We start from the raw sequence: 70,779 nt of genomic DNA, 5'->3' as shown, positions 1-70,779 counted from the left end.
GCCTACTCAAAGCAGGATATTTCATTAGTCTTCATTGTGGCTTAGGAGAAATAGTCCTCATAATTATTTTCTATCCTTTAAAAATTCTCTCCTGCTGAAGCAAGCTCCTCATGACTAATTAGGTTTCCCATGGCAGGGAAGAAGATTTCTCAAAGCAGCCTTCTTATTAGGAAGGGTATCTGCCAGTGTAAAAGAAGAAATTGGACTTCTACCACCTTAGTTTTCAATACCCCCAGGATAAGACCAATTTTAAGTTTCAAGAAAGCATTAAAGGAAAAAAAAAACTGGAGCAATGGCTATGATAACATTACAGTCACTAAAAGCTTGGTACTTTTGATATTAAGAAATTCCCTTTTCTTCCTCCTCAAAGTGTGTAAGGTACTGAAGAAAGTCAAGTTCCTTGGTAAACAGAGTAGTCTGTAGAAAGTAGAAGGTCACCATGAGGATTTATCTAAAATACTCAATCTATTTTTCAAGGAAAGGGGAAAATTTTCCAAGGAAAATTCATTTTTTTCCAAAATGAAATAAAATCTCTAACCACAAAGTACCCGAAGTTTTACATGCTGTGAAACCAATTCTTCGGTTGCTTTCCTGGCTCTTTATGTCAGGCTGTGACCCCTGTGTCCCTCTGTCTTCTTGTCCATTCCACCACTCCCTCTAATTGAGATCACACCTTCCAGTCGTCACAGCTCTGGTCTTTCCTGTCCCACCCATTCCTCCCTCCATATCACTGCAGGAGGAGTCAGCCAGCTCTCTTCCTCGTGAAATCTGACCAGTTTGATGCCCGTTCTGATTCCTTAGTGCTGTATGAGAGGCTGTGCCCTTCACAGTCAGGCCTTAACTTGTTGTGTCCAGCCTCATCTCTTGCCGTTTGCTCTTGAAATCTGTGTTTGACACCTCACGCATGTTTCCTCTTTTTCTCTGTCACCTGGTAACTTGCTATTTATTTATAAGGAACGAGCTCGTCGTGACCTCTGAGAAGTCTCTCTGGACTCCCTAGGGAAGAGTTCACCTTCTTGTCCCACACATTATATTTACCCTTCTGTAAGCATGTACACATCTGTCCCAGTTGCTGTCTCTCACTAAATTGAGTTTCTTAAAGACAGGGATAACTGTAATTTCCTTAATGACCATATTTTATACCAGACATATGCTTGGTACTCAGTAAAGGTGGCAGAGTGGAGCTGAGGTGCATTCGTTGCTCTGGCACTCCCTCAGAGCAGTTCATGTTCCTTACCTTTTACTAAAATTGGTTCCTTTCTTCAACATTTCTGACATAGCATAAACTCAACAAATACTGAATAAATGAATTGATTTCAAGCCATCATGGAACTTATAATTAAAAGGCAAATGAACTTTCAGATTGCGAAATTCTCTGCAGATTTTATTTCTTTGACATACAGAGCAGTGACAAAGAAAGTCACATTTTGTGCATTTCTTCTGTCACCTTTCAGCAGTAGAATGAATCACTCTTCACTTATGACTTTTGTATGAACTTCCCGGCTCTTCACCCGCAGCTTGTTGACCTGGGACTCTGCAATGTCTGCCCGCTCCTCGGCTTCCTCCAGCTCGTGCTGGATCTTGCGGAACTTGGCAAGGTTGACATTAGATTGTTCCTCCTGCGAATGGGAATACATTTGAGAGAACAAGGAAACTTGACATTTTCTGATCGTTAATTGCCTTTGATGCTAAAAACAGCTACAGGATTTGCTTCATGAATGAGAAAGTATAAAGTTCTTTCATTCGGTGACATTCTTATTTGGGGGCAGAACATCCCACAAAATTACCTGTATGAATGTGTCTGCTTCCAACCCCTTTTTTAGTCTCTTTTACCTGACTCTTTTCCTAGCAAATGAAGGATGCTATAATGACTACACAGAGATCAAAGGGGCAGGGCTCTGACTCAATCCTGTTTGTGCAAAACAAACTTTAAAAAGTAAGAACAGTGCAAGTCCCACACAAACTCAAACCAGATAAAATACCAGCACCGACATGGGGAAGTGGGTAAGAAATCCCAATCCAACCTAAGGGAATTTTGGCAACTGATGGCTGCTAGGAGAGGCAGAGACAATCTCTTTCAAGGACTGGACTTTTGGTAGGATGGGCCCACATTGAAGGACATTGGGGGGCATTAATTAAACTCTATAGGCCTTATTATATAGATAATAGAGTGCATTAAATTAGGTAAGGGGCATGAAGGGGAAGTGTGGATAGGGGAGGGAATCTAAATACCATCAAATTATATTGTATGAAAATCCAAAAATTCAATAAATTAAAAAGAAATTTTAAGTAGGTGCAATGTTGGTATTGGGTGCAGTGATGCTTAAAGACTTTAGAACTGACGAGATGAGAAAGATAATTTTTTAAAGTCCATAATTAGATTTAATCATAAAGTTGAATAAGGCTTAGAATAATTGAGTTTTTCATTTGCATAATCCTTGTGACTACTGGGAGTTTACACTGTTCTAGGTAGGAAGCATGGGCAGTCAAGAAATAGTTCTGTGTCAACTTGTCTGAAAAATTACTTTAAGACAGTCTCAGAAGAAACAAACTACATGACATCTAAAGTTCTAGCAATTTGTGGAAAACTTTGTTTTCCCAAATAAATAGGTACTTTCCTACCTAAATTTATGTTTCTAATTTTTTTGTTCATTGCCTCAAAAGAAAACCCCTCAGCTGACAGGAACTTCAATGCCTCCCAGAACTGGAATGGGCTGGACCGTCCTCTGATAATGGGGAGATACTCACAGCTTCCTCAGCTTGTCTCTTATAGGCTTTAACTTTAGTTTGTAATTTGTCCACCAAGTCCTGCAGTCTGAGAACATTCTTCCGGTCCTCCTCAGTCTGAAAGAGGTAGCCATGAGAGTGCCATTATTTGAAACGGTCTTACTATTTGCAGTTTCTCAAAAGCTGCAGACCTGGCAAATGAGAAAGGCCAGTCACCTGGTAGGTGAGCTCCTTCACTCTTCTCTCGTGTTTGCGCAGACCTTTGACAGCTTCAACGTTGCGCTTCTGTTCATTTTCAACCTCGTTTTCAAGCTCCCTCACCTGGAAGGGAAACGCACCTTTAACAGTTTGGCTGGAACTGTTCACATGAGCAGGCTGGGAACTAAAAGAACATGTGGACACCCACCCTGGCCTCCAGCTTTTGGATCTGCTTCTTGCCTCCCTTCAGCGCCAGCTGCTCGGCCTCATCCAGGCGGAGCTGCAGGTCCTTCACCGTCTGCTCCATGTTCTTCTTCATCCGCTCCAGGTGGGCGCTGGTGTCCTGCTCCTTCTTCAGCTCCTCTGCCATCATGGCTGCCTGGTGAGCGGTAGGACAGAGTTGGTTAGGAGCTGACAGGGCTCAGTGGGGCTTGGGTTTCCCACCTCCGAGTGCCTCTGCTCACATCGGTGATGGCCTTCTTGGCCTTCTCCTCTGCGTTGCGGGCTTCCTGGACGATGTCCTCCATCTCTCCCTGGATTTGGGAGATGTCTGTCTCCAGCTTCTTCTTGGTGTTGATCAGACTGGTGTTCTGTTACAAATTAATACAAAAGAAGGAAAGTATATTTAATTACATTATAATTTGTGTCTATAGGTCTAAATTGTTGCTACTAAGAGATGCTCAGAATAAAAACCAAATCAGAAGGTAATTCCAAGCCATATGGCTTTTCTTTTTTCTACCTGTATCTCCATTCATAAAACATATAAATAATTCAATGTAAAATCTTTAACACCCAAGGTATTTTCTTGGATGCTTTTAAACACAAAGTGAACTCTTCGAGATTTAAAGTGCTGTATACCACACAGCTGATGAAAATAGATTATTAATTTTTAGCTGTTCATTCATATTAGCTGGTTCTGTATTATAGGTATGTAAAAGGCATCATTGGTTTAAAAAAATGAACCATGAATCCCTGTGCATTTTGGAAAGTTGATAGTATTTGAAATAGTCAATCAATTCTAGATACTCATAGTAAGAAAAGTGTTACAAATTACAACTTTCAAAAGTATGAAATAATACAGATCTATCATTTTAAAAGTAGAGAGCATGCAAATTAACATAAGACAAAAATAATAAATAGTATACCCTCATTAATTAGAGAAAACCATTAATAACAGTTTAGGTTATACTCTTGAATGTTTCTTGCATTTCTTTAACAGAAAAGACAGTGACTCCTTACTTTAAGTTGCTTTTTCGTTTACTACTTTGTGAACACCCTTCCATGGCAATATATGTATATTGTAATTGCTGCATGGTAGCCATTGAAATGATATAATATCATTTCTTTACCAAACCAATATAAACCACAAACACTAGTTCTAATGGTGGCCTCTGTGAATGTGAACTCACAAGTCTTTTTATATATCCCATGAGGTAACCTTTATGTAATGCATGATAATAAATATTATGATGACATTATTTTTCTGTTTCATTTGCCTAATTATTTGCGGTATTGAGCTGCAAAAGACAAGATGGCCACCAACGATGTATATGTTCCTCTTCAGGGGTGGTCTTCTGGGCTTTCTTATGTAAGCTTAAACTCCAGCTTCAAATCTACATGATTATGCCAGCCCTAAAATAGACTTGTAAGCCAGCTAGGTGTCAGTATATATGTACGTCACTCTGTGCATTTCCCCAAACTCCAGGAAAGGATGTCAGCCAACATTACTCCGTGTTCATAATCAAGCCTATCTTTTCAAATTGGCTTTGATTTCAGGAAGTACCCTGCTGACCCTTGCTCTGGAACCTCACCTGAGTGTGCAGGAGCTGCACACGCTCACTGGCGTCCAGAAGTTCTTGCTCTGCCACTCTCCTGCTCCTCTCTGTCTGTTCCAGGGATGCCCTGAGCTCCTCAATCTCGGCCTGCATCAGGTTTGCCCTGCGCTCAACCATGGCCAGTTGTTCTTTGAGGTCATCTTGGCCTCTGAGAGCATCATCCAAATGTAGCTGAGTGTCCTGTGCAGGAAGAGAAGAAACTCTTACTCATATTTCAATTAAAGTGGATTCAAATTTAAGGTCACGCATATATTTTGATCCTATTAACTCAGATTATGATTAACTAGGAACATCTACAAGTACCTTTAATGACACATTCTTGGAAGCTTAAAGTGGAATACTTCTCTTTAGAAGCACATAATGTTTTATTATATTAGATCCTGAATAATAAAAAAAATCATGGCCAAATCTATAAAAATTCTGGATCAGGAAAGTATCCTTAAAAATCAGCTAACCTGATGATGTTATTTTGCATATTTAAAAGAGTTTAGGAACTGGGTGTGCTGACTTGTGCCTGTAATCCCATCACTGGGGAGGCTGAGGCAACAGATTGTGGCATGAGGCTGAGCTATTTCATCACCCTCTCTCCATGTACCCTACCACTTTGTCTTCCCTACCAATGACAAAGTAATTCTCTCTTGGGTCTTTCAGCTGGAACGAAGCTCCTTTTCAGTTATGCACATGCAAATTTTAACTTGCTACCATATTCTGAGATGATTTAGGCTCTATGGTCTTCATAAAATATTGATCAGGTTCTACGGTGGTGCCCAGCCTGTGTGAGATGTATGTATGTTTACCCCCACTGTACCTTCAGTATTCCTTGTGTGTTTCTAAGATTCCTTATTGCCTCCGCAGCCTGGCGGTTGGCGTGGTTGCATAGATGTACTTTCTACGACTATACCCACTTGGGTGTGGAGGAGCTGCACCCGTTCACTGGCGTCCAGCAGCTCCTGCTCTGCAATCTTCCTGCTCCTCTCCGTCTGCTCCAGCGTGGCCCTCAGCTCCTCAATCTCAGCCTGCAGCAGGTTGGCTCTGCGCTCAACCATGGCCAGCTGCTCCTTCAGGTCCTCCTGGCCCCGGAGAGCATCATCCAGGTGCAGCTGGGTGTCCTGTGCATTAAACAGTCAATGAGACACCACGTTCTCAAGCCGAATCGCCCCCTTCATCTAGGACTACCTCTAGGCACCACCTACCTTGAGGATGCCCTGAGTGTTCCTGTAGTTCCTCAGGGCCTCGGCAGCCATGCGGTTGGCGTGGTTCAGCTGGATTTCCATCTCGTTGAGGTCTCCCTCCATCTTCTTCTTGATCCTCAGGGCGTCGTTCCTGCTCCGGATCTCTGCATCCAGCGTGCTCTGCATGGACTCCATGACTCTGAGATGGTTTCTCTTCAGCTGATCAATTTCTTCATCTTTCTCAGCAATTTTTCGGTCAATCTCAGATTTCACCTGATTTAATTCAAGCTGGATGCGTAGAATTTTGCCTTCTTCATGCTCAAGAGAGGCCTTAATGAAAGCAACATTTAGGTTACTTTAAAGAGCTTTTCCTTTCCCCACATTGATGATTTCTCAAGAATTCATTTAGCACATCTCCCTCCTGCCAAACTTTTATACTTCTCAATTTAGACGACTAGTTCTAATTCCCAAAGCATAAGTCAGCATTTTTCATTGATGATTTACATTGTTCCCTAAAGGCTTGCAACATGGTAGAGATCAGATGCCACTCTTTCTTCAATTTATTTATAATCGATAAGTGACCAAATAGCCTATGTACCTCTGCTTCCTCTAGAGAAGCCTGAAGTTCACTCTTCTCTTGATCGATCTGCTTCTTTATTTTCTCCAGTTCATGGATATGTTTTCCACCCTCTGCAATCTGCTCGGTCAGGTCGGAAATCTCCTCTGTTGTTTAATAATAAAATAGTTGAGTTGAGAATGGAAGCCTGGGAAGTTCTGTCCCTGCCGTTCCTGAAACAGCACGATTGCAAGGACTCACGCTGCAGGTTCTTGTTTTCTCTCTTCAGCGTTTCCAGTTGATCCAGGGACTCCTCATAGGCGTTCTTCACCTTGAACAGCTCAGTGCTGAGCGAGCGGGACTCCTTCTGGGAGGCCTCCAGCTCAGCCTGAGTTTCCTCATACTTCTGCTTCCATTCTGCCAGGACCTGGAAGCACATCGGCAGTTAACCTCTGAACCCAGGAGAAAGGTCAGCTTCCCCCTAGGGAGTCAACATCAGTCACTGTGTCATGTGACTGAGTCACCTTGTCGAAGTTCCTTTGCTTCTTATCAAGCGCTGCACAGGCAGCGTTAGATCTCTCCACATCAATCATGAGGTCCTCCACCTCGTTCTGCAGCCGCTGCTTCGTCTTCTCAAGAGAAGCGCATTTGGCGTTCACAGCTTCTACGTGTTCCTCGGCATCCTGCAGACGCTGAGCCAGCTTCTTCCTGAGAAGTTGGTCAGTGAGAGTGACCAAGAGCAGAATCGAAGTTACCACAGTGGAACTCTGCCAATCTGCTGACTAGGAAAGTAGATTTCGCCAAGATATTTAACTTTCAGGTATCCTCAAGTTGTTAAGTTTTTCCAAAATTACCTTTTAGTACCCTTTTTATCTTTTCCGGAATTCTGTTTTCCCTGGTGAGTTCTTATCTGTCTCATGGGCTGTCAATCATATTTATGAAACTAGAGAAAGGGAGCAAGGGAGAGGACCCCGAAGCCCAGTGAGCAGTGTCAACCATGAGTAGGATGTGTATCAAGAATTACAGAACCGAGTGAGATCCTAGGCAGTTTCCAGATGGTCCTTTTAACTCTACAGATAAGGAGCACGTAGCCCAGAGTGACATGTTCAAAGTCAACAACTAATCTAACTTTCTGAATTTGATGACCTCAGTATTAGTCCATGATTACATTTTCCAGCTATCCTCTGAACTCTTATTTACTGCCCCTTCACCAACACACCCAGTCACAACTTAAGTCCTCACTCTTACTTAGAAGGCTCCCACTGCAAAAGCTCTCCAGAGCCCCTCCTCCAGTTTATGTCTAAGAACGCCAAGATAAATGAAATTTAGGAAGGTTTGTTCCACTAAGAACTTAATGTTTGTTTCTGTCCATGTGTAACGACATTGAGTTTTATTCTACAAACAGTATGTGTGCATTTGAACAGGCCAATTGATGTGGATTGTCTGATGATCTTATTTTAAACATTCAACACTGGAACTAAAAGAAAGCTGATTGTTATGGTTGTGATTTTCAAAATAGTGTACTGGAGAGTCTAAGTACCTCTGTTTTGCCTTCTATTAGAGGCTAAGAAATGGATTCTACTTATCTCATAAAGCTCAAGCTGATAGCTGATAATCCATTTTGGTAGAAGGAAACATATATGATTCTGCTCCATAATTCGGGAAGGACACTATGTTAGCATCCACATCATTACAACACTACGGGCTGAAGCTCTTTGACTATCTTTATGGCACAAATATTCTTTCCTATTTTTCCTTCGCTTTTACGTCTCCTTCGCTTTTCCTTTTCTTTGATCTCTTTCTGCTCCCCATTGAAACCCATACTTGGCCTCTTCCAGCTCTTCTGTGCGCTGGATGGCATCTGTCTCATATTTCGTCCTCCACTGGGCCACCTCGCTGTTAGCTTTGGACATGGCCCTCTGCAGCTCAGCCTTGGCTTCCTGCTCCTCCTCGTACTGCTCCCGCAGCAGGTCACAGTCGTGTCGGGCTGACTGCAGGGCGTGGGCCAGAGCATTCTTGGCCTAAACAACCAAAAATTGCATAATGTAAGTTTGCATTCTGATCACTGCTAGCCTCTTTGTGGAGTTTGGTAGTGTATCCTGTTGCCCAGTATCTCGTTACCCAGTAGAGTGAATGAAGCAGAAGTGGAGTGAGTGCTCACCTTTGACTCCTCCTCCAGCTGCCTCTTTAATTCCTCTATCTGCTGCGTAAAAGCTTGCTTGCCTCGGGACAGCTGCGAAACCAGGGCATCTTTCTCATCCAGCTGCCGGGAAAACTCACCTGAGGAAGATAAACATGAGTGAGTTCCATTGTCTCGGTGAAGAGTCATTTAAAGTGGAGTAACACATGAACATCCATATTTCATAGGATGAAAAGAATTTCTCCAGAGCTTTAATAAACTCAAAGGGTTATTTCTTGCTGATTCTAAAGTGTATGAACTTTCTTTGCTATTTTAAGATTTTTTTTTCTCTTAGTGTTGCTGAGGTAATAATCTGCCAAATCTAAGAGATTAGTTCTTAGAATCATTTTACACAACAAAGATGAAGAAGTGACTAAAAAGTTTGTGTGTACACCTTATCCGAGGCAGGATCTGTGTTTTGTGGAGTGGAGCTGGCCTTTCACTCTTCATTTTTCCAAAGGTCGCTGATGCTGGTTGACTGACCTGATTCTGTGTGTAAACGTGCCTTCTGGGTTGACAACTCATTTATCAAGCGCTGCTGCTCCTCTTCCTTGGTTTTCACTTCGCTGAGCTGGTCCTCCAGGGTACGGCACATTTTCTCAAGGTTTCCCTGTTGTGGGAAGTAGAAAACAGGAAAAGATGACACTTTTCTATCTGGAAAGCTGAAATTTGGAGATCTGTGTGACACAGGGCAGAATTTCATTTACAGTGCTGTCAAAGCTTTGCACAGTGCTTGGGAAACGGGGGAAGGGAATAAGTGGCTACATGATTGTCAAAACTGGGTTATTTTCTTTTGGGAAACATGAACATCATTTGGGTCCCACATCATGTAGAGGAACTGTTTTCTTATTGCATTGCATTGTCGTGGCCATAACAACAAAGTTTAATATGGTTCTGAAAAATAAGGTATGAAATGTAGGCGATTCCATTCAGTACAATGATATCTTAAAAAAAAAAATCCCTTAAACTTCAGATCACATGCAATTTTGTTAGACACAGTCACATTAGATATTTAACCATTTTCAAGCATTGCAAATAAAGATTTTTTTTAAAAAAAGGACATAAGGACCTTGGCTTTGGAGACAGTCTCCATGTTTCCAGCAAGGTCGTCGATCTCCATCTTCATCTCGCTCTTCTCCTTCTCCAGCTTCTGCTTGACCCGCTGCAGGTTGTCGATCTGCTCCCCAAGCTCCGCCACGCTATCCGCGTGCTTCTTCCGAAGCGTGGCTGCCGTGGCCTCGTGCTGCAGGGTGGCCTCCTCCAGGTCCCTGCGCATCTTCTGGAACTCGGCCTCCCGCTTCTTGTTCATCTCGATCTGGGCTGAGGTGGCCCCGCCGGCTTCTTCCAGCCGCTCGCTGATCTCCTCCAGTTCCCGGGAGAGGTCAGAGCGCTGCTTCTCGGCTTTGGCCCTGGAGGCCCGCTCTGCCTCGATTTCCTCCTCCAGCTCCTCGATGCGGGCCTGGGAGTGACATGTCAACATTAGTGTGCACTCCTGACAGTGTTTTCCCTTCTAATGCCCAGCAACGGTGCAGGTCGTGACTTGCCTGCAGCTCCTTGATCTTCTTCTGTAATTGAATCCCAAGAGCCTGCTCGTCTTCAATCTTGCTCTGCAGATTGCTCATTTCAAACTCCTTTCTAGGGTAATAGCACTACATTAGCTCATGGTCAGTACTTTTCCCAGTCTTATCTATGCACACAGAACGTCTTTGCACTGCTAGCACTAAAGGAGTAGTACATGTCTTACAAGTCAACAAAGTGTCAGTTTCATTCAATAAAAATCAAAGTTGTCATTGTTCATTTTAGCCATGTGCCATAGAATAGTATTTCTGGAAACCATTTAAACACGTTTCATCTGCAGTGACATGACAGGAAGGTCATCCCTGAGACCTGTTGTACTTACTTTTTGAGTTTCTCATCAAGTTGCTGCTTGTCATTTTCTATGTCCATTGTGGATTCTTGGGCCAACTTGAGGTCTCCCTCCAGCTTCCTCTTGGCTCTTTCTAAGTCCATTCGAAGCTTCTTTTCTTGTTCCAGTGATCCTTCGAGCTAAATTTATAATGGATTCTGCTTAAGTTCTTAAGCACTGAATCGGATATTCAGGAAAACTAAAAGATGTAACAAATGTCAGGAGAATGCCAAGTCATCAGTTAAAGGCTTATGATGATAGTTCCAGTGTACAACTGTTCATTGCATTCCTCTTAAGGGAAAGCAGTTTGATTTTTAGACTCACATCATCCACTTGCTGTTCAAGCTTGGTTTTGGCCTTGGTCAGGGTGTTGACTTTGTCCTCCTCTGCCTGCAGGTCATCCAGGGTCTGCTGGTGGGCCTCTTGGAGGGCCTTCTTCTCCTTGGTCAGCTTGGCGATGTTTTCGTCCAGGCCTGCCATCTCCTCAGTGAGGTTTTTTACCTTTAGATGTGAACAGATGATAGAAATGCTAATGAAAATATATTGTCTTGACAAAAACCATGATAATGTCTTAGGGCAATGTTAGCCTGACATGGGAAATGGCAGCCAGAAACTAACTTAGGCCTATGTGGCTGAGTACAATGGGAGATAAAGGGGAAAGTAAAGAAATGGTGTGATTGTGACAGTATTTTTCTTTCACAATCAGTAGTTTTAAGATTTAAGATTTAGCAGCAAATTAATACTTGTAGTTTCAAATGGATCATAATCTGTACCTTGTTCTCTGTGGCGTGCTTCTCCTTCTCAACCTTGGCCAGGGTCAGCTCAAGGTCATCGATGTCTTTCTTTAGTTCTGAACACTCATCCTCCAGCTTCCTCTTCTTGGCCGTCAGCTCGGCGTTGATCTCTTCCTCATCCTCCGCTCGTTCCGTTAGCTCTTTGATTTTGGCCTCAAGCTGAATTTTGGTTTTAATCAGCTGGTCGCACCTTTCCTCTGCATCAGCCAAGCCATCTGCTTCCTATTGGGAGAAATTAAACATTTTCATCTGTATGAGTTATATCTGCAAACACACAATAATGTATTAATACATGGGAACATATATAACTACCAGTTGGTCAACAGATAACTTCTATTTAATATACATCAATATTTTCTAAAGAGAACATTCTAATATAAGAGAATGCTCCATAAACAAAAGAAAATGCTTAGAGATGTTTTCATGACTTGGTTCTCTAGTGACAAACTATGTAGAATGCACATATGAACATCCAAGTCACGGATGTGACTTCGCATCTGTTGTTTCTTTAGATCTGAGTGTTAGTATGTTTGGAGGGCAAGAACTCACGGCAGATGCTTGTATAGGAATAATTTACTTTTAAGACTGAAATCTAAAAATGCTTATATCCAGCCACATCCTGATTAGGTGCTAAAAAATGACTGAACTATGCAATGAATGGAACTCACAGCTTGAACTTGGAGTTGCAGGTCGTTTTTCTCTTGCATCAGAGCTACCATCTTTTCTTCTAGCTCTTTCCTTTTTGCTTCTGACTTCGCCAGCTCCTCCTTGGCCTTCTCGAATTCTTCCTTCATGTTGGCCATCTCCTTCTCTGTCTCTGCACTCTTCAGGAGGGGCTTGATCTTGAAGTACAGCTTCATCCAGGGCCAGTGCTTGACGTTCATGAAGGCCCGGACATTGTACTGGATGCAGAAGATGGACTCTCTGTGGAAAGAGAAAAGTAGATGTGAATGTGGAAAAATGGGTAAAGTAACCATCACAGCAAAGTAGTGACCACACTGATTCAATGATAAAAGTGTAGAAAATGTGCGCTTTGTCTCTCACCTCCTCTCCATCATCTTTTTGAACTCCACCCTCATCAAATACCCTCTGCACACGGCTTGAGTGCGGGTGATGAGCTGAGCCAGCTTTTCATCTCGCATTTCCTCTAGAGTTCCCAACAGGCCAGCTTTAAAGAAAACCTTGCCAAAGAACAAGTTAGATATGTTATTTCCACTCACGAGAAACTCCAAAAGTGATAAAATTATGGCAGATAGCAATTTAGACTGGTGGTACCTTAGTGTGACCAAACTTGTACTGGGTGTGGTCAATGTCAATGGAACCCAGGAGCTTCTCAGAAGCCTTCTTGCTGTCAATGAATTGACCTTCTGGGATTGCACTTGCATTTAGAACTTTGTATCTGTAAAAATGAAAAGAATAGTAAAAATTTAGTTTTCTTCACTGAGAAATAAAAGGTCGGTAGCTATCATTGAAAAGATGGAATAGAGTAAGCTATAGAGAACAAAAAAATATCATTTTAAAAAAATCAAACATTGCTTTATGTGAAATATAGGAAGACATGAAACAAACCTCTGCTTGAAGTCTGCATACAGGATCCTGCTTGGGAATCCTTTCCTGCAGATGCGGATGCCTTCCAGCACACCGTTACACCTCAGCTGGTGCAGGACAAGCTCGTGCTCCATGGCACCTAGAAAAGGGGCATGCGTTCTCTATAACGGTCTAAAGAGAAGCCACGCTGGAGCAGCGTTGTGTATGAGATGTGTCTTACCAGGAGTCTTGGTTTCATTGGGAATGAGGCAGCGTACAAAGTGAGGGTGAGTGCTCCTCAAGTTGGTCATCAGTTTGTTTAAATTCTCCTATAAAACCATATGAAAAGGTTTGAATAACTTGTAACTATAGAGTTAATTTTCCCTATATCACAGTCTAATGTGGTATCTCAAGAACATCTTGATGACCAAGAAGAAGCCTGTATCTGAAGGGTGGATTTCTAGGACATTAGTGATTAGACAAAAGAACCCTGCCAGTCAAAGAAATTTTGTATTGAGACTTTGATCATGTGGAGTAGAGGTAATTGAACACAGTGGGGATGCTTTTTAAAAAGAGATCTTGATTTCATGTGAAATTTGTTTAATGCCAGATCGCTGATGTTTGAGGCTTAGGGAAATGGTTCCTTTGTCGTAAGTTTTGCTGTGAAGAGAGATACTATGTGTCTTCTTTTTGTTAAAATTTTCCTGAGGTATTTTTCAGATTAAAAAGAATGCATAACTACTTCCCCTCCCCCCCCGACTGTCGTATTAGGACATTTTAATTATTTGGTACATGTATTGCTTTGACATTCGAGATGATACTGTACCCGGAAAAGGGCTGACACGGTCTGGAAAGATGAACCCTTCTTCTTACCACCTTTCTTTCCACCGCCGCCACCCTCTGAAAAATAACATGGAAATGTGTGGAACCTGCAACAGCCTTTGAAGTGCTCTGTCTGCATAAGCCTCAGGAATTTCCTCAAGAGTTTAGAGCTGCACTCCTCCCGCATCTTCTCTCCTGAACGCTTCCCCCCAGTTACAGACGAAGATCATGTTATCATTGGCCCACGTTGTATATATTTGGGGAAACACAAAATTTAATTGTATTGAAATGTGCTGGAAACGGTGGATGTGGGTAGGAGCTGGGACTCCCCTGACTCCACCCAATTTAGCAGTGTCTGTTTCCTACAGGGTGTGTTGGGAGACAGAGGAGGAAGGCCCCATCCATCAGCGCATACATCCCCAGAACAAGAGGGACTGCTTGCTTGTGGGTAGGCGAGACTCTGCCCACGCGCAGAGTCCTATTTTCTATTTTTCCATGTTTCCATGTTGTCACTAGCACATCTGGGACTTCCTTATCCCCAGCTTAACTAGATCTGTGGCAGAAGCAGTACTATTAAAGTGGGGAAAACAAGCTGTACAACTTCAGCGAGTATTTAACCGTACTAAACCTACTTTCTTAATGATGAAATGAGGCTGGAAACTAAATGGTCCCCAGTGCCAGATTCAGTTCAGAAAGCCACAAAACTGTGAGCCACAGTTATGAATATACTTTTTTTCATTAGACCCATATTGACCTGAATCTTCAAAATAAATTTTGCTATAACTATATTGTCTCTGATACACTGTGTATTTTAATTATGTGATTCTAAGAACAGATTGATACCATAGAAAGGTACCTGCTTCAGCAGCTTGTCCCCCAGCAAATAGGAAAGCCAGAGTCTTCAATCCAGACTTCTGGTACAGTCCCACCACGGTCTCATTCAGGGGGTCCTTGTTCTTGTCCAGCCACCCGATAATGTTGTAGTCCACGGTGCCTGCGTAGTGCACCAGTGAGAAGTGGGCCTCTGCCTTGCCTTTGGTGGGCTTGGGCTTCTGGAAGTTGTTGGATTTTCCAAGGTGCTGTTCGTACAGCTTGTTCTTGAAGGAGGTGTCTGTCGCCTTGGGGAACATGCACTCCTCTTCCAGGATGGAGAAGATGCCCATTGGCTAGAAATAGAAAGAAGAGCTGATGATGACAAGACTTCCAGGAATTCTCCTCCAGGAGTTAGGTAATTGGTGGAAACCCAAGGACAAAATGTTTGAAAAAAAAGAGACTTCAAATTATATATTAAACACATGTGGTCCTGCTATGGCCTCTCCTCTACTACCAAAATATGACACGGTCCTTGGCTGAAGAATATACAGGACATGTGTTGTTAGAAAAACTCAAAATGTTTTTAAAAGTCCATTTGTCAAACTTGGTGCTCAGTGCATAAAATTAAACTCTAAAAGCACCCTCTCAAAACTTAATTCTTTTTTTTAAAAGACAGGATAACACTATGTAGCTCTGGCTATTCTAGAACTTGCTTGACCCCCAAACTCACAGAAATTCTTCTTCTTCTGCCTCCCCAGTACTGGGATTAAAGGTGTGTTCCACCCATGCTCTGCTCAAAACTGAATTCTTAAGCTATAAATGTGTGTATATATACACATATATATGTATATGTATATGAATACTTTCTTCTTTCCTGGCAGTGTAACTTCCTTCACTCCAAATCTAGGCATAGAAAAATTATGGAGGAAAGATTGTATCTAATGACTAGAAAGAACCATTGTCAGGAGAAAAGTGTGTCCTGTTACCTAATTAAAACTCAGTGCTTTCAGTTGTGTCCCCCGTCATTACGGAGCTAAGTACTGGTAATTTTGTTTTGCTAACAAAGCAGTTTGACTCTTTTCAGAGGCAAATTTGATATGAAAGACTGAAAGCAAATTCAGCTTTGATGATTTCACAAATTCCCAAATTGTTTCTCAGAAATCATTTTGATAATCCAGGAGCTGAATACTAGAGAAAAAATAAACACTTTTTCAGGGGGGGGGGTACATTTTTGATGAGTAAGAGAGATATTTTTACCAAGTTAACATATTTTTGTAAACTGTGCAGACCTAGTTTTTTCTTATATTCCTTTTTAGGTCCTATTTTTGTGAATTTTGACCTGAATATTTGAAATTTTCCTAGATGAAAATTGCATTTATTTCTACTTCCCATGACTTAGGAAGAGTTCATATAGGTGCATTCTTGGTACCAATAAGTACATGACAAGATTCCAATAAATTTAAATTTTTCTGTTATTTGTGTGTCTCCAAGTGAGTGTGTACACAAGTGTGTGTGTGTGTGTGTGTGTGTGTGTGTGTGTGTGTGTGTGGAGGGGTGTTCATGGAGGCTGGAAGAGGGCATAGTGTCCCTTGGAGCTGGAGTTAAAGGCACTTGTGAGCCACTCAGTAGGAGTGCTGCGATCCAAACTTAAGTCCTCAGGATAAAACAACAAATACTTTCAACCACTGTGCCATCTCTCCAGCCCAAGAATCCCAATAGTTTGATAATGTTTAATGTTTGCTATTCAGATATGATGTATCTGTTATTCCAACCACTTACCATTGGGGAATTCAGAGCTTGTTTCCAAGGTAAAGTCCTATAGAGGTGTGATGTTTATTCAGTAGTCATTGTAGGTAAGGACTTAATTGAGGAAATCAATAACTGAAGAGCTGGCTAACTGCCAAACCTTAAACATCTTGGTACTGCCTTATTATATAACACATGAGGGATGATGCATGCACAGTATACCATCATAGCCACACCAGGGTTAATTGAATGTTCAGGGGACTAGCCATACTTTCTTCCCTTTCTCCCCTACCTGTAAAATCATGTAGGGATAAAAGTGCAGAAGAATGAAGTTATAAGTGTTAGAATGTGAATCCATGTGCTTCGTATGTGTATGTGCTATATTTCTCTACAAACTACTCTACTTTATTCATTAATAGCAGGTCACCTATGACATACCTGAGAAGGGGTCAGGGTACACAAGTATGTCATGTGGTACCACTGCTTGATCTTTTAGAACTTGGTTTGTAAGTAAGCATAGGCAGAGGGATAGTTGGTTGTTCCTGTTTTGAAAACTGAAAAGGTAAGCAAACCTTCTCAATGAGCTCAATGCAGGCGGCCAGGTCCATCCCGAAGTCAATGAACGTCCACTCGATGCCTTCCTTCTTGTACTCCTCCTGCTCCAGCACGAACATGTGGTGGTTGAAGAACTGTTGCAGTTTCTCGTTGGTGAAGTTGATGCACAGCTGCTCCAAGGTGTTGAACTATAGGAGGTGTAAATATAGGTACTTAATTCCAATTTCCATGTTTATATCTGCAGTGCAATTAATAATCTTTTCTCCAGATTCTGAGGCATTTTGGTTTATTACATTGAAGGTTTAGATGACCTTCAGATTGTTTCTTGAAGTGTGATAAATTCTAAATCAAGAGTTAACTCCTCAAATGCTTTCCAAGTAACTACGTGAAATCACACATATCAAGCAAAATGCTGTTAAATGAGAACTCTTTCAAATATCCCCTTAGTATGATCCAAGAAAATGTTTCTACACTCATCTGATTGAATCCAAGATAGATTTGAATAAGCTTTCAAGAGCCATCCTTTAAGATTTCTAGTCTTGAAAAATGGCATTCACTCTTTTCCTATTCATACTTGTTTACTTGTATTTGTATCTCTCCGATGACCCATTTTAGCAGGAATAAATTAGTACTTTTTGTAAAGTTTATTTTAGTGACAATAACTTTGAGTGCTTCATCAAGATCAGTGAGATGACTGATGATTTCCATTTGCTAATCAATTCATTACTCACGTCAAAGATCTCAAAGCCAGCGATGTCCAAGACCCCGATGAAGTACTGTCTGGGCTGCTTGGTGTCCAGCTGCTGGTTGATGCGGGTGACCATCCACAGGAACATCTTCTCATACATGGCCTTGGCCAGGGCACCCACTGCGTTGTACACCTTCAGGAGGAGTGGTGGTTTAGTTTTTTCAACTTGTTACAGTGATGAATTGTTGAGTCTCCAGTGGTTCAAGTGAACCAAGGGGGTTAAATCATGTTTACCTGCTGCACAGTCTGGCCTTTGGTGACATATTCATTGCCGACTTTGACCCTGGGGTAGCAAAGGGCTTTGAGCAGGTCAGCAGAGTTCAGACTTGTCAGATAGGCGGCTTTGTCAGCAACTGCAAGAAAGAAGCAAGAACAGTGGAACCGACTGTGACTCACACAATTTCAATGTGAATAATGGTAATGTTGATGATGATGAGGATGATGATGAAGGGTTTTACACAAATAGTAACACATGCACGCATTGTGAATCCTGTTCATTTGTTCATGTTTCAAAAGCATTGCCATTTTTCATACCAGTTTTAGACATTATTGTACTGACAAGGTGGTACTTGGAGAATCTACCTGTGTGATGTTTAAAATATGGCAAAAGTACATCACTAGTAATAATTTGAGAAACTCTAGCCAAGTCATGGTGAGGAAATTCAGTTCTCTGCATTATTCACTGGAATAAAAGTGCTTTAATCAAGAAGCAAATATTTGCTAACAAAAATTCAATGAAGAATTAATAGGGGCTGGAAATGTAGTTCACTGGTAAATTGTTTCCTTGAATGCACAAGGCTCTGGTTCTGTCCCTACCCCCCCCCCCAGAAAAAGGGAATGGGTAGAAGTAACAAATACACTGTAATTTGGCTTAATCGTGTAAAATATCAATGTGCCATTTCCTCTCCTTAACACTACTTTTGCCTTTCATTAGAAGGTCAAAGTGAGCCAAAAGATGTTTGTGCCTTGGAAAGGCTCAGGGCATTGGTTCTATCAAATGGAAGATGACACCAGGGAGCATCACCTTCAGTGCCATCTGGCTCAGCTTGCTCTTCCCTTTGCTTTTGCTTGAATTTCATATTCCCATAGTGCATCACAGCACCAGTGAGCTTGTAAATCGCCACCTTTTCATCAGCACTGAAACCCAGGATGTCCACAGCAGTCTGTCAAAAGAGTTGAATTTATACCAGTTATCACCATGGCCAGCTTGATCAGGATACTAGGGGTCTGCCTTCCCTCTCTCCTAACCATGCTTTGCCTTATATTTCACTAACACTTTGATGACTTTAGAAGCTATTTTCTTCATGTCTATGATCCTCATATCAACATCAAGAAAGCATGTGTCAGCTTGTCCATTTGCATAGTGTGGGTGGTAAGGATGTGATGTGAGCTGTTGACCCTTCCTTCCTTCCTTCCTTCCTTCCTTCCTTCCTTCCTTCCTTCCTTCCTTCCTTCCTTTCATTCTTTTTGTGTTTTGGGGACAGGATCTCCCTGTAGCCCCAGCTGTCCTGGAACTCACTATGTAGACCAGGCTGGCCTTGAACTCACAGAGATCCTCCTGCCTCTGCCTCCCAAGTGCTGGGATTAAAAGTGTGTACCACCATGCCAGATTCACACTCACTTTCTAGTCTCTAGTCTCCCAGATCTTTTCTTTTTTTCCTATGTTGTCCTAACCTAATACACAGCCTCAGTCTACCTTCCCACCTTAGTTGGTATGGATGGTTCAGTTGGAAAGAGGCTAACAGAACAGCATTGGCTCCCAGTATTTTTCCATATGTTTCTCTGGTATCAAGTCACAGCCCCACTGACCATGTGGTACCAGGGAATGAACTTTACCTGGCCATTCTGTTCATGCAGGGAAGAGACATTTATGAGGAAAAAAAATTTCTCATTTTGGTAAAATGTTTTATGTGCTTTTTCTCTATTAGATTTTGATTATTTTCTTAGTTATTAATGCTAGGTTTTGATGAAGCATATACATGGGGGCAGGTATCAGTGAATAGAGAGAACTATATTTCTCCTCAAGGCTTTTCCTGGATGATTGCTTTCCAGTTCCAGCTCACCTAGGCTGCCTATTCATAAAATTATACATTGTTAATGAAGTCCTGGAGTGAAATTGCTACATTTGAAAAAAAACTTCCAGACCAGACTACTGGGTATTTCCCAATTCCTTATCACTTTTGGAAATATGAGCATAACAATATGTTATAGTGAATAAAAGCTGCCCTCTGTAAGATAAAAGCACACACACAGAGATCAGCTTTTTGAAAGAAAAGGTGTTTTTGTAAGTACTCTTCAACCCTGTCTTGTTGCATTGGGGTATTATTGTTAAAAATATCAAAGTTAAGAATAATCAAAGATTATTCAGAAATTGAAAACAGTATATGTATAAAATTTATATATAAGGAAATGAGCACAAATATAATATTTAAAGAAAAGAGGTAGAAAAGGAAAGAATCTATAGTTTTTCAAAAATAAATATAAAGGCTCATAGAATACACAAAGGGGTATTTTTGAGGTAGACAATCCATTTTTTCTTAATGCTTAATATGAAGGCGAGGGCTATCCTGTTATACTGTAGACATTCATTTAAAACAAAGCTTATGTTTGCATCTAACTATAAGGAACTGTGAGAGTTTCATGTTCTGTTATGGAAAAAAAGTAAAAATATTATAGCTCTTTCCCAGATTCCTGGGTATAGGGTATGACATAAAGTGAAGAGAAATAGCTATATTGGAGCACAAATATTGACCAAAAGTGACCAATAAGGTGAAGAATAAAAAGGACCAGTTAAATGAGAGATGCCAAATACCTGCATTTATTGCAGGTATTTAAAATTTTGAAACACGTGTTCAGGAGGACATTTAAATATTCGGTAAGAAAGCCTGAAGGATAGTATTATAGTATTATCTATTTTCATTATTTTCTGCTAGTGCTTTACAGAAGGGTTCTGCTTTTCCTTTTTACTTACATCTGTGGCCATCAGCTCTTCCTGGTCATCAATGCTGGGCACAGTAATTTCACCTTGACTGACATAGGCGAAGTCATACGGGTTGGTGGTGATCAGAAGCATTTCTGAGTGTATAGATAGGAAAGAACAGTATTCAGAGTTACTTTGTTCATGGAAACATTTCAGAAGGACATCAAATGCAGGCTTTTACTCTTCCTTGATGGAACTAAATCAAGATGCTCCTTACCAATAAGCTCTGGTTTCTTATTGGACATGATTTGATAAAATATGTGATAGCTTCTCTCAGCCTTGAGCTGGAAAGTGACTCGGGACTTCTCCAGCAGGTCTAGTAAGTCAGATTAAAAAGACATTTAAAAGAGTGGAAAATTAAGCTTGGAAAATTCATGCAACATAAATAGGAGCAAGATTTCTCCAGTATCTACACCCCCAAAGAGAAGATTCTCAGCCTCTGGTGTGTATTCACTCACATGTTTCAATATCTGCAGAAGCCAGTTTGCCTGTGGCACCAAAGTGAATCCTGATGAATTTACCCTTAAAAAGGAAAAGGGGGTTGATTAAAAGCTGGAAGCCATTCCGTTTGCTATGAACCAAATAAGCAGAAAACATATTGACATGGCACAGACAGGAAAAGGAAAACCAAGAGACTTACAAAGCGAGAGGAGTTGTCGTTCCTCACAGTCTTGGCGTTGCCGAAGGCCTCCAGCAGGGGATTAGCGCTGATGATTTGATCTTCAAGGGTCCCCTTAAGAGAGATGGATAAAGAAGATAAAGACAATTTGGGTTAGCTGAGCTGCAGAATAAGGTAATAACTTCCTATCACCCTCCTTCCCTTTCACCTTGCCCCTTTGCTACGTTTTGTAACTGGGTAAGGCTTTGGAAAGAATGGGAGGCGGTGATGGAGTGTGGGACACGCCAGCAACAAGCCCTCGTTTCTGTACCTCTGAGAAACGGCTGTGAGAACTCTGGCCCACAATTCCCAACCTATCCTATCACCCTATTCATGTCATCTCATTCCAGCATCGCAGGCAGTTGGTTGCCATGGTTTTGAAATACCACAGCGCACTTTGGAAAGCCTATTTTCCTTCCTTCCTCAGATGGTCAGACTCACCTGCATTTTGCCAGAAGATGCTTCCTCCTTCTTCTTCTCCCCAGTAACTGCAATTGTTGCAAAGTACTGGATGACACGCTTCGTGTTCACAGTCTTCCCAGCCCCGGATTCTCCGCTGTGAGGGCCAAAGGAGAAAGGGTCAGGATGTAAGGCAGGAAGCACCTCTCTAAGAGTCAACACGCAGCAGAAAGAAAGGAATGGCATCTACATACGTAATCAGGATTGACTGGTTCTCACGATCTGTGAAATAGAAAGAAAGATAATGCTGAATAAACAAAACAAAACAAAACACTACTAAAATTGTGTTTTACTTTTCATAAATTTTAAGAAATAACTGTAGGGGGCTGGAGACATGGCATTGACTGCTCTTGCAGAGGACCTAGGTCCGATTCCCAGCACCCACATGGTAGCTAACAACTGTCTGTAACTCCAGTTCCAGGGGATCCGTCGCCCCCTTCTGACATCCATGGGCGTCAAGCTCTCCGGGTACATCTACCTACATTCAAGCAATATAACCATACACATTAAGTTAAAATAAATAAAATATTTTAAAAAATATTTTAAAAAAAGAAATAACTGTAAAGGATGTGCTATTTGTGTGCTGCACTGCTGTACCATTAACGTAAAGGGATATGGAACACACCAGTTGACAGTTTTATTGATGAGGATCAGCCAGTAGCAGGTGAATTAACAGTTTCACATCCCATTCAATCACCTGGTTCACAGTTCAACATCCTGTCATGTTATTAATGTTCAGTCTACATTTCCTATAATGCTTGTGAAATTTTCAAGGCTTTTTATTTTTGTTTCTTTTATTTCATGTGTATGAGTATATTGCCTTCATGTATGTAAGTGCACCAATGTAGCGCAATGCCCATGGAGGTCAGAAGAGGGCATCAGATGCCCCTGGAACTGGAGTCATGGACAGTTGTTAGCTGCCATATGGGTGCTGGGAATTGAACCCATGTCCTCTGCAAGAGCAGCCCACAGTGCTCTTAACCACTAAGTTATATCTCCAGCCCCCTCAAAGCTTACATTTTAGAAGAGATGGTATAATAGGTATAATTAAATGCCAAACTGATTCCTAAATTTTATTAATTTTGAACTGGAATTAGCAACAATTAATTTAGATTTTAGCATAGAAGTTTAAGCAAATCTCCCTATATTTTTGGAGCCAGTACACCTTATTCTAAATCTGTTTCTCTACTTTTATTATTGCTATTATCACTCTTTTACAGAACATTTTCTTCTCAAAGTACTGACCATATGCTTAGCATGCTATCAGTCTACAAATGTTCCTGTAGAAGCTGCAATTTTGGGTACACTCACCAGTCAGCATGAACTGATAGGCGTTGTCAGAGATGGAGAAGATGTGGGGCGGGGCCTCCTGGCGCTTTTTGCCTCGATAGGCCGCCACCACCTCGGGGTTGTACACCGGCAGCCACTTGTAGGGGTTGACGGTGACACAGAAGAGGCCTGAGTAGGTCTGTGGGAGAAGAGAAGGTTGGTCAATCAGCAATCACCTCATTGTTGCAGCCTGAGAATAATGCTGTGCGGGCAAAGGGAGCGAGATCTAAGAAGTACTAGTTTTCATGAAGCGTTGTGGTTTCACTCCCTTGCAGCCTTCCTCCACCACCTGCTGATGCATTGAAGCTCTAGTTTTCCAACTAATGTAGTTAAGTGGAGAGAGTTCCACATGTACATTTTCAAACACATCAGAATTTACAGCAATGGCTTAACAGGGTCTTTTAATAGCAGCCAATACATGGAGCTAGCAAAATATGGTAGGGGTCACTCACGTAGATCATCCAGGCTGCATAGCGCTCTTTGAGGTTGTACAGCACAGCGGGCTCGTGCAGGTGGGTCATCATGGCCATGTCCTCAATCTTGTCATACTTGGGAGGGTTCATGGAGAAGACTTGATCTTCCTTAACTGTGACAGTCTGTTAGGAATGGAAAGATCCGGTTGATATCAATTAAGTAGCAGGAAAGGGTCCTTCAAGCCTCCCTACCCCTTGCCCTTCTGGCTTTTACTCACAGCTCCGGCTTCGGTCTTGGCTGTCACCTTCTCCCCTTCCCTGCTCTGCACCGTCGCTTTCACATAGGACTCCTTAGGGTCCACCACAAACACTGATGACTTAGCATCGAAAGGCTTGTTCTGGGCCTCAATCCGCTCCTTTTCAGACTTTCGGAGGAAAGGAGCAGCCTCCCCGAAAACCGCCATCTCCGCGTCCGAACTCATGGCTGCAGGCTTTGGGGAGCAGCTCAGGGCCAGGTGCACCTAGAGGAAGAAACAGAGAGAGATGACCGACAGTCCTGGCCTGTGGTTTCTCTTCCTCCCCTCTGCCCTTTGGACTCATTCCTGCAGACTGTCGGCGTGCTAAGAGAGGACCCTGTGTATCTGAAGCCTTATGCTGGTTGTTTAATTTAGGGGACATTTTCAGCTTCCGTTCTTCCTTCTATATTGCAAACCATAGTTGAGAACTGGGGAGGGATGGACATTCAACCAGCAACACTGGTCAGGCTCCAGTCGCTTTTTTCCTGCTTGTTTTTTCCCTTTCCTTTCCCTACCCATCTGGGTTTGTTGTTTACATGATGGTGACACAAAGAAATGAAAGAAGATTTTTCTAATAACTTTATAATATAAATGACCCTGTTTTAAAAACACAGATATGGGGCTGGAGAGAAGGCTCAGCAGTTAAGAACACTGGTTGTTCTTGCAGAAGACCCAGTTTCGAATCCCAGCACCCACATGGCAGCTAACAACTGTCCATGACTCCAGTCCCAGGGGATCCGCCGACAGCCTCTTCTGATATGCAGGCAATACACGCATACATATAAAATAAAAATAATAAATAAAAAAATTAAAAACACAGCTATATAGGCATATTTTCCTCCGGCACCAAATTATTAAAACTAAGTATAAAAATTATTAATTGCAAGAAGAAAAATCTAAATTCAAGTTGAGTACCTAATGAACACAAAATCCTAGTCAAGTGACAGGTATTAGGTAAGTGAAGGAAAAATAAGGATAACGAAAGCTAAAAATAACCACAAATGATTTTTTTCCTAAGTCAAAGCAAAGTCTCTTTTATCAGTTTTTAAGTGGGGTGAAAGTCATCAATATTATCTAAACAAAAATAACTTAAGATATTCTTGGAGAAAAACAGCATCTGAATTTTTAATAAAACTTCAAAATGGTTGCATGTTTTCATCTGAATTTATCAGTGCTGTTACTAGGCGTCAGCATGCCAGCTGTTTCTAATCCAGTTCTTATTGTTTTAGGTTTATGTATCTGTCCTTTTCCCTCATGCTCTTTTTCAAAAATGCCAGTCTTCTAAGTATCTCTTCTGAAATTAATAAGCAGTATAAAATTTCAAGCCAAAATGAATTTTAAAATGTTCTCACTGACAAATAAAACTAGTCCTCTGATCACAGGAAAACAAGGTGACCTCTGTGGAGTGGGTGACGGGACGGCTTAGGGAGCAGTCAGCATCTTGGTTGTCAGGGATGACGACAGCAACAGCTTCAGCGTTGTGTAGGCTTTCCTGAATGAGTCTCTGTCTTTTGCTATAGATATTAGATTTCAGGGCTCAGCAGTGAAGAACACTGGTTGCTCTTACAGAGGACCGAGGTTTGAATCCCAGCACCCACATGGCAGCTAACAACCGTCTGTAACTCCACTTCCAAGGGATCCGACACCGTCTTCTGACCTCCGTGGGCATTGCATGACATGGGTGTACTTACACACATGCAAGCAATATACTCACACACATAAAATAAAAATAAAATATTTTTAAAATATTAAATTCCATCTTAACTTAGAGTTAGATATGGAAGTTTCCACATCCTGTAACTTAGAATCAATCTTCTTTGTAAAAGCCTTATGATGAGACAGGACATTTTAGATATATTTCCAAGTGATAGATATTGATATTAGCATTAACATTTTTTTCTTTAAAGGATAAATGTTATTTGGTGACATAACCTTTTGGTGTTGTGCTTTTACATGGAATGCTTTTGAATTAACCACACACTGTAGCCTAGAGATTACTCTAATGCAGTGTACTAAGAAGCACAGGAGAATCTCCATCCTTTCATATACTTCTCAGCAGTCCTTTGCCAGCTTTGGGTCACAAGCCTGCAAGGAGGCCCAGCTTTGCTGTGGGGTGTTGGGTAATTGCCTCAAGTTTCAACAAATGGCATTTTTACATAAATAATACTTTTTCTAAATTAATATAACCTATTATTTTAAATATAAACTTGCTTTAAACAATTGTTTAATACATAGTAGATTTTCTTCATTTTATATGTTCTTCATAGAATACTAATTATACATCTCCACATGCATATGGGGAGAGCCACTAAGTATTTTGATTTTATGGAGGAGTCCTTGGAAACCACTGACTTAGATTCTAGACAGCAAGAGCTAGAGGGATCTTAGCAGTTGTCTAGACTCCAGCCTCCTTATTTTACTGACGAGGAAACTGAAGTCCAGAAAGGTAAAGGGTCATTTCGTGTCACTGAGGTGGTAAGTGGCAGTGGAGAGATATGAACCTTGCTCTCTCTCTAAATCCAGGCTCAGTGCTAATTCCCTTGCAACATACTGTGTTTGAAGATGCATAAAAATTGGCTTGACCCAGGCAACTAGAACTGGTGAAGAGTCTGGATTAGCACTCAAAAATTCTGACTTCAGATCAACACAGTGTTGATTGTACCTTGTGGCTTCTCTTATTGGCTAAGCTGAAGTACTGATTTGCATTAAATATGTGTGATGGCTGCCTTCTTTCTGAAGTTCCGACAAAACATAAGAGACATTGCATAAAATTTTGTTTGGCTAAATGGCTTGAAATGCCAAAACTTTATAAGAAGTCATATTTAAAGAACAACTGTTTTTCATATCCTGTATGTAATATAAAACTAGAAAAATAAAACAGTAGCTTATTAAAATGCAGCAATATAGAGTTCTCTTTCTTCTTTAAAGCAGAATAATTTCTCTTACCTCTTGTGCTGTCAGATGAGGGGGGGCAGGTTCAAAGCAGACTACTGTTGAGAGAAAAAACAGAGGTGCTGAGTATTTTCTTTTTCTGTTTAATCAAAATATGCTAATAACTATATTATATGTAATGTCTTAGGGCTGTTCAAAATAATTAAAATCTTAGAAATACTGGCTATCTCCCTTAAATGAAAACTCACTGTCTTCAGGAATGCACAACTAGCCAAGGGTCGTGCCACAGATACATACCTTTAAGGATTTTGAGGAAGGACGGGACAGAGGCATCCCGGGTCCTCTTTTATAGAGACCATTCTGCAAACACAGCAGCCGCCTCAGCTGTCCTAGTTGGGGACCTAGTTGGCAAAACCATTTCTGGCAATCACTTTGCACAATATTCACTGACTAGCTGTGAATGGATATAATTAGAATATTTCTTGTCACCTATAAATAATTTGACAGGGGATGATCTAGGTTCTTTGTAGGCATTTGATAGGGGATGGGGATTCAGGGCTTCTGAGGCTGTTTCTCTGGCTTGGCTGTGGCATCATTCATCACAGAATTCAAAGCCAGGTTCCCACTTATTCTCGTGCCTGTAAAGTGCGTCCAGCAGAATGAACCTGAGGTGAGGAGTTTAGGATTAATTGATCTGTTGGTGCTTAGAGCCATTAAGGAGTCTGGAGTGAACTTTAGATCTGACATTATGATGGAAGCAGCAAGTGCTGGATATTAAGACAAAATTCCTAGCCAAGGTCTGGGTTTTAAAATGAAGTCTGAAAGTCTAAACATGAAGGAGAAAGTAAATTTTCGGATTAGGCAGTGATGATAGAGCAGAGAGGGAAGCCTATGGGAGTTAGACCAAATAGAAATGTGTCTGAAGGACCTGCCCTGGATCTCTTATACTCACGCTTTCATTGAGGGGACAACAAGATGCTGTGTGATGCTCCAGGCATGTTTCTTTAGCATCATGGAAGGAGACACAAACCTGAACTCCTAGGTCATGGGCAAACTCACAAGGCTAGCTGTAGCTCTAATGAGGTGGGTAACTGAGTACTTTTACCAAATGTGCAAGGAAAGACATGCTGTCCACAAAATTCTCCCTGTGGACTAAGAAGATTTGTGGGCTCACACATGTCCTTGATATGCATAAAATGGATTTAGGAGTTTTGACACATGCACAGCTGTTGCTGAATGTAACAGGAAATCTACCTACTCTAGATGTCCTTATGATCTGATGTGATATTTTCAACTATCAGCTACTGTTTTAAATTACTAATTTGGGAATTCACTGTTTTAATGTAGAACTTGTTTTTAACACATTGATAGGTTGAACCACATTGATAGGTTGAATCTTTTATACTTTTAAATTTTCTTTTGATGTAATACTCTGAAATGGGCAAATCTTTTTTTTTTTCTTTTGTAGCTTTAATGGTAATGACTTACAGAAATGTAACGAGTTACTCAAAATGCTAGCTCTAAGCAAAAAAAGAAACTTATTCTGGTTTTTCTGTAAGATTTTCACAACACAGTCTTACTTCTTTTGGAACTTGATATCTCAGTTACAGATGTAATAACTATTTGTTAAATACAAGTGGAACTGAAAGGTGTGAGAAGAAACTTCTGATGAGCCCAAGACAGAGAGTGTGAGTTAGTATATGCCGACTGTGTGCCTGATTGTCAAACCTTTAATCGGTTCTTGTAGTCTGACCATTCAGATCTCAGGAATTCTGAAACAAGACAGTGATGCTGTAGTGGAAACTGGCATGGACCACCAAGAGTGGGTAGGGGACACTGCGGATCCTGGACAAGGAGAGGCAAGAAACAATAAAACTGAAGGTGGAGGCATGGACTCACTGATCTAAGTGTTGTCTGAATAGGGAATACAGGAAATGAATTCTAAGTTTTCTATATAAGCACATAAGTGCGAGGGTTGAAGAGTTATCATGGATGTACTATTCAAGCAATTTGATACATGCTCCTTTCTGGCATTTCCCCCCCTAATTATCCTCAAAGATTAGGAAATGCAGTTTTCTGTGGTCTTGGATTTCTTTATCTATTAACAACAAAACTGGGTGAAATTTAATGATGTTTTAGTCTCACATGGTTATAATAGGTTAATTAGATTATGTGTTATAGATGATTATGTTAAACTGTTGTATCATCTTTGTATATTTTCATATAATCTCATTTAATTCATACACATAAAATGCTATATAAAATGTTTAGGACAGTGTCACCAGGGGGTGCTAAGCAAACATTCTTTCATTAGGGATGAAAGTCATGGTGATTCTGAATCCCCAGAGGAATTGAAGTGCTATGAAGGACTACAGGTAGACAGTTGTTAGGAAATGTTCAGTAAACAGATTATTTTTTATTTTTCATATAAATTTTGTCATAAGGTTGAAATCTGGGCTGGAGATATTCCTATCTTAGTTTCTGTGGTGTCCAGCATGACAAGGTATCAATAAAAACTCTTGAAATTCAACAAGTTCAATTGGTGTTTATTTTCTTTTACGCTGACTCCAAAGGGCTGTCGGTACTGAAAAAAATTGTAGATTTGGTCATAAGTCAATTATCAATTTCACTACACTACAGTTCTCTGCTGTCAAGTGGGGGCTGGCCTTTCATTCACTCATTTACAAAGTCCATTTAGAAGCTGTCCACTCTGTGTCAGCTACTGGTATAGTACAAGGGCACTGCAGAAACTGGCACAGCTCACATCCTCATGGCTACTTCCATCAACAGGGGCTGTATACCCAAACAAACAAGTAACACAAAATGTCAGGTAGAAATTAGCACTGAAAGGAGTAACACAGCACAGTAAGAAGGAAATGCAATGAATATTGCACCCAAGTGGTCTCTCTCCTAAGGCGACATCTCAGTAGAAGTTTGAGAATAGTGAAGGAGCAAACCACATGGAAATCTGGAAGGAGTGATTTCAAACCGAGGGAACAGAAATGCAAGTGCAGTGAGACAAGACTACATGGAAGTGCTTGACTTGTGATGGAATGGATGGACTTGAAAGGTAGTACCTTAAGAGAAATGAGCCAGGCACTGAAAGACAGAGACTACGTCATGTCATTTATTTATATTGATATACTGCATGTCCTTATTTTACTTATATTTGATTATGTTCATCAATCTATATTTATATTTATGTGTTTATATGTTTATTTAGAAGTGGAATCTTAAAAAGCTGAGCTCATAGGAGCAGGGAGTAAAATGGTGGTTTCCAAGGGATTGGTGACTATAGGAGGGAAAGGTCGTCAAAGGATCTAAAATTTCAGTTAGGAAGAATAAGCTCAAGAGATCTATTGGGGACCAATGAGATGGCTCAGCAGACAAAGATGCTTGATACCAAGCCTGACAACCTGAGTTCAATCCCCAGGACCCACATGATAGAAGGAGAGAATTGACTTCTGCAAACTATCTTCTGACTTCCACATGTGCACATGTTTGTGTACACACATACACACACACACTTATACACATGAATAAATTAAAAAAATAAAAATTTGAAGAGACCTGTTGCATGACATGATTATAACTAATTATAACATAGTACATGCTTCAAAAATCATTAGAGAATGAATTTTTTTTTTACCACAGAAAATAACTATGTGAGGTAACATATTGTCCTGATTTATCCATGTTTTAAAACATTATGTGGTATCCCCATGATATCTATAAATATGAAAGTACATACAATTTTATTTTTCAGCTTTAAAAAAGGGAGCAAAGATGCCTGTAACAGGAGCACAACAAGCAAGGGGGACAGTGGCAGGAGATGAGGCAGGGAGGGCCAGTGGGACCAGGTGAGACAATGGAGAGATGCTATCTTTTCATCTGAGTAAGATGGAGGGTCAGTGAGCATTTTGGGAAGATGGATGATGGAATTTGAAGATTTAGAGAAACCACCCTGCTTCAAAGTTGATTGTGGGCTGTAGACAGCAAGGGCAGGGCTAGGGTAGGTAGGCATTGCAACAATGCAGGTAGAATTTAATCCTGGTATGAACCATGTTGCAGTTACTGCATAACTCGTTACTGCAAATGCCAAGGCTTCAAATAATCATTTTATTAGGTGCATGGATTCTGAGAGTCAGGAATTTGTAATTTGTAAAGGACACAGAAATCCCTTTTATGCAGTATCTGCAGTCCCTGAGAATCTCAAACCTGAGGTTAGTTAACAGCTAGGAGCAAATATTTTGTCTCATAGTAAAGATAAATAAAAAGGTAATTGCTGAGATGAGTAGCTAATAAACGCAGTGATACCTGGAAGCCCTGGCAATAGGATGGGAAGAGGCAATGCATATTGCCAAAAGAGGAGCAAGACTGAGCACAGCGTATCAACACTCCTAGAGGGTCAGGCAAATCGCCTGCTGTCTTGTGAAAGGTAGAAATCACACACCAACTAGAAGCAAACCCAAAAAGGTCCACTGTGGGGAGGAAGAAGTGCAAGAGACTCCTAGGAAAGGGCAGCAGCAGACTCCTTCAAAGGCAGACTAGCCCTTTGTCAGGTGATCTGGGCTCATGTCCTTCAGGGTTGCCCTTGATGATGTCATCGCTTATAGATGGGGGGGTCTAGGCATTTCCTTGCCCCATTTTCTTACATCGCACGTCTTATTAGCATCTTAATCTCCACCCAGCGGTGTGTGATTGACTATGATGATGAAGCAGGTTACATCAGGAGAGTACAGTAGTTTTCAACTTATGGTACATTCTGATGATCCCTGTCCCTTTAAAGTGGATTGGGCACAGGTTCGTAGCATCTAAAACACCATTCTTCACCTTCAGTGAGCTGATGATTGCATCTGTAATCTAAGACATTAGTCAGAAGAGGTGCACCTTGTGGTTTGATAGTTCTGCTATCCACAGGCCCATACTCCCTAGCTGCCCTCCATGCCTGTCACAAAGGGAAGGTGTAAATTGTGAGAGACAAGACAAGAAGCTACAAAAGCAGAGGCCAAATGGAAGAGTTGGACTGTGGTGAAAGCAAATAGGGACACTGTGTATAAGAAAAGCAGACAGAGCGTGAAGACAAGATTCAGATTAGCTGGTAAATTTGATGGTGAGAGGATATAGGAGCTCCTGTTTACCTGATTGTTTTCTCCTTGAAGTATGATGCTAGACCATTGGTGGAGAGTGAGGGTGATGGGAGATGTCAGGTATTTATCTTGGAGTGAGAGATGTATCCTACATGTCCCCAGACTATTTACTGAATTGGAATCATAAAGAGTGTTCAGTTAGCAAAGTTGTATGCTTTTCCACAACAGCTTCAGCCACTTAGGCAAGAGCAGTGTAGAGAAAGAGGAACAAGGGAGCTAACAATGTTTTCAGTGTCTGACCTTGAAACTTAAGCCTAGATAAGGATGGAGGTGAGACTAAAAGAAGACATTAGAACAATGCGAAAACTAGGGTGGGGATGCATAGGGCGTTCTTGATGATGTAGAAGAATTTCATAGATAGAAAAATCTTAACTCTGTGACTGAAAGAACAGGGCGTATTGGATAGAAATTGATTGAGTGAGTCCTGCTTAGTTATGGTGAGGAATTACGATGCTCTGGTGGATTTAATTTGCTAATGTTTTGAGGATTATTTCACCTGTGTTTGTGAGAGTAACTGACCTATATTTTTCCTTGTCATATTTTTACCTTGCTTTGGTAGAGGGTCATGTTGGGCTCAGAGAATGGGTTGGGAAATAGTTTCTCTGCTTCTGTTTTCTTGAAGATATTTTGGATAATTTTTTACTTAAATGTTTGCTAGAACTTTTCAATGAAACCATATGGTCTTGGCGCTTCTTTTTTTTTTGAAGATTCATTATTTTTCAATTTCTCCTGTGTGAGTTTTGGTAATTTGTGTAGATGCTAAATAGAATGCTTAAAATCAAAAATTTATTTTGAGAAGATATCAATATTAATGATGATCAGGTAAGTGAGGCTACATCCTAAGCCAAATTACTCCCCAGATATAATTCTATGTACATATATAGTATTTATATGCAAATATAGTTTATGTATATATAAAAATGAGACCATATTATACTGATGGTTGTTCGGCTTGGTCTTTTGTCATAGTGTATTTAGATTTTTCCTATATTAACATTCACTTACTTAATTTGTGTTTAAGCAGTTTATAAAACAAAGTCCTTGCTCTGGTGAAATACACACACAGATGGGACACGGCCGTGGAGACAATGAGCTCATAAAAACACTCTCTATGTTCTACAGTCAGCATGTGTGGGGTCTTCAGCAACAAGTCTTGCCATCTAGTAATGGTGGGCAACCAAGAGCAATGGCAATAGCCTGTATCACTTTAGGTACCTCTGAGGCCTCTCTGACCTCAGGGACATGACTCACAGGGACATGACTCATACCTGGCACCAAGATAACCTGCTCTAGCCCTGAGATTTCCATTGAATAAACTTCTGTCTTCTGGGAATAGCATTGTTATCCATGAGGGGGGACCTTTTCAATTGTCTTTTTAAATTATATTTTTAGTTAGTTTACAAACTAGTGGGTTTTCATAAGACTTCATGCATCTTTAGTTTTGGTTAACCCACCCTCCACCCCTCCCTGAGACAGGGGTCACACTGCCCCTATCTATACTTAAACCACTAACCCCGTGTTCCCTCGTCCTTATTCTTTTACATCACATGTGTTCTGTGATCTTCTTGTATTATATTTTGTACTTGAGTTGCAAGATGATAGAATTCCATATAGCTTCTTCATACACACCTTGTTTTGATTAACTCACACCCCATCAGTCTACAACCTAGGAACCTCGTGTAGTGCTGCAGTGCCCTGCTACGTGTATGTACTCACCAGAAGTTGACATTTTTAAAACCAAGAAACTATAAATAAACTAAAACCAGGATATAAAGAACTATGGAAAATACATGATTCTGAAAAGATAGAAATATGTCTAGTTTATGTTTCTGTGTTGCTGGATCTAAGTGGAGAAATCTCTGTCTTGGTGACATATCAGTCACTTGGTCCCCAGCACAGGCAACAGTCTTACTCACTCTGCACTCTCCTTCCTGGCTGTGCACACCTTCCTTCTGCTTCCATTTCCTGAATAGAGGCGCACCTGCTAGATGTTATAATTAACTCAAAAGCACACAGATTCTTGGGAAAGCAAGTCTAAGAGGGAAAAGAACAGAATGTATCAACCTTTTGTAACTCTAGTCTATTTCATTCTTTAGAGCCTCACTAATTCCTGGGAGGTAGTATTTATTTATAGGCCTTTCTCTTATTTTCTTTCTTCATTGCCTGACATTTCAGATGTGGGAAATCTTATGCAGTCCCCACTATTCAGGTAATCTTAATAATTAATGTTTGATAATCTAATTTCCTGTGTACTGATGGACTGTAATAAAAATAAATCAGGATAGAATTTTAATTATATTGAGGTTTCTTTAAGATTTCACCTTCTTCTCAATTCCACTTAAGAGCAAGGTATGCTTGGGCATTTTGCTCTAGAGGAGGCCTTTTAAGTTAAAAACCATTTTAAATTTTAGGATTTATTTTTCTCTTCAAGTTTTGGGTAGCGTTAGAAGGCCTTTAATTGGGAAAAGAACCAGAAAGCCGCTACCACCACTGTTGATAGCTGACTTCTACCGAAGATTGGAAGCAAGCAGAGGAAGGGGAAGACACTGTATTCCCAAGTGGTAGAGCATCCGTGAGAGACGACTGAAGGAGCTAAGACATTTCTGTGAGGGAAATGGAGGTAACAATTTGTTTTCAGGTACTAGTCATTTGTGGATACTTGGCTAAGACAGAACAAAAAATTCTATAATTTTGCTATGTTAATGGTTGCCAATTGGTTGAAAGTGTAGAAACTAACAAAGAAGGTTAAAGAAAAATGAGATTGCAGTTGGAGAAATTCAGAAGTAAAATATAAATAAATACAGTGACTTCTCTTTACACAGTGAAACAAACGTCAGCCTAAAATATGGACGTGCCCTGAGTAACCGGACAGAGAGGACGGGATGCAAGGTGAGTTGGGGACGGACTAACTGAGCAGGACAGACAAGATAGGATGTAGTAACTGAGAGAAAAAGAAGTTACAGTCGTTTAAGGCAAGAGGACAAAGAGAAAGATTGAGACAAAGAGAACGTAGTGTAATAAACAAGAGGAAGAGAGAAAGCAGGATACAGTAAGTGAACAAGAAAAGACAGGGTGGACTCACTGGAACTGCAGAAATAAAACAGTACAGTGAGAGAGCAGATGAGATAAGACAGGACACAAAAAGGCACAGAGAAGGTGAGACAGGGTGGAACAACTGAAGCAAAACATAAGACAGCATGTAAGGAATGAGGAAGAGAGATCAGACAAGAGGCAATGATAAGAAGGGCTGTGTGGGGGAATGGATGAGATGAGACAGAACAAAATAGCTGAAGAGGAGCCTTAAGACGGGATGGAATAATAGGAGAGCGGAGAAAGGGCTAAGATAAATAGAAGAACAGGAGGGAGAAGAAGGGTCTGTGGTTTCGACTCGGAAATTGAGATAAGATGTGAGGCCTGAATGAAAGACAAGATCAGGAGGGAACAGCAACCAGAAAGACAGACCAGAAGCAATAGCTGCACAGGAAGAAGCATCACAGATGGCTCTAATCTCAAGTATAATAACAAATAAGATCTCAAACATTCATGTAACTGAGTGTTTATGTAACAGAAACTCATTGTTTATAGTTACAGTAAGCAATAGACAGAACATGTATCGGGGGCATTGAGCTATTCTTGTGGGTACAGGGAGGTTTTCCGAAAGAAGTGTAATTCAAGTGGAGACTTTGAGGATAGAGAGGTCTTAGCTCATTAAAACATGGAGGTGAGAGGTGACAGAAGTTCTTGAAGCTGGGAGAACATGATGTGCTAAGTCCCCAGTTTGTGGAACTGGAAGGTCAGTGCAGCTGAAACAGAGGGAAGAGGAAAGGCTCACACAATGAAGCTTTCCAAGTGGTCAAGGACCACCTTCAGGATTTTAGTCTTTATGTGAAGAACAAAGGGATGGTTTTAAACCAGAAACTTGTCTTGTCAGATCTCTCTGGTTGCAGTTCAGAATGGCTGAGACTTGGGATGGAAGCGTGGATGTGTGACAGAGTAGATAGATGCCAAGCGATAGCGTTTACCTAAGGAAGATGTCTGCAAAGTGGAAGCTGGTGGTCCTGGAAGGTGTTTCAGAGTAGCAAGGAAAATAACTTGATTGTCTGGATATAGAGAAAGGAATGATGTGTAGACTTCAAGGATGATTCCAGATTTTTAGCCTGAGAAACTGAGGGGACAGTATTGTCATTCACTGTGGTACGGAACAGTATTAGAATATAAGTACATTTTGAAGGGAATAGAGAAAGGACATGAATTCATTTTGTCCATGCTGGGTTTGAAGTGCTGTAGTAGAGATTGAGCTAGATCTCAAGGGAAAGAATTAGGCCTGAGATATTGATTTAGAATTAGTAGGTGATGGATGGCAGTAAGCCAAGAGAATGGATGGAACCATACAGAGAGAAAATACAAGGTGAAAAGAGAAGAGGTCTAAGATGCCACTTGAGTCCCATCACATTTAGTTTCCAGAGCATTTGAAGGTTTGACAAAGGAAGATGAACTGATCAAGGCAAGAGGGGTCATGGCCAGAGCTGTGAAGACAATGGAGCCTTAGAAATCAAGGAAAAAGAACATTTCCAGGAGAGGGTCAACTCCCACAAGTTGCCCTTTGACCTCCATGTATGTATTCACACACACACATACACACACACACACACACAAATAAAAATAAATTAAATAAGTAAATGTATAGAAAAATTAAAGTCAGCAATTCAAATATCAATTATTCAAGCTAAACACCCTAACACAATACAATCAATAGATATATAAATTCGATACATGCTAACGAATGATGTTAGGAAAATTTTATAAGTCTTTATTTCCCATAATTAAACCATTATGTTACTCTAAGATCAGAAAACTTTGCATGCACAGTGAAAACACCGAAATTCATAGCATATAATAGTCTGGACTCTGAGCAGAGGTGTGTCTGGTGCCATTTTTAGGCCCTGCGTGGAGGGACGGCATGTACAATGCAAAGGAAGATACTGTGTGCTCAGAATCAAGGTGCATTTGTTGTGTTTACCTTTGAGTTAATTTCTGATCATCATGCATTCAGAAACCTTTTTTGCCACAGTTTTTGGCACTCTCACGTGCAGTTATTACGACCCCATATGAAGCTGTGATCTGCAATTGAAGAAGCTGAGCATTTGTCACTAGAACTCATTTACTTCCTACCTAACGGAATGGCGTACTGCTTAACTAACACCGTCCCGTTTCCTTCTCCTCCACCTCTCAGCAGCCTCTTGGTGACCACCATTTTACTTTCTACCCCCGAGTTCTGCTTTTTTGGAATCCGAAGTACAATGGCTAACATGGCACTTGTCTCTTTGTATCTAGTTTATTTCCCCTTAGGACAATGTTCTTCATTTCTGTTATAACAAATGTATATTCAGGTTTTCTGCTTTTTCACGATCATACCCTGATAGGTTGTACGTTTCTAGGAATTTATTTCTTCTAGTTTATCCAATCTGTTGGTATATGCTTGTTCATGGTAGTCATTTATGAACTTATTTCTAGCAAAGGTTTATCAATTTTGCTGATCTTGAAAAAAACAGTTCTGTTGATCTTTTTTTATCTTTCTAGTTTCTATTTCATTTATTTTTCTCTGATAGTTACTACTTCCTTATTCTGATGCTGGGCTTTCTTTTACTAATTCCTTGGAACAGAAAGTTAGGTAGTTTATTATAAATGTTTACTTTTTCTTAGTGGTGGCATTTCTTACTACAGTTTCCCTCTCTGAGAACTGCTTTGCTGCACCTCATGTTTTGACATGTTTTATTTTCATTACAATTTGTCTCAAGATACTCTTTTTTATTTCTTCTTTGACTCATTGGTTGTTCTGAAGTTTGTTAATTTCCACATATTGTGAATTTTCCAAAATCCTTCTTGTTATTGATTTCTGTTCTATATCTTTGAGGCTTAAAAAAAGATACTTGAGGGCCTGGAGAGATGGCTCAGCAGTTAAGAGCACTGGTTGCTCTTGCAGAGGACCCGGGTTCAGTTCCCAGCACCCACATGGTGGCTAATAACCATCTGTAACTCTAACTCCATGGGATCCAATGCCCTCTTCTGACCTTCATGGGTATTGCATGACATAGGTGCACTTACATACATGCAGGCAATACACTCATACACATAAAATAAAAATAATAAATAAAATATTTTTAAAATGTTAAGACTTATTTTCTGCTCCAATATATGATCTATTATGGCAAATGTTCATATGCACTTGAGAAGACTATGTATTTTACTATGGTTGAAAAGACTATTCTGTAAGTCCAACTGGTCTATATCGATATCCAAGTATTTCCTTTTTCATTTTCTGCCAAAATGACTTATCCATTATTAGAAGCGAGGTAATCAAGCTTCCAGTGTTACTGTATTGCCATTTCCCTTGCAGTACTGTCTACATTTGCTTGATTTAAATGCTTCAGTGCGTTCTTTTAATTGGTAAATCCTCTTGGTGACCCCTTTATCAAAACAGAGGTACTATCTTCATAGCTGGTGAGAGGTTCTATGGGCGGGGGTCTATCTGGTCTGATATATACATAATCACTCGTGCTCTTGGTTGCCATTCGCATGGAATACCTTTTTCTAGTCTTTCGTTTCTGCCCACGCATGTCTTCAATGCTAAAGTGAGTCTTTTGTTATAGATGGCTTGTTGTTGGCCCTTGTTTTTTAAGTTCATTCAGCAGCTCTGTTTCTTTGGATAGGAAAGTTAATCAACTTACATTTAAGGTCACTGTCAAAAGATAAGGATTTGCTGCATTTGTTTGCTGTTGTCTGGCTATTCTGTGCTCTGCTCCTCTCTTCCTCTCTTGCTGCCTCTTGTGTGATTTGTTGACTTTTTGGAGTGGTATGCTTCCAGTTCTTTTCATTTATCTTTTGTGTTTCTACTAGCGTTTTCTTTTCTTTTTAGTTGCCATGGAGTTTACATAAAACATCCTATAGTTGCCTCTTTGTATTTTAACTTGATAACAACTTAAATGTGGTAACTCTAAAATGAAAAAAAAAATGTGACCTGTTTCTGTACACATTTTATGTTATCAGTGACACCTTGGACGTATTTTTGCATTGTGTATCCATTAGCAAGTTAGTGTGATCATAGATTTTTAAAATACTTTTATATTTTAACATACTAGAATTAAAATTTATTTATTCATCATCGTTACAGCATTAGAGTGTTCGATCTGGGAGTGGCAGTTCATACCTGTGATTCCAGCACTTGGGAGATCAAGCCAAAGGGTTTGCTGCAAGTTCTAGGCCAGCCTAGGTGAGAGAGAGGGGGAGAGAGAGGGGGGGCGAGAGAGAGAGAGAGAGAGAGAGAGAGAGAGAGAGAGAGAGAGCCTGTCTCAAAAAACAAACACAAACAATACTAGAGTATTATGAATTTGGCTGTATATTTACCTTAATCAGTGAGTTTATACCTTCAGGTATTTTCATGTTGTTATTTAGATTCTTTAAATTTTTAAATTATTTTTATTTTATGGATATGAGTGTATTATTACCTACATGTGTGTAAGTGCACCTGTGTCATGCAGAAAAATATTCATGGAAGTCAGAAGAAGGCATCAGATTTTTCTGAAACTAGAGTTACAGACCATTGTTAGGCACCATGTTGAGAATTGAACCTGGGACTTCTGTAAGGGCAGCTAGTGCTCTTAACTGCTGAGCCACCTCCTCGGCCCTGGAATCCTTTAATTTTAACCTGGAGAATTCTCTTTATTGTCGTAAGGTCGCTCTTATAGTGCTGAACTCTTTCAGCTCTTGTTTGTCTAGGAAAATCTTTCTCTCCTTTCAATTCCAAAGGATGGCATTTTTGAGTACAGTATTCTTGATTGGCAAAATTTTTTCTTTTAGAATTCTGAATATATGACCCAACTGCTTCTTGGTTTATTAATAAATTTGCTGTTGGATTCTTGTAGATTCCCTTGTATGTAATACGTCACTTTTCTCTTACTGCTTTCAAAGCTATTGTGTTGTCTTTTGAACTTTTGGGAATCTGATTATAATAAGTGGAGTCTTCCTTTCATAAACTTTTCTTGGGATCCTTCAACCTTTGTGATTCTTGATGCCTACAACCGTCCCATGATTTGGGAAACTTTTAACCAGTATTTCTTTAAATAAGTTTTTTGATCCCCTTTCTTGCTCTTCTCTTTCAGCACTCCTGTGATTAATATATTTGTGTGTCTGGTGATGCTCCATAGTCTCTTATTCTTTCTTCATCTTTTTCTTCTTTGTTTTCTTCTAATTGGATACTTTCAAATGGCATGTCTTTGAGGTCACTGATTTTCTCTTTTGCATGATGGAGTTTACTATGAAAGTTCTCTAGTGAATCTTTTAGTTCCATCTGTATATTCTTTAGCTCCAAGGTGTTTGCTCTCTTCTTTTTCATGGCTCCTATTTCTTTATTAAGCCTCTCATTTTTTTAATTCATTATTGATCCTATTTTTTTTTGTTGCCTATCTCTGGGTTTAAAGTTTTATTTATTTTATTAAGCTACTTTAAGATGATTATTTGAATTCTTTTTTAGAGTATTTGCTGATGTCCATTTCCTTGGGCTTAGTTGCTGGATCTTCATTGTTTTTTCTGGTATTACAACTGCCTGATTATTTATTATCTATGTAAACTTTGCACTGGCATCTGTGCACATAAAGGAACAAATGTAAGTTCCCATCTTTACAGATGGACAAGAACTTGCCCTATTGCATCCCTAGGCTCATAGGATTGCATCTGGGTTTGTGGTTGAGTGGAAGTGGAGCTGGTTTACATTACATTAGGATTTGCAGTGTAATCTGTGCTTGGCAGGTCTGTTACCAGGGCCTCAAGCAGATGTGAGTGCCATTACTAGGTAAAGTGGTTTCTAGGATCTTTGGTCAGAAAGGCTGGTGCTTCAGTGTTCACAGATAATGTGCTTGTTAACAGATATGTGATAATATGTTCTGAGGGTTCCCTACAAGGGATCCTGCTAGGCCACTGGGTAGTCAGTCCCCTGAACATGCAGAGGTAACACCGGCTGAGCATAGAGGGGCTAGAACTGAGTCACAAGTTTGCTTTAGGGTTCATCAAAGAAGAAGAGGTCTATAGGCCTGCCTCTGCAGGCACTGATGGACATATCTATTTGTAGGCCTCTGGACACCTAGAGTATAGATGACAGTGCTGGAACTGATTACAGTGCTATTTCAGGGTCCATGACCAAGACTTAGGTTAGTGAATAAATCTCTCCTGAGTCCCCTGGCAGATGGTTCTGGTAACAGGACCAAAGACAAGAGGGGCTGTAGCTCAGTTCATGGAGGAATAGAAATGTTTCTGGCTCTAGAATTAAGACAATGCCAGTGAGTCTGCCACCTGAGCATGTCCATCTTCTCGAAACAGCCCTTCTATGCCTTGGACTCCACCAGGGTTTTACTCCCTGCCAGAGTCCCACAGCCCCACTAGGACACCCTTTTCCATAGATGGTGCGTAATTGTTACCACTGTGAGGAAATAAGAATGGGGACTTTCTATTTTACTAATGTCCTATTTATTTTTTCCTGTTAAGCAGAATGTAAGATCATTTATTGAGGCCAAAGGGCGAAACAGGGTTTTTTAAGGAGAGCAGAGCTTTAAAATAGGAAGAAATTTTAAGAAGGGATTAAATGAACTGCTAACACAACTCTAGCACTGAAGGGTTAGTAAGCATGAATTTGTAGGGATACCATTTTCTCTCAAATGTGGAGAATGAGCCTGCTGGAGTCAGTCCAATAAGAGTCTTTCCACTTACTATACCTAATACTAATGACAAAGGAGTTTAGGGATATCAATGAAGTCGCCACAATGTTAGCTTATGAATTTTTACTTAGCTGGAAAAGTAAAGATTAAGAGAATGGCATTTGATGAATATGCAAGAAATCAAAGAATACAGATCCTGGGGATGCTAACGGGGTTGAAGAACTGTTATGCTTGGAATAATAACCCAACAGGCAAGGTAGAAAATCAGGAGGAAGGTGCTTGGTTTATTGACTTTGGAGACTGGGGTGTTTTGATGGTATTTTCTAGAGCGAGACTATGGAAAGGATAAAATAGAAGGTAGTGGAGGCAGGAGGCAGTGTGTTGAGTGACTTATCCATTGGACAGTGAAGTCTCCTGGGAATGTGCGAAGAATTGGGAAGGGAGGGAAGGAAGGTGCTAAACTCTTTACTGAAAAGCCTGTAGGTGACAGCGATAGGTGTATGGAATAAACAGCACTGACCTGCAAAGAAGGAAGAGCTGGAAGACAGGTAGTAAAGGCAATAGAGAGATATTGTTCCTAACTAAAGACGAAGGAGTTCTTGAAGGGGGTGTCTTCAGGCATCAGAAGAAGACAGGTTTCAACTTAGGCCCATGGCAGGGGGATGTTCAAAGGTACATAGACATCTTGTGTTTTCCAGGACTGTTAGTATTAGGTGAAGATAAAGGTAAGATTTTTCATCACAGTCAGGTCCTTTTTTCTTTTCCTGCCTCCTTGCTTAATATCTGTTCATTTGCCTATCCATTTTCCTCAGTAAGTTAACAGCTAAATGAAATGACAATGTGGCCTTAATATTAAGTATTAACCTTTGGCAGAAAATTGGATAGTTAGGATTGTTAAAATGCCTTATAGCTTATCTTAAAGTCTAACTCAAGATGAAGTATTATAATTATCCTTGACTCCAAAGATGAACAGAAAATAAATAAAGGTTCATAGCAGCCCAGAGAGACTCTTTGAAGAGCTGAGATCTAGAGGTGAGGGTATCTGCATAATTTAACCTACAAGGTGATACGGTTAAAAATACTTAATTGTATATTGTTCCTTTTAAATTGGTCGTATATAGTTCCCCCAAGACCTTATAAAGATATTTGCTATTTTATTTACTCTCTATCTCTAAATTGACATAAATAGAGGCCTGTGCTTATCAGCATATGTGAACCTGTAGTAGTTACAGTAATGATGATATTAAATGTCATAGCGCTATAAAAAGGAGCAGTGTAAAAATATAAATATAAAACAGAATGAGCGTGTGGTATATATGTAGCTAATACAAATATAATATATAGCATATGTATGTTAGCTGACTTAGTGCTATCAAAATCATTAGGAGAAGTCTAAGATATAGAAGTTTTCAAAGGGTAGGAGACTAGAGACATATTCATTCTTAATTCCTTTACCATTCTCATAACTAAACAGGCAACAAAACATCCATAGATAACGAAGGTCTACAAATTTCTGAGACTTAAGGAAGGCCATAATGTGTACAGAACATGTCTCTCAAGAAATTCTAGTCCCAACTTATTAATTCATGTTATTATAGCAAACAATTTACATTTTAAATATTATTGGCAGTAATTAATGCTTTTTAAATGTTTGTTCTTATTTTTTGTAACTGGTGTTTTAATTTATTTTCATTCTATCAGGATGTAAGATTTTATATCATTTTATTAAGAAAATCAATAGCCTCAATGGGAACCAGCTGATGGGCCAAGCTGGACTTGTTATGATGCCATGGTACACCTGCAGGCTTCATCCTCTTCCAACAAGGATGTGTGTAGTGGTACTTATTGGGCTTGGCCTTGCTGCTTTCTTTCTATCATGTTTTAATCTCAGTAGCTAAACACTTTAACATAAAATTTAAGCAAAACATTGATTTTTTTTCCTTTTCTTTCCTTGGTGTGAGAAAAGGTAAATTGGCACAGAAGAAAACAAGAGACTCATGAGTTCTTGGCAGATAAATTTTTTATCTCCAAAGGTTGTAAGTACAAAACAGAGTGACAAAGATTTTCACATTTTGCTCATATCCTTGGTCACTTTCCTGCATTTGGGCGAATCACTCTTCACTTATGATTTTGGTGTGAACTTCCCGGCTCTTCACCCGCAGCTTGTTGACCTGGGACTCTGCAATGTCTGCCCGCTCCTCGGCTTCCTCCAGCTCGTGCTGGATCTTGCGGAACTTGGTGAGGTTGACATTAGATTGTTCCTCCTGTACGTAGAAATGCGTTTATGAAGAAAAAGTGTTCACATTTCTAGACTTTTGGGTCAGTGGGTCTTATATTTATTTTTGGTGAAAAATACCCATTCCAGTAAATTTTAAAAGAAATCTAAAGAAGTGTGTAATTATTTGTTATATTAACTGTCTTGAGCTCATAGATAATATCCCATTGTCTCTGGACTTTTGGAAAATCTAAGCATCTAAAAGCTACTATCAAATATGCAAGACTTCCAGGCTCTTTTTCTTTTTTTTTTTAAGGATCCTGAAAATAGAGCCAGACCTTTTAAAAACACATGCAGGCAGCTTGTATTATAGCACAGTGCTAGCCTTGAATATAAATTATTGTCACTTGCGTCTTAAGTTATTCTCAATCAAGTTTATAAATTAAACATATTTATTGTTTCCCAAAATATTCTGAGTGGTCTCTGATTATACTTGAAGATATAGCAATGAATTTGAAAAGGCCAGTTTTAGTTTAGTCTCCAGTAATCATTCTTATTTTTATGTCTCATCAACAATCCTCCCAAAATGTGGCATTCAAATTTAGAACATTTATGAAGTATAGAATCACTTTAAAGAGGACAGCTCAAACAACAACAACAACAACAACAAAAAACAAAAACAAAAAAAAATTCAAAACCATGAATCCCCCTCTTAGCGAAAAAGGAAGGCAGAGCTAGAATAGAGGCGGCTGAGTGGTCCGTGGGGTGTGGGTGTCAGGGTGCACATGCGTGTGCTTATCAGTTCTCTGCCCTTCTTTGCTATCTTTTTCACTTCTCCTCAGAGTTTGGAGTCACAGGAAAAACAAAAGCCATCACTGAGCAGAGGAACCCACTGGCAATATTCAGACAGGTTTATTCATATCAAAGACAGTGACATTTATTATTTCAGATGAAGCCTAGATGGGTAGATGCGATGACACAGAGCACCAATCATCTGTTGATGTGAACACTACTGAGTCTTCTGACCTCCACACTGTTATAACCTGCTTATCGATCTCATCACTTGTGTATATAATGGCATTTTATATTTAATGTAACTAAAATGTAATTCCTAGCTCCTTCTTACCCCGGTCATCTGGTTTTCCCTTAGCTTCACATTTCAGCAGTTGTTACTCAAACCATAAACTTGATGCATCACTTCTGATTTACTTTCTTTTACTTCCAAGTCCAGCTTATTGGCCTATCTTATGGCTTCTACCTCCAAAACGGATCTTGAATCTCACTTCTTTCGGTTCCGTTCCTTCCCTACTACAAGTCGCAGACCCACCTGAAAATTTTCCTAACGTATCTTCCTACACCTATGTGGGTTACCCAACGATTTTCTCTCTGTATCATAGTCAGGATACTCATGGCTGACCCTGATGAAAACTCTTATTTCTTCCCTTGCCTGCTTGAAGTTATAAGATGCAGGCTTCTTACCAGGACCCAAAAGACCCTGTGGTCTGCTTCCTGCCTGGGTCCCTAGTCCCAGGTACACTGTTCTCTTCCTTAGCCTTTCTGTTTCTTGAGCCAGACTCCTCACATTCAAAACCTTTGCAGGTGCTCTTCCCTCTCCTTAGGCCACTGTAGGTGTTTGGTTTGGTTTGATGCTTATCATTGAACCCAGGGCCTCAGATGCCAAGTTCATGTTCTACCACCAAGCTACACCCCTCTCCTCAGCTTCACTAGGACATTTTTCTCTGGCTTATCAAGTGGTTGGTTTCATCACATTCTCGGACCTTCACTGGGTCACTTCCTCATTTTTCTCCTCTTTTCTTTCATTCCTTTAACTGACTTGGCCTGCTGCTGTCTGGTGTTCGAAGCCATGCAATCCCCAGGGCTCTGGACTCACCGCTTCCTCAGCTTGCCTCTTGTACGCTTTCACCTTCGATTGCAGTTTGTCCACAAGGTCCTGGAGCCTCAGAACATTCTTGCGGTCTTCCTCAGTCTGAAATAATTTAAGGTGTGAGTTTTTTGAAAGTGCAAATATCACCCTATTTTTTTGTACATATGGTTTTAGCGTCTTGAAGATTGGGGTAAGAGGCTGGAGAGGCCTGTTCTCCTTACTTGGTAGGTGAGCTCCTTCACCCGTCTCTCGTGCTTGCGTAGACCCTTGACAGCTTCAACATTGCGCTTCTGTTCGCTCTCAACTTCTGCTTCAAGTTCACGTACCTGCAAAAGTAAGGTGGATATTTAGAAAACATTTATTATCATCTATTTAGTTAAGGGATTTCTTCTTCAAGTAGCCCACATACTTCTTTTATCTGCTTCTTGTGTGGCTCTTGATGCCTTAGTCATATTGGCTTATCATAAGCTCTCAGACTGCAGGGAATATCTGCCTTTACTCTCAGGATGGCCCACATAGTCTAGCAGTATTAGATATTCAAAGTCATGTGCTGGATTAGAATGAGACAGGAGTACATATTGATCAGAAAACCCACCCTGGCCTCCAGCTTCTGGATCTGCTTCTTGCCTCCCTTCAGCGCCAGCTGCTCGGCCTCATCCAGGCGGAGCTGCAGGTCCTTCACCGTCTGCTCCATGTTCTTCTTCATCCGCTCCAGGTGGGCGCTGGTGTCCTGCTCCTTCTTCAGCTCCTCTGCCATCATGGCTGCCTGGTGAGCGGTAGGACAGAGTTGGTTAGGAGCTGACAGGGCTCAGTGGGGCTCGGGTTTCCCACCTCCGAGTGCCTCTGCTCACATCGGTGATGGCCTTCTTGGCCTTCTCCTCTGCATTGCGGGCTTCCTGGACGATGTCCTCCATCTCTCCCTGGATTTGGGAGATGTCTGTCTCCAGCTTCTTCTTGGTGTTAATTAGGCTAGTGTTCTGGTTAACATATCAAACACATAAATGTTAAACATAGAAGGGCAAAAGTAAAATAACAGATGTCCTAATGAACTTGTAAACCAATTATTTACTAGGATCTGCCAGAGGTCCCATAAATTATTGAGTCAACAGCATGATTTTATGACAGTCAAGTCTGGATGTCATAGTTCAGATAAAAATATTGTTAATCTTTCCACATTTAGGTCATCATAAAACATTATGAATACATTTCCAAACAGTGCTAAGATGTGGGCAAGAATTTCCTCTTCGCATAGATGTACTTTCTACGACTATACCCACTTGGGTGTGGAGGAGCTGCACCCGTTCACTGGCGTCCAGCAGCTCCTGCTCTGCAATCTTCCTGCTCCTCTCCGTCTGCTCCAGCGTGGCCCTCAGCTCCTCAATCTCAGCCTGCAGCAGGTTGGCTCTGCGCTCAACCATGGCCAGCTGCTCCTTCAGGTCCTCCTGGCCCCGGAGAGCATCATCCAGGTGCAGCTGGGTGTCCTGTGCATTAAACAGTCAATGAGACACCACGTTCTCAAGCCGAATCGCCCCCTTCATCTAGGACTACCTCTAGGCACCACCTACCTTGAGGATGCCCTGGGTGTTCCTGTAGTTCCTCAGGGCCTCGGCAGCCATGCGGTTGGCGTGGTTCAGCTGGATTTCCATCTCGTTGAGGTCTCCCTCCATCTTCTTCTTGATCCTGATGGCGTCGTTCCTGCTCCTGATCTCTGCGTCCAGCGTGCTCTGCATGGATTCCACGACTCTGATGTGGTTTCTCTTGAGCTGGTCGATCTCCTCGTCCTTCTCAGCAATCTTCCTGTCGATTTCAGACTTGACTTGGTTCAGCTCAAGCTGGATGCGCAGGATCTTTCCCTCTTCGTGTTCCAGAGATGCCTTAAATAGGGAAAGAGGTGACATTATCAGAGTAATGGAAGCTTGTAGCGTGCTAGAAGTGAGAATTCATTCCTATCTTTGTGCCACTGTAGTATGTCCTTATATGCATCTCTATTCCATTGCTGTAGGTGTGTCTACACTGTGTAATTATTGGTTTGTTATTCTTCTATCTCCTCAGCCAGATCATTCTCTCCATGGCAGGGCCCTCAGCTTGAAGTTTGCTTTCTCAGTTTCTACCACAGTTTTTTGGCACATAGTTATGATGCTTTCCCTTTATTCAGTTCTGACTCTTCATCTGTACTACACAAAGTAAAATCTAATTTTTCAGTTTTTGGTTTACCAATCCGAAAACTGCCAATGCATTCAGTAGAGCCTAATTCCTCTTGTAATTGTTTCAGAGTGTACAATAAATACCTCAGCTTCTTCCAGAGCAGCCTGAAGCTCAGACTTTTCCTGTTCAATTTGCTTCTTTATTTTTTCCAGTTCATGGATACGTTTCCCTCCTTCTGCAATCTGTTCAGTGAGATCAGAAATCTCCTCTGTTGGGAAAGAAAAGTATAGAAATTTGTATAGAGCGGAAAAGCATTTTTTTAAATCATTTGTTTAAAAGGACGGGAAATGTACTCACGTTGCAAGTTCTTATTCTCCCGTTTCAAGGTTTCAAGTTGGTCTAAGGATTCCTCATAAGCATTCTTAATCTTGAAGAGTTCTGTGCTCAGAGAGCGTGACTCCTTTTGAGAGGCTTCAAGTTCAGCATGGGTTTCCTCATACTTCTGTTTCCATTCTGCCAGGATCTGAACAGCAAGGAATGGTAAAGAAAGGTAATGGAAGAAGTTTGATGGGCTGAGAGCCACCTGTTCAAGAAACTCTGTTGGATCATGTATTGGAAAATAATTATGAATGAGAAGAAATAAGAAATTCCAGGATCCCTCACACACAGCCTCTGACCAGTGGAAGGAGAGCTGCTGAGCTGAGGATGTGGCTCAGGTGGTTTGGCTGAGGCACAGTGAAGACAGCAGGTGACAGCTAAGTACACACTAAGCACTGCAGAGGAAACTGGAATACCTTGTCGAAGTTCCTTTGCTTCTTATCAAGCGCTGCACAGGCAGCGTTAGATCTCTCCACATCAATCATGAGGTCCTCCACCTCGTTCTGCAGCCGCTGCTTCGTCTTCTCAAGAGAAGCGCATTTGGCGTTCACAGCTTCTACGTGTTCCTCGGCATCCTGCAGACGCTGAGCCAGCTTCTTCCTGCAAAGTGAAAAATGGATAATAATTAATGGTTATCAGTAGAACTGGATGTTTCAAAATGGCTAAAAAATGAGTGCTTTCCGGTCAGACTTCCTTAACATGAGTACTGAAGCCAACCAAATTTCAGTATTCCTATACTTCATGAGGTCATCTGTGATGAGCCTGGGCCAAATTTTACCCTTCAGAGTAATTGATTTCCTCGTCCTTTGTAGAATATTCATATCCACCTTGAATTGCTGTTAGTGATGTCCATCTCCACTCAGTTTTAGTGCTCAGAGGGTGGATTCTATATCTCACTAATCTTTGAGTTCTTGTATGCTGTCACACATATTAAGGACTTGAATGCCGGCTATACTTAATTCAAATGAAACATCTTGATTTTCTCTACTTCATTTCATGTCTTCTTTCTACCAGGATTTTAGTAATCCATTAATAAAAACAAGCTTTCCCAACTAATATAAATGTTGGTATGGTGGTTTATCTCAGCATCACTTCTAAGCATCCAATAAACATTCATTTCAGCAATATATAAGTTATGCATCATTCAGAGAATAAATGTCTAGATGACACATTAAACTCACTGTTGACTACGGTCTTTTCCTGTCTAAATGCTCTCTCTTAACAAAAATTCAGTCTTGAACTTTTAAATTATATCAAATTCTTAGTCCTTTATAAAATGGTGTGTTTTCTTCCTTCCTGAAGCATTTCTGTATGCCTTTTGGTCTTTAACAACCTATTTGTATTTCCCCCTACGGTCATATTTTTGCATGTAAAAAAGGAAGAGCTCTTCCAATCTTGATTCTTTTTTCTCTTTGCACCCATGTCCCTAGACCAATTATTCCATCAGTGGCTGAGAGAGAGGAGAGGCACAGGAGAGTGTAATTAGCTCTTATTCTGTCTACACCTGGGAAGATGGAATGAGGTCAAAAGTTCCCCTTTAAAAATGACTATTCAGCTTCCTCTTGTCTTACATCCTTTCTCTCTCTGCCTTCTGCTGAAATAAATTTCTTAAAATAGACTACCTATGGTATTTGTATTTCTTGTTTAGATTAATGATCATGCATTTCTCCCCGCAAAACTTTTTAGGGACTTTGGGAGAGCAAAGACTCTGTTGCTCAGAGACAACTTTTGGCACATGCACTTAGTTAAACATATGTATTTCCATTTTAACCACGCCTGGCACATACTTGGCCTCTTCCAGTTCCTCTGTGCGCTGGATGGCATCCGTTTCATATTTCGTCCTCCACTGGGCAACTTCACTGTTGGCCTTGGACATGGCCCTCTGCAGCTCAGCCTTGGCTTCCTGCTCCTCCTCATACTGCTCCCGCAGCAGGTCACAGTCGTGGCGGGAGGACTGCAGAGCATGGGCCAATGCACTCTTGGCCTGAAAATGCAGAGTTTAGTGAATTAATTTCATGTGTGTAAAGTGGTATTTATTCTCTAAGTTCTTAGAGGCCACCAGCAATTAGACAAAACTATAAAAGTATGCAAAAAACAAATAACCACAAGAACAATGATCTCCATGGCAACAAGAAGCAGGCTCACCTTTATCTCCTCTTCAAGCTGCCTCTTCAGCTCCTCAATCTGTTGTGTGAATGCCTGTTTGCCCCTGGAGAGCTGAGAGACTAGTGAATCCTTTTCATCTAGCTGGCGTGAATATTCACCTGCAAAGATGAGATCCAGGAAACTCAGCCTGACTTTGGATACTAAAGCTCTAAAATGAAGACTGGAGCAGAGAAAGGGGCTGAGTCTGAAGCATGGTGTGAAGTGTGGATCACATCAAGCCTCCAACATCCACTTTACCCCATGAGCAAAGCTGTGCAGAAACAAGAATGTGGAGAACTTTGAACTGGACTCTCTGCTTATGATCAACCAAGAAGGTTTCAGGAGATAGTTACAAGGACCGAATCACAGCTGAAAGTGAAGAAGGAACACAGGAAGAGAAATATACACCAACCAACAAAAGCATCTGAGTGCTTTTTGGCTCTGATGGTGGTGTATTCATTTACCTTCTTTAGGAAGTCACCTGGAATGAAGAATTTATTTGTGGGAAATAGGAGTCTTCAAACAATTCAGAAGATATCTGGGAAGCATTTTCATATTAGGAAATGAACAAGCGTCTCTCTGCCCCAGAATAAATTCATGTCAATTCCCAAACTAAATGGCATTTAAACTTATCTTCCATTCTCTAAGTAATATATTTAAAAATGTATACTAGATTATGTTACAAGATAAGGAAAGCCTTTCAGCACCACATATTTTTCGTCATTTTGAGACAGGGTCTCCCTGCATCCCCAGCTGGCCTAGAACTTACTATGTAGACCAGGCTAGCCTCTAACTCACAGAGATCCACCTTCCTCTGCTTCCCAAGTGCTCAGCATCACTTTCTTTTTTAAAAAAATTATTTATTTATTATTTTTATGTGCATGTGTGTATTTCCTGCATGTAGGTAAGTGCACCCGTGTCATGCAGTGCCCACAGAGGACAGAAGAGGCTGTTGGATCCCCTGGAACTGGAGTTATGGACAGCTGTTAGCTGCCATGTGGGTGCTGGGATTTGAACCCAGGTCTTCTGCAAGAACAGCCAGTGTTCTTAACTGCTGAGCCATCTCTCCAGCCCCAACCACTTTCTAAAATTATTTAGAAGTCTTATCTGTTTTGACATTTATTAGGAAACACACATTTCATTTTGAAAGATCGTATCACTGAAGAAATGAAAATATGTATTGATGACAAGAAACTTCAAGGAACATCTTGACTTGAGAAGAGCTTTTGTTTTTCATGAAGCATGCTTCCCTCCTTAGTGAAAATAATAGAAACGCTGAGTTTCACAGGAGGAGCAACATTTGAGTGATTACACCAGTGGTTCCCCAGCACTATCACCTGCCTATTACCTTAACGGCCCAAATGTCTATGAAGCAATTTCCATCTTGTTACCTCTTACTGAGGGTGGTAAAACTTTGGTGGAAAGTTGGATGAGTCACTAAGAGGAATACATGCAGAGACTTTCCAATTTGACTAGTCAAAAATACAATTTCGTTTGCGGTCCTGAATATTTCCCTATTGAACTGTGTCAGTTCCTGGTGATTGGTAAGACTTCAGGGAAAAGAGTATGGAGTTTACACTCTTGGACAAGCCATTCTATCATTCCCATAGTGTGCCGTCTAAAAACGGGAATAACAGCATGTGGGCTGATGAGGAAAATAAACAACAGCTTGTGACAGCATTTTGGGGGAAAAGTGATAAAAGTTACTATGAGGATATACTTTGTATTTGAAAACTTTTGTTTTGAGATAAGGTCATTATGTAGCCTAGACTGGTCTGGAACTAATAGAGTATTACAGGCTAGCCTTGAACTCATTACCTTTTGGCCTCATCTCCCCAGTGTTAGGACAACAGGTATGTATGTGCCTCCATTTCCAACCCATATTTGATAGCTTTCTTTTTAAAGTCAAATCTGCTTTAAGTGTCTAAAAACAAAAGGGCTTGCATCTATCTATCTTTCTTCCTTCCTTTCTTGCCTTATTTATAAGAAAGCAGCCTCACGCCATTGGTTAATGTGTTAAGGTGTCTTCCAGGCAGGTAATATATGACATCAAGTCATTCAGTGTAGTTTTTCAGCAAATTAAAAATCCAAGGTAAATTTGTGGCTCAAGGTAAATGACCCACCTGATTCTGTCTGCAGGCGCCCTCTCTGGGCCGTCAGCTCATTGATCAGCCGCTGCTGCTCCTCCTCCTTGGTCTTCAGTTCACTCATTTGATCTTCCAGGGTCCGGCACATCTTTTCAAGGTTCCCCTGCATTCAGAGTTACAGAAGGCTTTCAAGAAAGTCCTTGTACCAAAGACAGTTTGAATGATCCCAGTGTTCCTAAGGGCAGTGCTCGTTTATTTTGACAATAAACAAGGACAGTAACGTGTCTCAGACATAGTGGAGGGAGTAACAAGACATACGGTGTAAGCACACTGCTGCTACAATGCCATGTGCATTTAATGTGTTCACTATATGTTCTTAGCTGTGGTATGAAATGATGCCTGATTCTGCCCATGAGATCCTTGTGAAAAATAAAATTTGCTTGTGCTTAAAAAAAAAAAAAAAGCCCAGTGATCAATATAGTGGCACACAATGTTAGAATGTATAATTGGATGGTAGTTTTTGTTGTTCGAAAGAGCTGAAGTTTTCACTTCTGTGTTATTTGTACATGACTACTCTCACAGAGACTGAACATCAGGGTAACTCCTCCTCTCCCTAGGCCCAACTTGCATTTCCTGTCTCCTCCAGCCAGTTACTGATAAGGTTCACACCTGTCCCACAGAAATCTCTTTCACATTTGTATCACGGTCATACCTTGGCTTTAGAGACAACCTCCATGTTGCTAGCGAGGTCGTCAATCTCCATCTTCATCTCGCTCTTCTCCTTCTCCAGCTTCTGCTTGACCCTCTGCAGGTTGTCGATCTGCTCCCCAAGCTCCGCCACGCTATCCGCATGCTTCTTCCGAAGCGTGGCTGCCGTGGCCTCGTGCTGCAGGGTGGCCTCCTCCAGGTCCCTGCGCATCTTCTGGAACTCGGCCTCCCGCTTCTTGTTCATCTCGATCTGGGCTGAGGTGGCCCCGCCGGCTTCTTCCAGCCGCTCGCTGATCTCCTCCAGTTCCCGGGAGAGGTCAGAGCGCTGCTTCTCGGCTTTGGCCCTGGAGGCCCGCTCTGCCTCGATTTCCTCCTCCAGCTCCTCGATGCGGGCCTGGGAGTGACATATCAACATTAGTGTGGACTCCTGACAGTGTTTTCCCTTCTAATGCCCAGCAACGGTGCAGGTCGTGACTTGCCTGCAGCTCCTTGATCTTCTTCTGCAGCTGCATGCCGAGGGCCTGCTCGTCTTCAATCTTGCTCTGCAGATTGCTCATTTCAAACTCCTTCCTATTGGGAAAGCACTTATGTAGTCACAGAATCATGAAGAGTAATTTTCCCTGAAACTTTTGTCCTTACTGCTTACTTTTTAAGCTTCTCATCAAGCTGTTGTTTGTCATTTTCTACATCCATTGTGGATTCTTGAGCCAATTTGAGATCTCCCTCCAGCTTCCTCTTTGCCCTTTCTAGGTCCATCCGGATTTTCTTTTCTTGTTCCAGAGAGCCTTCAAGCTGAAAGTTAATAATCCATGAATATAGTTCCTAGAAAGGCATCACTTTTTGCCTCAGGTTAAAATTTTAGCATGAATTTGTACTATAATCAGAAAGCTGTCTTGATTTGTTTGTATGAATTAAGATTTATCTCATTAGTTTTATGTTTGTGCTATTTGCCTAGTCTAAGGATTCAGCATTTAAAACGTGAAGTATGCTAAACTACGCATTAAGTCCTAGCGAGATACCGTGGCTTCTGTACCTCCCACTGAACCGTTATGAGCAGTATTTCCCCACACGTGATGGGCAGTGTGGGCATGTTTCCACACTGTGACCTTGGCTAATGCCTCCCATGCCCACACATTTCCAGTAGGTTTTCTATTAGCTGTCAGATCATGTCTAAAGCCATTTTATTTTCCACATCCCTTGTTCAGTGTCCCCATGTCCCTCTGAGCGTCAGGCCTACCGTTACAATGTACTTGCTGTTGTCTGCTTCCTGATGAGAACATCTGCCTGCTCCTTTGTCTTCTTGACAACACTATCATTTCAAGTTGAGCTAACGACCGTTAGTGTATACAGCTTTCCTTGGTGAGCTCCTTGCCTTTCATTCTTTTCCCTCACATCATCTGTTATTCGTGGCTATCTGTCTTTATTAGTCCTCTTAATCCTGTGTGTTCATCTTGGTGTGTGTACCTGCGATTATGTTCTATAGTTCTTGTTTAGAGGAAGCAGTTGGTGACTGCTCACCGCATCACAAGACAAACTCATCTTTATTTAACTACAAAATAAAAAATTACTTCCATGATATTAGACTTACATCATCCACTTGCTGTTCAAGCTTGATTTTGGCCTTGGTCAGGGTATTGACTTTGTCCTCCTCTGCCTGCAGGTCATCCAGGGTCTGCTGGTGGGCCTCTTGGAGGGCCTTCTTCTCCTTGGTCAGCTTGGCGATGGTCTCGTCCAGGCCTGCCATCTCCTCAGTGAGGTTTTTGACCTTAGGAAACAAATAAGCTTTGCATTAAATGTTATATTTTAGTAGATTTAGTTCTATGTTTTGTTTCATAATTTTAAAGAGTGATAAACGTTCCATGTATATATTTATACCTTGTTCTCTGTGGCGTGCTTCTCCTTCTCAACCTTGGCCAGGGTCAGCTCAAGGTCATCGATGTCTTTCTTCAGTTCTGAACACTCATCCTCCAGCTTCCTCTTCTTGGCCGTCAGCTCGGCGTTGATCTCTTCCTCGTCCTCGGCTCTCTCAGTCACCTCCTTGATTTTGGCCTCCAGCTGGATTTTGGTTTTGATCAGCTGGTCGCACCTTTCCTCTGCATCAGCCAAGCTGTCTGCTTCCTGTGGAGAGACAGTGGACATTTTTAGATTTTGGTTCCCTGGACACTTTTACATCTTATTAATATTTTGAAAGTAATCAAGTAAATTGTGTTTTAAGGCAAAACTAACAGGTCACTTATTATAAACTTGGAGATTAACAAAGAAATGTAAATCGTGGTTTCTCAGTGAAGTGGTGGTACCATTGTGCTGCTGCAACCTGTGTCTAATGTGTTGGCATATAATTTTAAATCAGTTTTCCTGCTTAATGTTTATTTTCAGATAAGCTTAGTATACAAAAATTAATTAAACTGAAGGACTTGATATCAAGAAGTTGCTAGAAGGAGATGGAATATCAGAAAATGACTTAAAAAGAAAATATACCGTCCAGTGACAAAGTAACTTGGGACTAAAGGGAGTGCCTGGAGGAAGTAAGGAGAATGGGTCATGGTTAAAGGCAACACTTGGAGAAGTACCAACATATTGCTCATGAGAAGAATTAGGGGCTCTGATATAAACTGCTGTGCTGTAGTTATAATCAGTTGCTTCTCCTTCTGAATTCAGAAAACTAGGAGACACCTTTAATGTTTCTGAGCTTGATTATGATGGTAGTTTGGAGAACCAAAGATGGATTAGACAGTAGTTATGATCATATATTATTTCCTAATGCCTTTGGATAGTTATCAGGTCATCAGAATAAGTTTATCAACCCTATCTCACTTGCTTTGCAGAAAAATTGACATCCATGGGGCTGGAGAGATGGCTTAGAGATTAAGAGCACTGACTGCTCTTGCAGAGGACCTGGGTTTGATTCCCAGCACCCACATGGCTGCTGACAACCGTAACTCCATTTCCAGGGGATCCGACGCCTTCTTCTGAACTCTTCGGGCATTGCATGACATGGGTGCACTTACATTCATGGAGGTAATACACTCATACACATAAAATAAAAATAATAAATAATTTTTTTAAAAAATTGACATCCATAAAAGCCTTGCCATTATCCCTGCCATGATCCAATTCTTTCCGGCAGTCTAAAGTTTATAAAACAAAATTAAGTAGAAAGTTTCTAGAAGACTGGAGACATAAAAATTCAGAATATTACTTCGAGGTTGATAACATTTTTATTATGAAGTATACTCCCTATTCACCAGCAATATTGTACGTTTGGCTTTTGTGAATAGGGATAATTCTAGGGAAGAAAAAAAAAGCAACTGAAAGAAAAGGGAATTGTTTTCTCTCTGAGCAACAAAGAGCACTACTGCATTAATTTTCAGTAATGTCACATGTTAAATGTTATAAAACACATGAAGGAGTTGAGAATCAGAAAAACTGGTAGCCAGTCACTTGACTTTGTGGACTCCAGATGTTTTCTTGGTGATCACTGAGCTGAAATTTTAGCGTCTGATTACAAGCACATGAGTTTTGATACTCACAGACTGAACCTGGAGCTGCAGGTCATTTTTCTCTTGCATCAGAGCTACCATCTTTTCTTCCAGTTCTTTCCTTTTGGCCTCAGCTTTTGCGAGGCTTTCTTTAGTTTTTTCAAATTCTTCCTTCATGTTGGCCATCTCCTTCTCTGTCTCTGCACTCTTTAGGAGGGGCTTGATCTTGAAGTACAGCTTCATCCAGGGCCAGTGCTTGACGTTCATGAAGGCCCGGACGTTGTACTGGATGCAGAAGATGGACTCTCTGTGATAGGAACAGAAATGCTCAAAGTCAGATTCTGACAGGAATCAGAACTGAAGGGACTAGAAGGATGGAGCTAAGTATGTTGTCCTTATAATACCTTCTCTCCACCATCTTCTGGTACTCCACTCTTGCCAAGAACCCTCTGCACATGGCCTGGGTTCGGGTAATCAGTTGGGCCAACTTCTCATCTCTCATCTCCTCTAGAAGCCCCAGAAGACCAGCTTTGAAAAAGACCTGTGTGGGGGCAATATTTCAGTTCAGAAACCATACAAAGTTCAAAGGGGCAGGAAAGCATCAAGATGGATTTTAGAGAGCATTACCTTAGTGTGGCCAAATTTATACTGAGTGTGGTCAATGTCGATGGACCCAAGGAGCTTCTCAGAAGCCTTCTTGCTGTCAATGAATTGTCCTTCGGGGATTGCACTTGCATTTAATACTTTGTACCTGTTTAAACCAACCGAATAAATGGTATAGCTGTTATCACCAAACAAATCTTCCTACCTTAGGAACCTTGTAGATGTTGGGTAGTCTAACATAAAAAGGAAGTCATATTACCCTTTTATCTATTCTTGGTATACTCAAAGGACTTCCTACTGTCCCTATGTCTACAAGTAATCTAAGTTTGTTTTTTTTTTTCTTTTTGATTTGTTAAGCAGTTAAAGCAACAACAAGAACTTCTCAAGGAGAATTCACAGTGAAAATATATGACCTCTGCTTGAAGTCTGCATACAGGATCCTGCTTGGGAATCCTTTCCTGCAGATGCGGATGCCTTCCAGCACACCGTTACACCTCAGCTGGTGCAGGACAAGTTCGTGTTCCATGGCACCTGAAAGAAAGCGTGCACATACCCCGTTTCATTGTCTATACTCTAAAGCAAACACTGGGACGTGTCTGGGTAGATATCACAGTCTTACCAGGAGTCTTGGTTTCATTGGGGATGATGCACCGCACAAAGTGGGGATGAGTGCTCCTCAGGTTGGTCATCAGCTTATTCAGATTCTCCTATGGAGTCATGAATATCTCGTTTAATATGTGCTATTTCATGCACTCATATTCACAGACATAAGGATTGTGGTCCATCACATCAGTGCAGTTCTATTAAATCATATCCAGGTTTAAATTTCCAAGTGTCATTTCTGGAATTCCCACATTCTCAGCATGTTACTTTTGTGCATTGCAAACATGTTTTTCTATTAGCTGTTGAAGTAGACACTGCTGCTGAATTTCCTGGCATATGTTGTAAATTATGGTAGCACTCCAAACATACGGAGATGTTTCACCCATCTGTGGTACATTTGCTTACATATGTGGTCTGGTTTCACTACTGATTCAACATTTCCTCTAAAACTTTCATTTCTTACTTTTGCCTAACTTTCCACTGTATCTGCCTGTCCTTGTTTATCGTAGACACAGAGCTGTGTCAGCCTACTGGCTCCATAGGGAGTGGCCTTTTAATGCCTTATTCTGGGAACTGACAAAAACAAATCAAAACAAAAAAAAACAAAAAGCCGACAGCCATGTTACCAAGTATAAGAAATTTACTACCTTACAGAGAGAGTTTTTCAGAATAAGTAGAACATCAGTTTTTCAAGATGTGATTAATAGCAGAAATTGCCAAGAGCAAGTTTTTCTTGAAGACACACTTCTTACACATCTGGTTTCTTGTAGCTCCTTTAGACTCACTCTCCAATTCCTACCACTATCCAGCTATCCTTGACTTTCAAATCTCCTTATTTTAGGCCTCTACTAGGATATTCTCATGGGCCTAAATCACTTGGAGTTTTCTAGAGGCTCAGGAAGAGCTCATGATATACTCGGTCCTCTCCCATTGGAGTCTTAAATGTCAAAGGACCTCATTTCCAAGTTCCCAAACTGAATTTTGCTCTCTGATCGTTCTGTAATTCACTCATCCCTCCTTATTCTATTTACTGAAGTATTCCTTCCAAGCCATCCCACCCCTCCCTAAAATTCAGGTCTACAACTGTCAGCCCATCTACCCCTGAGCCACATCCAGATCTAGAGTTCTTTGTAAAGTACTTCCTGCTTCCTTTTACAGTAGAGTAAAATTTAATGTCCCAAATCCATTTAGAGAGAAAATAAAATGTGTACCCTGAAGAGAGCCGACACGGTCTGGAAGGAGGAACCCTTCTTCTTACCGCCTTTCTTTCCACCACCTCCAGACTCTGAGGGGCAAGGAAAGCACAAGCATCATAAGACAGCTTCTTCTGCTGATGTTTTATACATTGTGTAAAAGATCATTGACTGAAAATTACCTGCTTCAGCTGCAGCTGCTGCCCCAGAGAAGAGGTAAGCTAGAGTTTTCATTGAAGACTTCTGGTACAGCCCCACCACAGTCTCATTCAGGGGGTCTTTGTTCTTGTCTAACCAGCCAGCGATGTTGTAGTCCACGGTGCCCGCGTAGTGAATCAGGGAGAAGTGGGCCTCCACCTTGCCTTTGGCGGGCTTGGGCTTCTGGAAGTTGTTGGACTTTCCAAGATGTTGTTCATACAGCTTGTTCTTGAAAGAGGTGTCTGTTGCCTTGGGGAACATGCACTCCTCTTCCAGGATGGAGAAGATACCCATTGGCTAGAAGAATAAATACAGAAACAAATGCCACATGAGCTCTATTTTGTCATAGAAACAATAGGTGACATGCATGACAATCCCTTCTTCAATTCCATGGAGCTAGTGAAAACTCTTCTTTTTTTTTTTTTTTGGTCAGGAGTCATTAGATTGAAGACTCTTAGTGATGGTGAAATAAGACAATGAGAAAGATGTTCTTCTGAAGTTTGTGTCTTCACTCCAAAGGTCATGGAGCAGTACTTCTCTAAGTGTGACTTCCAAACTGGCTACACCAGCATCACTTGCTAAAAATGCAGGCCCTAAGGTGTATTCAACATTTATTCAAAAGTACTCATGGGCGTGATATGGCAGAAGGCTGCCATGGTGCTAAGTACTCATAGAGAGTCATGACACAGCTAGAGTTTGAAAGTCTCTGCTTTAAAGCATTAGACATACATATTCTAAAGGTTAATAATAGTTCATCTAATAATATCAAAGAAATAGGTAAAAAAAATGGATATATATATATCCTAGTAAGAGCTATCCTAAAGATAGCTTTAAGTGTAAGGCTTCATTTGCAAATTGTGGGTAGGCATAGAGTTTTGGGTTTTATAAAACATATTCTGTCACGTTAAGAGGGCAGTAAGAATGTAAGAGCCAGAAGGTAGGGAGGAGAGCTATGAAACACCATCTTCTGGACATGACACGGCTGTTGCACCCATGAACTCATCAGCTATGGTTATCTAAACAAGATGGCACAGGTCTCAAAAGGCCCCACTCCTCTCTGAGGAACTATGTATGGGCAGTTAATGATCCTGCACAAGATGGGGCCTGTTAACTTGTATCATGGATGGGGGAAGGTCTCAAAAGGCCCCACTCCTCCCTGAGGAGATAGCTTGGGATCACCTGGGAAGGAGGAGGTACCCCTACTCATGCTCATGCAAGCAACTCTAATTAAACCCAGTGGGTCAAAGGAAAAGTAGGAGGGGGACTTGTTGGGAAGAAGGTTCAGCAAGGGGGAAGGGAGACAAGAGGGGGTAATGGAGAAACATGGCCAAAATACATTACATAAATGTATTATATATATATATATATATATATGAAATCGTTGACGAATGAAAATAAATTTTTAAAGAAAATATTCTATCTCGTTTTGCCAGAATTCTACCTCCATAATTTTCTTTTTCTTATAGTAGGAACCTTTACCATAGCATATACCAAGGTTTTAGTATTTTATTCTACATACTATACAACTATGGTCTGAAAAAAGCAAGCTAACCTTCTCAATGAGCTCGATGCAGGCGGCCAGGTCCATCCCGAAGTCAATGAACGTCCACTCGATGCCTTCCTTCTTGTACTCCTCCTGCTCCAGCACGAACATGTGGTGGTTGAAGAACTGTTGCAGTTTCTCGTTGGTGAAGTTGATGCACAGCTGCTCCAGGCTGTTGAACTGAATACATGGAGATGCAAATTAACATTCAATGTCTAATGATTCTTTCTCTGTGAAAGGGATTTTCCTCAGTTGGTCAACTCACATCAAAGATCTCAAAACCAGCAATGTCCAAGACTCCGATGAAGTACTGTCTGGGCTGCTTGGTGTCCAGCTGTTGGTTGATGCGGGTGACCATCCACAGGAACATCTTCTCATAGACGGCTTTGGCCAGGGCACCCACTGCATTGTACACCTGTAAAGGTATAATGTGTTTGCTAGTGCTGTTGGAACTGTGTCCCGGAGGCCTGGGCATGTGTGTGTGATTCATCAAGGGCCCACACTTACCTGCTGCACAGTCTGGCCTTTGGTGACAAATTCATTGCCAACCTTGACTCTGGGGTAGCAGAGGGCTTTAAGCAGGTCAGCAGAGTTCAGACTCTGGAGATAGGCCGCCTTGTCAGCAACTGCAGAGACATAATTCAGGTTCCCAGGATTACCTACTCTTAGCTCCACAATTTAGAGGGCTGGAGTACTGAGTGAATTGCTTTATACAGTCTATGTGTGGGTAAATTTGTGTATGCCCACTAGAAGTTCAGCTGCAATGACACATGAGTTTGGACTATGTTCTCTCTGTAAATCCAGGTAGAGTGTCTTTTGTTTGTTTTAGTTTGGTCTTTGTTTGTTTCTTTTTGGTACCTTCGGTGCCATCTGGCTCAGCTTGCTCCTCACGCTGCTTTTGCTTGAACTTCATGTTCCCATAATGCATCACTGCCCCTGTGAGCTTATAGATAGATACTCTTTCATCAGAAGTGAAGCCCAGAATATCAATGGCACTCTGTGAGGAGACATAAGAGGAGGAAAGTTAGGGTAGAGGATACTGCTTACTTAGCAGAATTGACACTTTACCCTTAACTTCACCTACACAAGACTATTGTAGCCCTTCTGTGTATAATGTGTGACTTACATCAGTGGCTATCAACTCTTCCTGGTCATCGATGCTGGGGACTGTGATCTCCCCCTGACTGACGAAGGCATAGTCATATGGATTGGTGGTGATCAGGAGCATTTCTGGGTACAGAGAATTCAGGGTTTGACATTAGAAATTGTTAGTAAAAATATTAGCATTCATCTATGGATTTAAGTTCCTTCTTACCAATTAGATCTGGCTTCTTGTTAGACATGATCTGGTAAAATATGTGGTAGCTTCTTTCAGCTTTTAGCTGGAAAGTAACTCTAGACTTCTCCAGAAGATCTGCAGTGAATAGCCAACATCAGATGGGGGAGGGGATTATCAGCAGACTTGGAGTTATCAGCTAAGTCTTACTACCCTTAAGATCACAGCTCAATGTTCCCATGAGGTACTACATGCTACATCTCTCCAAATAATGGGGTTCCTCTTACTACTTATAGAAAGAAAGTAAAACATGCTTGACTGAAGAAATGTTCACTTCTTCTACAGAAGAACCTTGGCATGTGGAATTTATTCAAGTCTGGAGACTGCTACCTCTCCAGGGTCTCCTGATGTTACTATACAGGAGCTACTAAGAGCAGTAGTTATCAAGACTCAGACAAAGAAGATCACATACCCTCAGCCCACAGGCAACTCATCTACCTCAGAGTTGCTTTGTTCTTAGAATATTTTGGAAATTTTTCCCAGCCAGGATACTTCAGACAAGCTCAAGAGTTCCTGGCAGTTTGTCCAGCATCATTAGCTCATGCCTAGAGTGGGTTTTAGCTAGGACTGGCACTAACCACCAGTCTGTTTGGCAGCAGACTGGTGATTTATAGGCTCCATGCTGAGTAGGAGCTGCAGAGTGTTCCTCCAAACCCTCATTTGTCATTCTTGGATTCTCCTTAGGAGGTCCTGTTACTCACATGTTTCAATATCAGCAGAAGCCAGTTTCCCTGTGGTACCAAAGTGGATCCTGATGAATTTACCCTTGGGAGCGAAAAAAGATGATGTTATCTACAGAACTTGGAACTCACAAAAGAGGAGCAACTGCAGTACTTCAGATAAAGTTTCACCAGCATCTGGGTGCAGAGATGACCAAGAAAACTTACGAAGCGGGAGGAGTTGTCGTTCCTCACAGTCTTGGCGTTGCCAAAGGCCTCCAGCAGGGGGTTGGCACTGATGATTTGATCTTCAAGAGTCCCCTGCAAGGGAAAAAGCAAACCTTGCATCTCAGGCTCAGGGATTTCTTGCTTGAAAGTCCCAACAGAGCCTGAATTCGGACTGTGACAATCAGGCTCACCTGCATTTTGCCAGAAGACGCTTCCTCCTTCTTCTTCTCCCCAGTAACTGCAATTGTTGCAAAGTACTGGATGACACGCTTCGTGTTCACAGTCTTCCCAGCCCCGGATTCTCCGCTGTCCAAGCAAGACCAAACATGAAAACTCAAGCACTGTAGCCAATGAAACTATTTCTGTTAACAATACTTACACTCTCATGCATCTGTCTTTATAGCTCTCAGTCATACTTTTCCAGCTCTTTGTTTTCAGCCTGCAAATAACTCCTATTCTTTCTCTTACTTTGCACTGACAAGTGGAAAATTCATTTATTATTCACACATTTCTTGGGTGCGTAAAAATGTCCCAGACTCTTTTCTAGGTACTGAGACCTGTTTGTTTGTTTTTTTTAATAGAAAATGAAGCTAATGTTTATTGAGGGCACATCTATCGTTTACCCATCACAATAACTGAGCACAAATTGTCCAGGAAAGTAACAGTTTTCTCCAATCTTATTTTCCACATTTTTTACTACTCAGCTTTTATTTCTATTTTTATGGAGTTTTGTGCATTTCATATAATAGACCTTAATCAAATGTATACCCCCTCCCTCATCCTATCCTGTTCTTGATGAGGGTTCACAAAGCATCCACTCAGCAACTATGTAGTGAATAAACTGATTAGTAAGGAACTCTGAATGGTGTGCGTGTTCTTCATCGGCCTCAGACTAGAGGTAAGGGTCAAGTTAGGTCTTTGAAGAACTACAAGCTCTTTAGGTAGCCTCCAGTGCATCACCAATAACATTCCCCCAAAAGGTCTACCTTCAGAAGGCCGTATGCTGCTCTCTGGCCTGGCCTGGGCTCCAGCAAGCTCTGAGAGGGCATTCACATTCCCTACTTCCAAGAAAGCTCTGGGGGCCTCTCAAGACTATACTAACCAGCAAAATAAATTGGAGCATTGTTTTTTGACATTTGGGCTCACTCTGCTTTCTACAATGAAGCTAAAACCATTCCTAGTTTCTCACCTCACTGATTATGCCATTTCTCTTAGTATTGACTACTTTTCTCTTTGGTTTAGCATTTTCCCAGTGAGAAAAAAATGAGTAAATTTCAGAATAGGAATACATAGGAATACATACGTGATTAAAATAGACTGATTCTCCCGATCTAGAAGAAAAACAATATGCAGTCAGTCAGTGTATATACATATCACGTGAAATTTTCTACAAAGAAATACTTAGCTCACTTGAGCCTGTGTCGTATTTTTCCATGGATTTTCCCCAGTATGTTATTGTATTGTAGATGGCATTTATTCTTTAGTCTCTCAAGAAAGAAAAAAATGCTGCCGTAACTTAAATTCCTTAAGTCACCACAACAAGAGCATCCTGTTGATTTAATATAAAAAACAGCAAGCTCCAAAGCCAGACACATACCCTGCCCCATCACCATCTATAGATTTCAGTGGATACTGCCTACTGATTAATAGACATTATCGAAAATGGATAATATACTCTGATTTCGCTGCTTGGAATGCTGTTATTCAAGCCGAGGTTCATTTCTAAGTGGGTGACTTAGCTTTGTAATTCTTTGTCCTATGGCCGTAACTATGAATGGCCATCCTCAGAGTGTTAAAGAATGATGAAGTAAGACAGAGTATCTCAAAATGAAATCCTTCAGGGGTGAAAGGAAAACTTCTGGTTATAGGCATGAGGCCCCCAAACATCTTCATTCAAGGAGAAGCCATCATCAGGAATACACTCTGATGATGCTTAAAAAATGACAGTACCTCTAAAAGCATCCAAATAACCAAGAAGAAGTTGAGGCAATGAAAGGGCTAACCACATATCTTTCACTTCTACTCAAGCAACATATGATTCAGCTACTTACTTCCTTTTATTACTTAAATATATAAGCTAAGCCACACATTTCCAAGCAAGGAAACTATAAGAAACTGAGTGGGATGAAGCACTGGCAAGTTCTGCTAGAGTCCTGGGAGGGGGGGTAGAGTCCTGGGGGGTAGAATCAAGAGCACTGAGTTTAGTCCCAGTGTTGATAGAGTCCACTTCTCTCTGCTTTTGACATCTTGTTATGAACAATTGGAGGCTTAGATTAGATTCTTTCTAAACGTCTTATCAGATTATAGGTGATAAAAACAATTCACATGAAAACCAACTGAGTCACTCACCAGTCAACATGAACTGATAGGCGTTGTCAGAGATGGAAAAGATGTGGGGAGGAGCCTCCTGGCGCTTTTTGCCCCGGTAGGCCCCCACCACCTCTGCATTATACACTGGCAGCCACTTGTAGGGGTTGACGGTGACACAGAAGAGGCCTGAGTAGGTCTGTATCAAAAGGGGGTGGGGGACATAATTATATGATGGGAACATTAATTACCTACTGTTTATCAAAACATGTTAACTGCCCTCTCCAGTAGAATGCCAGGAGGGAGCACTCACGTAGATCATCCAGGCTGCATAGCGCTCTTTGAGGTTGTACAGCACAGCGGGCTCATGCAGGTGGGTCATCATGGCCATGTCCTCAATCTTGTCATACTTGGGAGGATTCATGGGATAGACTTGGTCATCTTTTACTGTTACAGTCTGTTCATAAACAAGAGATATCAGGTCAGAAAAATAAATGTCAGCTAAACCAGCCTTATGGTATGGTGTCCCCAGCTCCAGATGTTTTACTCACAGCTCCGGCTTCGGTCTTGGCTGTCACCTTCCCCCCTTCCCTGCTCTGCACCGTCGCTTTCACAAAGGACTCCTTAGCATCCACCACAAACACTGATGACTTGGCATCAAAAGGCTTGTTCTGGGCCTCAATCCGTTCCTTTTCAGACTTTCGGAGGAAAGGAGCAGCCTCCCCGAAAACCGCCATCTCTGCGTCCGAACTCATGGCTGCAGGCTATTGGGGGCAGCTCAATCAGAGCCTGCCTGGCAGAGAAGGAAAAGAAATGATAGAAATTCAGAAACTGCACCATTACATCATACGGACTTTTTTTTTCATTCACTGACAGTTGGGTCCATGCATTGCCCAGGGTCTAACAACCTCCCAGGCTTAGTTGTGGATGAAATGTCAGTCTCCTTGTTCTATACTAGTGCTGACAATCTACTTAATCATGCATTTGAAAAGAGATAGTTGTTTCTGGCTCATCTACTGTGATAGGTAGCATGGTTGCTTCCTGTGTCTTGCTTGTTATGTATATTAATCTTTGTAAGCTGCCTATTGTTGACTTACATAAAACACAAAGCTAAGAGGATGCTAGGCTGTTCTCTGGCTCTTTCCTTGTGCTTTTCTATCTTCCCCACTGGATTTTCAGCACCTTGCAGGGAGTACTTCTCTTTCTAGTGTCCTTCATACCTGTAAGAGCTGCTGGATGCAGAGAGCTTGGAGTTGGCTGGCTTGGCAAAGTAAAAGAATAATAAGGAAGTGTGGCAAAAATTTTAGGAATCATTTTGTATGTGAAGAAGTTTTTTCATTATAGACTCAGGAATTACAGATTGCCTACTAGAAAAGAAAGCAGAAATGGGCAGAACTTGATTTTTTCATTCTTTTGTTGAAACAGTGTTTCATTTTGGGGGGGGGGGGTTGTGTGTATGTGTGTGTGTGTGTGTGTGTGTGTGTGTGTATTTTGAGACAGGTCTCCCTTTAGTCCCAGCTGGCCTGTAACTTGCTACCAGGCTGGCCTCCATCTCACATCTGCCTGCCTCTGCCTTCTGAGTACTGGGATTAAAGGCATGTGCCTTCACACCAGGCATCAAGACAGTATTTGATTGCAAACCATTACCTTTCCCTGTCTCAGAATTTTGACGAACTTGGCTTCGAGGGTCTTTGTATTTCTTGAAAGTTTATTATAACATGTAATTACCTATGCTTTCTTGCTTTATTACTACTAATCTTTTAAATATCTTCCCCATTTTTTTTCTTTTCAAATCCATTTCTTGCCACTCGTTTCATATTTATGAATCCTGTCAGTAGTCATATATAACCCATTTTGCAATTTTAGAAGATAACTTTTTCTAGAAAGCTCCACTGGGCAAACTTTTTCACATCTTTTCATTCAAACAATGACTCGGATAACAAAATGAAAACAATACATCTTGCGGAAAACCATTTTCTTACTATTTAAATTTTTATTTGACTCTTGTAAGTCAAGGATGAAAGCATCTACCGAGACCTCATCTCACAGTTCTTGTGATACAGTGCTGAGTCCGTGCCACAGGCTAGACTGCTTATGTTTCTCTCTTAAGTGGATAAACTCTGTTATATTGCATGTTGTGATCACTTAAAAGACAAACTGCAAAGCTCAATGTAGAAAGCTTTGTGGACAAAAATCTCAACTTCGACAACGCATTTTCCTGTGCTACAAAGGATCTGAGTTAATGATAAAGCCCCCTCAGAGTTTTTCAAGAGAATTTGACTCTTGTAAGTCAAGGATGAAAGCATTCTGTTCATCTACCGAGACCTCATCTCACAGTTCTTGTGATACAGTGCTGAGTACATGCCACAGGCTAGACTGCTTATGTTTCTCTCTTAAGCGGATAAACTCTGTTATATTACATGTTGTGATCACTTAAAAGACAAACTGTAAAGCTCAATATAGAAAGCTTTGTGGACAAAAATCTCAACTTCGACAACGCACTTTCCTGTGCTACAAAGGATCTGAATTAATGATAAAGCCCCCTCAGAGTTTTTCAAGAGAAGTGTGATTGGCCATGAAATTGAAGTGCCTTTTTTTTTTTTAACCCCCTTACAGCCACTTTCCAAACCACTAAAGAAGACTCTTTGCACTAAGGATGAAAAAAGAAAATCAAAATCTTACCTTTAGTGATGTAACCTTGACGTGGGGTCAGAACTGTAATAATAATAAAAAAAAAGCAAATGGCTTCTGATTAAATGCTAATGATTCCCAATGAGAGCATAATTCTTATCTGAGAACCAGGAAATGACTGGGAAGAACACAGCATCTAATTAAAATTGCTACAGAGCAAGTTGGTCTTCACTGGCAGAACTGCCAGGGACAGCAGGAGCCAGGATGTGTGGTATGCACGCCAGCAGCCAGGCATCCCTTCCCTCCTCCAGACAGAGCCCTGTCCTCACACACTCTTACCTTGAAGCTTAATGAGGAAAGACAAGTCATTCTCATTCCAAGGGTACTTTTATAGGCTCGAATATGGAAAACACGTAACCTCCTCCTCTTTCTTAAAACATATTTGGCAAAACATGTTTTTGGCAATGAAGGTCTCCAAGTCTAATTCCCCTCATATTAAAGATGTTTGGATATAATTAGAAATATTCCCTCTCCCATTGGGTTAAGTATATGAATCAATCTCCTATAAATAATTTGAGTTGTTGGCAATATGAAAATGATCTGCCCTTGGAATAATGTAAGGTGTTGTTTCAAAGACTGCTGAGTTCTGGAATCCCTGGACTTTGTTGCCCAGTGCTCTTCTGTTTCACTGAGTGGCCTGTGTAAAGTCTTTTCAACAGCCTGCACAATTGCAAAGTTATACTGTGGAATAAAGTTTCTGCTCCTTAGCTGAGCGTTACTAAAAGATTGTTGATTCCTCCCAACAAGACAAGATTTTTTTGCAATGCATTGTCCTCTTTGAAGCATGCTTCAAAGTTTAATTTTTAAAATTAGTTCATGTAGAACAGCCAAAGACAGACAGCTGCTTTTGTTTCCCCAGTCAAACACCTCTGATTCATTCCCTTTCACTTCAGACCTACTCCAAAATTGTGTTGTCTTGCCACAGATGTCTTATTTCTCTTGTTTAAAAAACAAAATCAAGTTGCTTGTGAAATCCCGTTTCCTCTATGAAACTGAACATGGGAAAACCTTAAAAACAAGGCATTTCTGTCTCTAAATTCCAGCAGGTATGCCTCTTCCTCCACACCCTCCGTGGTATATATTTAGCATTTCACTTACAAACAACACCTGAACATTGTTTCCTCCTCTATCTTTTGATTTTAAACTGCGTTTGTTTTATTGTCTGAATGGCCTTGCATCTCGCTCAGTCAGCACTATGTGACTGTGACTGCGCCCCCAGGGTACTGTTTTGTAGGTTGTCTTTTGAAAGTAAATATCTAGAGGTGCTGGTTAGAATGGTCATGTGATTTTATTGGGAATATGTAATCCACATTTCTTATTTCACTAACAAAGCAACTGAGATCACAGAACAGAAGAGACTCCCAAATCACTCAGCAGTCTAGATCCTGGTCAACTATCTTGTAGTCCAGTATACTCTCTGGTGACACTCTTCTGCCTAGAATGGTTTGAAGCCATCAGGAAGGACCTTGAAAGGCTATGCATCCATGAAGGGCCTTTCTAGCCAAAGATTAGCCTACTTCATCACTTCAGGTATGTAATTTTGTTTCTTTTTATGTCTGTTTCCTTATTAGGCATTCATAAAATGTGGCTGATGGGTTCTCAGAAAGAACATTCTCGTAATTCTCTGAATAGGACTTAATGGGAATTTTAAGACAGACTTTTGTTCTGTTCTGAAAAGGACTTTTAGTAAGTAGAAAGTAAGACCTTGTTTTTTTATTTCTGCCAAGTCATATGATTCATAAGCATTGATGGGTGAAATGGAAGGAAATGAAAGACAGGACAATGTAGCAGAAGAGCAATTCCACGCCCTCCCTAAGGCTGGTGTGACAGTGCAAACCAACTTAACCTGTTACACTGCTTCCACGCGACTAATTTAAATCAATATCACACATGCTGCTTCAGCCAAGACACACTTGATTTCTGCTCAGATGGGAAGTTAGCATTTAGCTCATTCTTGATGTTGTCTAGGAAGGTTGTGTTCTTGGTCATGCATCTCAGCTGTAGCCAGTTTTAAAATGCTAATCCTCTAGGAAAACTCCAAATAATCCAGATAGTTACCATATCTACTTTTTAATATACATTTGAGTAATCTCCTTTGAGATTCCTGTTTTGTCACTGACTTTTGGCCCTTCACGTGATTATACATAAGGCCATAGAACTGGGAAACATAGTCAAACAGCGTATTGTTACCAAATTATAATATATAAAATAATATTTTCTATATGCCCAGACTTAATACGCATCCTGAAGATTTCATAGGGAAGAGTCACTTCCCACTCATGTTACAGATGACCCAATGCACATACTATGGGTATGAGCATAGCATATTAATATTAATGCTGGAGAGAGTTTTCATGGGCTAATGAATACATTTGTTTTCTTGATAATAGTTATTAAGCAAGGAAAATTAATGACATGGTCACTATGAATTATCTCTGTAGAAATATACTTAGTGCTATTCTTTGTTTAGACCTGGAAACTCAGGTTCATGTTAGAGGATGTAGAAGTTTCCTGGGATTTGACTACACCTAGATATCCGAAGCAGTTAGAAAGAAATAAAAATCTTTTCCACACCTCCCTAAGCCTGCCATCTCAGCTCTGTTAGGACCCTTGTGTACTCCCAGATCTGGGAGCTTTCCCAGGCGTGCCTTAATTAATGCATCTCTCAGCTCTCAGCAGAGAAGATTCCTTACACAGCAGATGGTGATTAACACAGAGACCCATCATCAGTCAACACACAAAGAATAAGAGGTTGCAGACTGCTTATCCCTGAATAGGACACTTATATCAAACTTCTGCCTCCCAAGGCTCAGAGATCGTTGTGGAAAAGGGGACAGAAAGATTGTACAGGAGGTAGATGACCACAAGGAAACAGAGTTTTCCAGACAACTGGTCAGTTACTCATATGAACTCA

The 70,779-nt window shown here is 40.9% G+C and overlaps 2 protein-coding genes across 4 annotated transcripts; both read right to left on the bottom strand.

The window, feature by feature from the left end:
- Positions 1–1,419: 1,419 nt before the first annotated feature.
- Positions 1,420–23,899, bottom strand: Myh4 (myosin heavy chain 4). Of its 2 annotated transcripts, none has more exons than XM_008855713.3 (38): positions 23,696–23,899; positions 23,457–23,600; positions 22,987–23,143; positions 21,870–21,897; positions 21,658–21,772; positions 21,199–21,291; positions 21,017–21,080; positions 20,776–20,874; positions 20,550–20,653; positions 18,603–18,741; positions 17,813–17,931; positions 17,562–17,711; positions 16,848–17,018; positions 14,573–14,882; positions 13,721–13,794; positions 13,136–13,223; positions 12,937–13,054; positions 12,643–12,766; positions 12,412–12,548; positions 12,036–12,291; positions 11,347–11,589; positions 10,898–11,074; positions 10,568–10,713; positions 10,212–10,302; positions 9,737–10,126; positions 9,151–9,277; positions 8,650–8,768; positions 8,313–8,509; positions 7,013–7,196; positions 6,750–6,915; positions 6,531–6,655; positions 5,954–6,262; positions 5,666–5,869; positions 3,390–3,515; positions 3,134–3,304; positions 2,944–3,048; positions 2,749–2,844; positions 1,420–1,619 (listed from the first exon to the last, which is right to left on the bottom strand). In XM_008855713.3, exons 1-38 carry the CDS (start codon positions 23,897–23,899, stop codon positions 1,467–1,469), a joined length of 5,823 nt encoding a protein of 1,940 aa, XP_008853935.1. In that variant the 3' UTR covers positions 1,420–1,466. The 2 variants fall into 2 exon arrangements, with proteins under 2 accessions (XP_008853935.1, XP_008853934.1); XM_008855712.3 differs by lacking the exon at positions 5,666–5,869 and adding an exon at positions 4,737–4,940.
- Positions 23,900–43,467: 19,568 nt separating this feature from the next.
- Positions 43,468–68,210, bottom strand: LOC103752066 (myosin-1). Of its 2 annotated transcripts, none has more exons than XM_008855714.1 (40): positions 68,145–68,210; positions 67,857–67,889; positions 65,726–65,967; positions 65,488–65,631; positions 65,217–65,373; positions 64,171–64,198; positions 63,059–63,173; positions 62,868–62,960; positions 62,682–62,745; positions 61,960–62,058; positions 61,771–61,874; positions 61,503–61,641; positions 61,152–61,270; positions 60,910–61,059; positions 60,654–60,824; positions 59,086–59,398; positions 58,922–58,995; positions 57,727–57,814; positions 57,521–57,638; positions 57,132–57,255; positions 56,909–57,045; positions 56,556–56,811; positions 54,901–55,143; positions 54,614–54,790; positions 53,672–53,817; positions 53,505–53,595; positions 53,030–53,419; positions 52,354–52,480; positions 50,231–50,349; positions 49,873–50,069; positions 48,502–48,685; positions 48,065–48,230; positions 47,851–47,975; positions 47,128–47,436; positions 46,840–47,043; positions 46,414–46,539; positions 46,158–46,328; positions 45,784–45,888; positions 45,569–45,664; positions 43,468–43,726 (listed from the first exon to the last, which is right to left on the bottom strand). In XM_008855714.1, the coding sequence occupies exons 3-40, from the start codon at positions 65,927–65,929 to the stop codon at positions 43,574–43,576; spliced, it is 5,826 nt and encodes a 1,941-aa protein (XP_008853936.1). In that variant the 5' UTR covers positions 65,930–65,967; positions 67,857–67,889; positions 68,145–68,210; the 3' UTR covers positions 43,468–43,573. The 2 variants fall into 2 exon arrangements, with proteins under 2 accessions (XP_008853936.1, XP_017650516.1); XM_017795027.1 differs by having other exon boundaries at positions 43,574–43,726; positions 65,726–65,963; positions 68,145–68,156.
- Between the last annotated feature and the right edge of the window lie 2,569 nt (positions 68,211–70,779).

This window comes from Nannospalax galili, unplaced genomic scaffold (assembly GCF_000622305.1).
Source record: "Nannospalax galili isolate Female #2095 unplaced genomic scaffold, S.galili_v1.0 scaffold146, whole genome shotgun sequence".
Classification (NCBI taxonomy): Eukaryota; Metazoa; Chordata; class Mammalia; order Rodentia; family Spalacidae; genus Nannospalax; species Nannospalax galili.
This window is presented reverse-complemented; position numbering and strand designations above follow the sequence as displayed.

What these genes read in the sequence shown, in the direction of transcription:
- Myh4 (XM_008855713.3), bottom strand. Translation starts at nt 23,899, where the DNA reads ATGAGTTCGGACGCGGAGATGGCGGTTTTCGGGGAGGCTGCTCCTTTC. An exon ending in ACGACAACTCCTCTCGCTTT is followed by an intron (nt 21,081 to 21,198) that starts GTAAGTCTCTTG and finishes TTCCTTTTTAAG; the next exon opens with GGTAAATTCATCAGGATTCA. An exon ending in TGCAGCTCCTCCACACCCAA is followed by an intron (nt 3,516 to 5,665) that starts GTGGGTATAGTC and finishes AATTTGTAACAG; the next exon opens with AACACCAGTCTGATCAACAC.
- LOC103752066 (XM_008855714.1), bottom strand. Translation starts at nt 65,929, where the DNA reads ATGAGTTCGGACGCAGAGATGGCGGTTTTCGGGGAGGCTGCTCCTTTC. An exon ending in GCATCGAGCTCATTGAGAAG is followed by an intron (nt 59,399 to 60,653) that starts GTTAGCTTGCTT and finishes TTATTCTTCTAG; the next exon opens with CCAATGGGTATCTTCTCCAT. An exon ending in AGAAGATCAAGGAGCTGCAG is followed by an intron (nt 53,420 to 53,504) that starts GCAAGTCACGAC and finishes TGTCACTCCCAG; the next exon opens with GCCCGCATCGAGGAGCTGGA.